We start from the raw sequence: 72,089 nt of genomic DNA on the forward strand, positions 1-72,089 counted from the left end.
AACTTCACTTTGGCTGAGATTTTCGAGGTAACCTGGGAGAGGTTCACCGCTATGTTCAGAGAGGAGTACGTTCCCCCGGTGGAGAAGGAACGGTTGATTTAGGAGTTCTTGACCCTCAAGCAGGGTACTGATTCCATGGCAGTGATCACCAGGAAGTTTCATGAGAGGGCGATGTTTTGCCCTGAGTAGGTGTCATCTGAGCAGGCACGTATGAGCCACTATCTAAGTGTGCTGAGGAGAGATATTCGGGAGTTCGTGGCGAACTCGACTTACCGTACATTTGCTGAGCTCCAGGAAAATGCCCGGAAGAGGGAGATCGAGTTGGAGACTCAGGCCAAGGAGGAGGCCGAGTCACAGAGGGTGGATCGGCAGACGGCTCAGTCTCAGCCGGCAGCCAAGCGGGCTAGACCCGCTGATTCAAGATCTGGGGGCGCGAAGGGCCGCACTTGTGGAAGGTGCGGTAGGAGCCAAGAGGGGACGTGCAGGGCTGGAGTATGCTACAAGTGTGGGAAGGAGGGGCATATCGCGATGGATTGCCCCAAGGGATTTTCGGTTTGCTTTCATTGCAACCAGACCGGCTATCGGAAGGCCGAGTGCCCGCAGCTTCTTTAGGGATCAGCGCAGGGATCTGCACCTGCTGTTAGGGCTACCGAGGTTCGGCCGGTGAAGGCCGAGGCCCCGAAGGCTCGTGGGAGAGCATTTCAGTTGACCGCGGAGGAGGTCCGCGCAGCACCCGATGTTGTGGCTGGTATGTATTCTCTTTTCATCTTTTATTTGAGTTGAGTTTTTATGCTTATATGATGATATGCGTAGGTACTTTTCTTGTGAGTTTTGTGCCTGCATTAGTGTTATTTGACTTAGGTGAGAGTCGGTCGTTTGTTTCCGTAGCATTTAGTCAGCATATTAGTGTCCGTCGAGAGGCGTTGGATCGGCCTCTGCGAGTTTCCATAGCTGATGAGCGAGAAGTGTATGCTTCGGATGTGATTCGAGGATGTGTCCTGGAGATCTTCGGTGTGGAGTTTCCGATAGATTTAGTTCCGATCGCGATGGGGGACGTGTGCGTTATAGTGGGTATGGATTGGTTGAGCCGATATGGAGTTGTGATAGACTGCGAGCGTCAATTGGTGACGATTCAAGACCCTAGTGCGGGAGTTCTTACGATGTACGGCGAGGGTACACATACGGGGTCAGCATTTTGTTCGGCCGCCAGAGCAAGACAGAGTCTACAGCAGGGCTGTAGGGGATTTATGGCATATGTGATGGATGTGAGGGTTGATTCAGAGAGACCGAAGTCGGTTGATGAGGTTCCGATAGTGCGTGAGTTCCCGGATGTGTTTCCAGAGGAGTTGTCGGGTGTGCCTCCGGAGAGGCAGGTAGAGTTCGGTATTGAATTGGTTCCGGGAGCTGCGCCTATCGCCAATGCGCCTTATCGCCTTGCGCCTCCGGAGATGCAGGAGTTATCCTCGCAGCTTCAGGAGCTGCTGGGGAAGGGGTTTATTCGGCCGAGCAGTTCGCCATGGGGAGCGCCTATTCTTTTTGTCAAGAAGAAGGATGGTTCACACCGGATGTGCATTGATTATCGAGAGTTGAACAAGCTAACGGTCAAGAACCGTTACCCATTGCCGAGGATCGATGATTTCGGCGGAAGTTGGGACACGAATTTGCCCTTGGCGGAGTTTTCTTATAACAACAACCATCATATGAGTATTGACATGCCGCCCTTTGAGCTGTTGTATGGGAGGAGGTGTCGAACCCCTATTTGCTGGGGAGAAGTAGGGCAGCACTAGGATTGTGCTTCAGATGACAGAGCAGATCCAGCAGGTCAGACAAAGGTTGTTGACCGCTCAGAGTCGCCAGAAGAGTTATGCGGACAGACGCCGGTCCGAGCTCGAGTTTCAGGTCGGCGACTTCGTGCTCCTGAAGGTCTCTCCTTGGAAAGGAGTGATCTGATTCAGGAAGAGGGGCAAGTTGGGGCCTTGATATATTGGTCCTTTCAGGTGATCGCGAGGGTAGGCAGGGTAGCCTATCGTTTGGAGTTGCCAGTAGAGGTGGGTCAGATTCATGACACTTTCCACATGTCGCAGTTGCAAAAGTGTATAGCCGACGAGTCGATAGTGGTGCCATTAGAAGATATTCAGGTGGATGCGAGCCTGAATTATGTTGAGAGACCGGTGGCGATCAGGGATCGGAAAGATCAAGATTTTGAGGAACAAAGAAGTGCCACTTGTGCAGGTCCAGTGGCAGCATCAGAAAGCGTAAGAGTTGACTTGGGAACCGGAGCGTGAGATGCGGGAGCAGCATCCGGAGTTGTTTGCAGAGTGAGACTTCGAGGGCGAAGTCTGATTCTAGTGGGGGAGAATTGTAACATCCGGATTCCCAGGTATTATATTTTGTGCTTTTATTTTTGGGTAATGTGAGGAGACTCGGCGAGTTGGCTTCTAAACTCACCGAGTATGGACGTGAAGTTGTATGCGAGTTCACAGTTGGACTCGGCGAGTTCACGAGTGGACTCGGTGCGTCCACGCTGTTTAATGAAACCCTAACTTTATGGGTTTGGGACCTATTTAAAACCCCTTAGGGCCGTCATTTGCGGCCACCAACCCCCAGAGAGAAACCCTAAGAGATCTAGAGCGTTTTTGAGGAAGGAGAGGCCATTATTGATCCTTTTATGGGTATTTTTGCAAGAAGGAAGTGACCAAGGCAAGAGGAGGCTGAAGAAGGAGTGATTGTGGTGATTTCTGAGTTCTTAGAGACCATATTGAGGTATTTTGCCCGAATCTTCTTCAGTTTTGATGTTGATTCTTAGTGTTCGGGTTTTCTAACCCTTTTAGAGGTTGAATAAGTAGAGCATTTGGTCCCTTCTCGAGTTTATGTCTTGGATCTAGACCCAAAGAGGTCCAGAGACCTTAACCCTTGGAGCTTTATGAGTCATTTTGGGAGCCATGAGCTTGGGATGTCATTTTTGGGGCTAAATCAACATTTTGGACCATTTAGATGTTATATGAGTGTCAAGGTCCGAACTTTACGTGATTATCATGCTTGGGAAGGCCAGATCTATGATTATATGGAACAGATCTGACCTTAGGAGTTGTATTGAGTTTGTGCATGGCATGAACTCGCCGAGTCCGAAGAACAGACTCGGCGAGTAGTATAAAGGTTGCCCGTTAATCACTCAGTGAGTGGACTTGTCGAGTTGGGGGAATGACTCGGTGAGTCAGGGAGAGTCAGGGGTCTGAGTTCAAGTTGGAACTCGCCGAGTTGTTCTTGAGACTCAGCGAGTTGAGTCGGGGTGGCCCCGCGATTCATGCCAGGTGGAACTCGTCGAGTCAAGGGAAGTACTCGACGTGCCAAGAGAGGGTCTAAGAGAGTAAGTGGACACGTGTAGACTCGCCGAGTTGCCCTAGTGCACTCGACGAGTCGGGTCAAAGTTTGACCGTTGACCTTGTTGACTTGTAGGGTTGAGTTGTTGTATTTATGAGAGTATTACTTTATGTGATTAGGCGGAGGCTAGATCACACTTCTTCCGAGTCAGATATTTACCGAGACACCGAGGTGAGTCTTCTTACTATACGTTACCTAGAGTGGTACTATGCGATGACCAGAGGGGCTTATGTGTTATGTATGAGATTATGTGCTATGTGATATTTGTATGTTGTATGATGATATAGACCGGACCGGAGGGTCCAACGAGCTATGACCGGACCAGAGGGTCCAACGAGCTACGGGACTGGAGGGTCCCGCTGAGACACATCGACCGGAGGGTCGTATTATAGCCTCGAGTGGCGTATGTGTTGTATGTGGTTTTTGGGGAACTCACTAAGCATTTATGCTTACAATTATTGTGTTATGTGTTTCAGGTACTAGTGATGAGCGCGGGAAGACGCTGACATGATTCGTACACACACGCATTGGAGTTTTTGTTGAGATTCTGAGGAGATGTTTGTGATGATAACATTTGATACAATGTGTTTGACATTATTTTATGAATGAATGAATGTTTTAAAAATGAAAAATTGTTTTGAAAATTTACGTTGTTACATGAGGGTGAGAGGTGGACAATGTGAGAAGCCTTTCCCAAATGATGGCCCCGTCATCTAGCAGAGTATAGATGACAACCACGGACTATTCTAGATAGTCCAGTGGAACAATAGCAGGCTCGCAACCTGTAGGTGTTGTGAACGATGTGTTCACCCGATGTACTCTAAACCTTGGCGATCATGCAGAATTGGTGTCTAAACCCTGGCGATCATGCAGACTTGATGCCTAAACCTTGGTGATCATGCATACTTGATGCCTAAACCTGGCGATTATGCAGACACTATGCCTAAACCCTGGTGATCATGCAGACTTGATGCCTAAACCTTGGCGACTATGCAGACTTAGTGTCTGTTGTGTAAACCGTGGTAACGATGGACTCCGTGCCAATTCCTTAGGATGATCCTTAGGAATAAATGAATGGGGAATAGTTGATTTTTAGGGTAGATCCTTAAGAGTAAAGAAGATAATGGGGATGGGTAATTGGGTTGATTGTTTGATGATTAAACATAATAATTATATTATTGTGGGTTGAAAACCCTATGTACTCACCAGGTTTCCCAACCCGCCCCACTTAAGCTTATGTGAATCACATGTCCGATACAAAGTTACATTACACTGAGAGATTAAGGAACTGTAGATCATTAGTGTAAATGAATGTAAGTTCTGTTTATGATTATGTTTCTGTATTGACAATGACATCCCAAATGTTTTAAAAATGAATAAAATACATTTCTTCGGAAATGCTTTGATAACGTATTTATCATGTTTTACTGGGAACCAATTCCGCAACATTTTTATCAAAAGAAGTACTCTGATTTTTATAAAGCATAAACAAAATCGGTCTTTTATGGCCGTGAAAATGGGGATGTCACAAGATGTGTACGATCAATCGGATCAAGAAAGTTTACCCCAAGATACCCACAATGTTATTTGCTTATGATGATTATGATAGCACTGCATGCTAGTTGTAGGCTATGGATCTTTAGGAGTTGCATGATAGAATTGTCTGATGTATGATGTCTGATAGCCTAGGAGAATTTCTTGTATGCTAGATGGATTTGACATCATTATAGTGGTTTTTTAGTGTGTGCATCATAATTTTACATAACTAAGATGTTATAGCCTGAGAATGTTTGATATAGCCTTATTTCCTGTTCCTCGTTTGGTTGTGGACTTTGGGTAGAATCAAGTGTTCGACTGTCTATGGAATCTAGTGTTATATATGATTAGCATGCATGACGGTTCATGGTTAGTGGAAGTTCCATTGGTAGGTGTGGTGGTAGTAGGACAGCTTGAAGGAATTGTTAGTTACTCTCATGACAGTGGATATATTGTGTATGTGTATCTCGGATGTAAGGGACTACTGGTTAGGGATTGTGTGTAAGGATCTGCCTAATTTTATGGTGTCTTAGGGCCAATCAATTTCGCTGCTTGAATGTTGCTTGCTTTGTGATTTGTAGGACCCATATTGATGTGAATTAACTATTCAATGAATATGTTAAGTTACATGCTATAAAGTTTAAATAATTTTAGAATGATTGATTTGGCCTTATTGCTCAGCTCTCGTCTGAGTCTAACCGTTGTAGGGTTGGGTCTATTAGTCGAAAGATTATTTAAGTTTTGTTGCATGGAATTGTATTCATGAAATAGTTAGCTGAAATTAATAAGTGGTTTTCAGCAGCTAATGGCAGGGTGAGATGAGGATCCTAGGAGAGCCTAGGAAGTGATTTAGTGTAGGAGCTACATTGTTTAGCGGACATTGGGAGTATTACTATAAGTAGGTGACTTAAAGGACTTGTAATGATTCTTCAGGGAAGTATGGATAAGTGTGAAAGGTATTATTAGGATCGTACTACTGGAAGAACATGATCCATAATCGAATCGAGGGAGGTCACATGGATTCTAAGGACTTGTTTGAGGGTAGATGACATGGTTTGATACCGTGATTCGTGACGGTGTTTCCATAATTGTCAATCTTTTGGTTATGGTTGTTCAGGATGAGGATGAGTCTGGTGATTTTTTGGGCCTTAGTGGCCATTTCATTTTGGGTTTAAACGGTGTATACTTTGGTGAGTTAGTTGATTTTGAGGTCTCGATGGCCTTACTCAAAGTAGTGCTAGTTGAGTTGCGGGACTCAAGAAGGAAGCGGGTGTCGTGATCGGCTTGAGGATTGCTGTCGGAGGCTGAGTGTTTGGCAGATGGATTGGAATGTCACTATCTATGGTAAGGGTTATGTCCTTCCATTTTTTCATGTTCATAGGAAAGAGTGAGCAGGCATGTAACTTTCAAAGTTGGGATGTAAACCAAGCATGGGGCTAGATGGTTGTGGTTTTTGGCGGAAGTATGACAGTGTGGGAATGAAGAGGATTCTTGTAGTATGGTTGCCTTGAGACGAGGTCAAGGGTCTTTGTTTGGATGTAGGCAAGTTAGGTGCTAGTTGATGGTTGGGGATTTGTGGACGGGGTAAGTGGTAATCCATTCATTTCTAGATGGGGAATCCGTGCTATGAATGGACTGTCGAAATTATTTCTTCTGCATCTGCATGGTATTCTTGTTGTTAGAGGCAGTTATGATTGGAATTTTCTAAGGTCTTCATCTAAGATTCAGAATCTCTTTCAGTTTTATTGGTCGTTTATGGAAGATCATCTTGCACTATGTCATATATTTCAAGAGTCAGGGATGATATGTACATGGTTGAGCTGATTTGAGATATGGTTTGTTTGCAACGCCAGCTGGTGGTAGTTCGAACCCTAAGTGGGGGAGAAATAGGTGTTTTGCTGGGAGGAACATCGATCTGTATAGGTTATGGTATCGAAAGAATGGTTCATAGGGATTTACGGTTTGGGTATGCAAGACTTTGGTTCAATATTTGGTCAAGTCGAGGGTGTATAGCAAATTGCTATCAGATGTATGTGCTCAGGAAATGTACGAGTCGTTTCGTGGCAAGAAGTTGTTGGACATGGAGCTCGTTGTAGCCACTGGTTCGTTCGTGATGTCGGTGAATAGATAAAGAGGCATTTGGGCCGCTCTGATTGAGTATCGATTGTGGAGGGATTCGTCATCTCGTTGTATAGATTGGTTTCTATAGTCTAGTGTAACATCCAAAAAAATATCAAGATAAAATTGTCATTTTTAAAATCCAACCAAAAGCCATTATTGTTTATAAAACATTGTTTTCAAAGATAATGGTCACATATCAGAGTATCCCAAAATCAAATTTCATAAAATCAGAACAATGTGAACGATCTCTCAGTCCACTGTGGTCTTGAAGGCTAAGGCTGAGAAGGCTGAGCTAGCTTTAAAGGAGCATGAGAAGGTGTGGGAAGCCACCAATGAAGATCTCCTAAGGAGGGTGGAGTTGTTGAGTAAATTTAAGGCTAAGAAAGAGGAGCAGCATGCTGTAGAGATCACAAAGGTGATTGTTGAGGTGAAAGATAGCGTTGTTGTGGTCGTTTGGGAAGCTGAAATCAAACTCACAGAGGACGTGGCCAACGCAATATACTAGAATGTTGCTGGCTGGCATGATGTCCTAGCTAAATTAATTGGTGAGCTTGTTAACACTAGTCTGGATCATACAGGGAAGCCGAAGGTAGGAGTAGAGGAGGAAGAAGCAGAGAAGGTTCTAGGTGGTGGTGATCAAACCGTGGTTTAGGTTTGATTAGTTAAAAAAGTAGTATTTTGGGTCTATAAAACAATAAATTTTTTTCTTTTTTGGTGGGGTTGATGGGCAACCCTTTTTATTTTATGCCATGGTTGTTTATATCTTCTTGCTTGGTTGATGTGGTTGTAGTAGTAGGTCTTCTGATGATCCCTGAATGATTAGGATCCTAAATAGTTCAGGTTTTACAACAACTCTTGGGATCTTAATAATCTGAAATAGTCAGTCATTTGCTTAGGACTTTAAAACAGTAAGGATCGATAGAAAGATAAAACTTTAGTTATAACATAGAAAGATAGTTTTTAAGAAATAAGGATAGATAGAACCTGATGATCCTTAGTTTTAGTTTTGATCTTGGAGCTTGTAAAGAGAAGGACCCCTCTCAAGATAATCCAACTTAGGAATTTGCTAGGGAAAATCCCTATTTAGCTTCTGCTGGAAAAATCCAACATTAGGAAATATAGGGGAAAATCCCAACTTAGAAAAGTAAATGGGGAGGATCCCAGCTTAGAAAATAATTGGGGAAGATCCCAATTAGAAACTCATTTAAGAAGATCCCAACTAAAGAAATTCATCGGGAATATGTTAACTTAAGAAATTCACTGGGGAAGATCCCAACTTAAGAAATTCATTGTGGAAGATCCCAACTTTAGAAATTCATTGGGGAAGTTCCCAACGAAAGAAATTCGCAATGGAAGATCCCAACATAAGATAACATGTCAATGTTATAAACCGTAGATTATTCGTTAGGATCTTAGCATATGTTCAAAAATAAGAGGGTTGCAAGTCACTAAGCATGAAATGATCCCCTTACTCACATCCCATAGTAAGAGATCGTGTGTTCAAGCGAGGTGTAGAAATCTAAACTCGTGAGAAAGAGGTTACTAACTCTTTAAACCTTAGAAGGGATTACATACCCTTAGTCGGAGGAGAGATGAACATTCTCTATTGGTAGAGGATAGTATTTTGGTCGAAAATTAATCAAGCAATATTCAACCAATGTGTATAAGAGGTTGTGGTGTTTGAGGCAATACAAATTCCGAATTATAATCAAAGTGAGACAAGTGAATAACAAGGAACCCTTTGATCCTTTATAAGATCTCCGACATAAAACCTTGGTAGGTGATAATGATCACATGCCTTGTTGTTTTTATTGATTTCAATATGAGATTATAGAGATGATGAAGATGCTACTCCAGTACCTGTAATCAAAGTGACCGATCAATCAACTGCCTCTGAAGATTCAGAGGACGAAGAAGTTGAAAATATTGATACCGAAGAGGAACCAAGGATAGTAACTTAATCATCGGTTCAGGGGGAACCATCATCGATACCGGGGGAACCGTCATCAGTTCAGGGGAACCTTCAGATTCAGCTGCAGATTCAATCCCAATAGTCCAAGACTCATCTGCGGGATGCTCACAAATAGAGGGGGAACAATCCTTGTCAGATAGACCTGAAGACTGCTCTGAACTGATTTCCCCATCTTTGTTATTCTCTTATTCATGGTATCGAGCTTGGAAATAACTAAAACAAGGTTATCTTGGCCTACATCTACACTTACCTTTCCTCTTGTGACATCCTCCCTTGGATTGTAGTATTCTCTTGAATGCTTGCTAAGTACTTCAATTAGGGCCTTGTTGGTAGCCAGATCCTTTTTTGTCATGGCCCTTGGGAATCAAGAAGTTGTTGTGTGCTCACATTTATTCCATCATAAAAGGTGGTGATTTCTTGTTGCACATTCAATTCACGCTGAGGAAAATTTCGGAACATTCCCTTGTAACGTTCCCATTCTTCTTATAATGAATCCCGATCATTTTATTGGAAATTTGCGATGTTCTTATTTAATTTAGATACCTTTGATGGTGGACTAAATTGTTGAATGAATTGCTTCTTCAAGTTCTTCCATGTCGTTATGGCTCCTGGTGGAAGTGACTTCAGCCAATCCTTTATCGCATATTTTAGTGTGACTATAATCATTCTTAACATGAACGCTTCTTCGATAACATTAGGAAAATTAAAATAGTTGGCTATTTCCAACACCTCATCAATATGTTTATATGCGTCCTCATGGTTCTTCCCGAAGAATGGTATATCCTTGAGTATGCAAGGATGTGTCCCTTAAGCTCAAAATTCAAGGCACCTGGAATTTCGGGTGGTACTAGACCCGACCTATTATCATCATGCATACGCCGATTGTATTCTTCCATTGTCATGGTCATTATGCCCCCCATTGTATTGTTGGGTTCGCTTTTCTCATCCTCGTCTAAGTCACTCTAGGTTTCTGGATCGTAACCTGTCCCTTTCTTGTCTAGAGTCTTTTCGAGCGTTGATACATTCTCGACTATGAAACTACTACTCGATTTGCCTTTGTTTTTGTCCCTTTTCTTGTGGAATTCGGATTCATGATCGTCGAAGGGTGGCACAATTTTAAATAATGATCCCCTTGTCATGTACTATTGAAACAAAATAAAGAAAGACATGTAAAATGAATAAAAAAGTATTAAACAAACATCTAAGACCTTGGTTTCGACGTTGTGGCAATATAATGGTCACGCCGTGTAAACTGGAATTTCAAAAATTGAAAACTATTAGAAAAATAAGTTTTTGCGGATTCAACTTCACAAAAAGGATCGACTAACTAATAGCAATTAAAATTTAACTAAAATAATTGTTCCTTAACGACGGCGCCAAAAACTTGATGTGTTTTATATATAATTACTTAAAAGCTTTAAATTTATATCCTAATTATTCAACTTAGCTAAAACACAATAGGCAGTGTACATAGTCGCATAATAGTAAAGTAGAGTAAGTAAGATTAGAACATAGGGAACGAAATTCTAATCAAGAAAATAATGAGACTAATTAAACTAAAAGATACAAAATTTAAAAGGGGTTTTTATCTGATTTTGCAAGTTCAGAAAAACTTGATTTAATTAATCAACTAAAATTACTTCAAACTAAACAGACAATTAAAAAACGAGATTTGATCAGGAATTAAAAGATATTTCCATTTAGCTTTGAAGCGCCCTTTCTCCTTTGGTTAATTTCAAACAATGGATTAATATATGTTGGATACCAAATTTAAATCCACTAATTATCATGATCAGACTAACTAGCATATATCGATTCATGAAACTTAACCATAATGATCATGCAAATTAAGAACACTAAATTGATTTTTAAGATCCATTCGGGCTATACATGAACAAATCTAAGAATTATCTATCCATGATCAAGATTAGACAATCAAGCAATTATTATGATCAAATAATGCTCTATAACACAATTAAGCAACTAACTTTAACACTTACACTAGGGTATGATCAACCTCTAGCTTTAGCAATTTAATGATCATAAACAACTAGGTAAACAAGTTCATGCAATCAACGACCATATAACTTCACAAAACTTGAGGAAAAGTAATAAAGATAGAAACTTTTAACATGCTAAGATGATGATCTATCAAACACAAGCTAAATCCAACTTCATTAATCCATAAAAAGAAAAAATTAACACATAATATTAAGGTTCATCTATTCTAAACGAAAGTAAAGGGTTATTAGCCCATGATTACAACGGAAAAACACTTAATCAAAGAGTAAGCTAGATTAGACAAGATAAAACTTATTCAAACCGGATGATTAGTTGTAAATCTTTACTCCAATCTCTCTAATACTCTCTCTCCAATCGGAATCTGGTCTCCAAGGGTTTCTTAAAGGGCTTTGATTGCTTTTTCTCAAGATCCCAGTAGCTCTATATGGATGCATGCCAAAAATATGACCTAAAAACTTATATTTATACTTGCCAAATTATCACTTCCATGTCGTGGCTAGATAGTTGCCATGCCATGGAATCCATTCAAAACACGTATGTCACAAGTCATCATTAATTATGTCGAGAACCTTCTATAATTCAACGACGTGGACCGAGAACTTACCACACCATGGAATCTTCATTATACACACCTCTTTCTTTTTTATCATGCTTAATCCTTCAAGTTTCCAGCTCCTTCCAGATTTGGTCCTTTTCTTTGAGATTGTCCTACTTTGGCTACAAAAAAAAATGTATGCTTATAAGTACCCAAAATCTTTATATTTAACCAAAATAAAGCTAAATTACATTGAACTGTGACAACCCGTAATTCTATCTTGTAAAAGTTAAACTTAGTCAACTAAAGTCATACATATCAATCAAAGGTCAAACTTATTTCTTTTATTATCTTAATATAGTTAGGGTAATGAATTTACAGGTGTATAAACCTAGCATTATTAGGTGTTGTGTGTTTTGGAGGGAAAGCATTTAGGACCGAGGACCTTCGCTTGAGCCGTAAACCCTCGCATGGGCCGTAAACTCTCGGACCACAAATGAGCCTTCACATCCGTAAACGTCCCTCGTTCTCGGCCGTGAACTCCTTCTGTAACGCCCGCAGATTCGGGCTAGTCAATTTAGAGACAATGAGCATCAAAAATGACATTTTTGATATAATATTATTTATAACAAATAATCTTGACCAGGTTATAGTATATGTTACAAGGGTTCCGTACATATAAAGAACGCTGAAATCCGAGTTATAACAAAGAAGTTATGACCCGTCGAAGTTTTACGGCTAAGCCGACACGACATCGGGAATCGTAAAAAGTGAATTTACGATAAAATAATTTTTAGCCTTAGAGATCTAAAGGAAAGTAGTAGTATATGCTAAACCGAGAGTGTGCATAAAAAGAACGTCCAAATTTGACTTCGTATGAGGGAATTATGATTTTTTTAAGATTTAGCATAACAATGCACAACCCGAAATTTGAATTTTAGATCGGTCGATTTTTAGCCAAAATAATTTAAACGAGAAATGAAGATATCTTTAATAGGAGTTAAGCGATAAAAATACAGTAAAAAACGAAGCTCATATGCGAAAGATATGGACGAAGCTTAGTCCCTACTCTTCGAGTACGGCGAATTCGATACAATTTTGTAAATCTGAGATAAAGTGAGAATTAGCCGACAGGATCTAAATAAAAGTTGTAGTACTCGTAAATACCAATGCGTGGATGTAAATAACGTCGATAATAGAGCTCGTATGCGAAAGATGTGGACGAAACTTAGTCCTTGCTCTTCGAACACGATAAATTCGATACAGTTTTGCAAATCGAAGATAGAATGAGAATTAGCTGATGAGGTCTAAATGAAAGTTGTAGTACTCGTAAATACCAACGCGTGGATATAAAGAACGTAGAAAACGGAGCTCGTACGCGGAAGATATGGACAAATCTTAGGGGCTACTCTACGATAAAATCCCTATAAATAAAGGATGAATCCTTCATAATTTCTTCACACCATAACCTTTCTTTCTCTCTCTAACTTCTCTCTAGCCTCCTTAAACCCCTCCCAAGTCTAGGGAACCTCCTTAGCACGAGAAGGAAGCCCCAGAGCGCCTGACGGCTCCAAGAAGAAAAGTTTTCGGCTCGGAAACGCTGCTCCAGCGAAGCCCGGTTTTTAATAAAAATCCGCTGTAAGTGAGCTACGCCTACACTATTTCTAATATAGATTTTATTTAAATATAGTAATGTTATTAGGACCTTATTATAATTATTTGGGCTATTATTATGAGTTATATAAGTGTCATTATAATATCTTTTTAACCACTCGCGATACGGGGAATTTGGTTTAAAGGGCCGCATAGGGTTGTTGGATTTCAGAAGTGTTATATGCCAAAATGGTCCTGCCCTCCGGTGTTTTATGTCTGACCCCTGTTTGTACATAGTGGGTGAAGAGTATTGTTTAACGCTTATATAACAGTAATAATAGCTAGACTATTAATTAGTCTCAGTGAATAATAAACTAAACCTTAGCGATAATAATGCTAGGTTTCGTCGAAGGAAAATAGAATCGTTAAAAGCAAAGCGCTGCCTGAGTTTGGAATCATCACTTTAACAAGTGAGTGCATAGTTACTTTCATCTTACACATAGATATGAAGTATTATATATATATATATATATATATATATATATATATATATATATATATTACGTGTTGGTGTGTATACTGTCTGAATACTTGATGTCTATGCTGGATGAAACGTTTTATACATGTTCTTAAATGATCTAAATTGTATATGTATTTTATATCTACAAAATGTGTTGGGTAAAACATGGGTAGATTAGAGGTGAGATAAATGATGAGCGATGAAAGATGAGATAAATGATGAGCGATGAAAGATGATATGAATGATGAGCAATGATATATGAGTGATAAAATATGGTGCAAAGCGATGAACTAAGCGATGAGCCAAAACGATGAGCCAAAGCGATGAGCCAAAGCGATGAGCCAAAACGATGAGCCAAGCGATAGCCCCATCATTTAGCAGAGTATGGATGACAACCACATACTATTCTAGACAGTCTAGTGGGACACTAGCAGGCTCACAACCTGTAGGTGTTGTGAACGATGTGTTCACCCGGTGTACTCTAAAAACCCATTAACAGGAATTGCGAGTAGACTCTCGAAAACGATATTGTCAATAAACGAGGTAAACCGTGGTGACTATGCAGACTTAGTGTCGATTCCTTAGGACACTCCTTAGGAATGAACGAATGAGGAATAGCTGGATCTTAGGGTAGATCATTAAGAGTAAAGAAGATAATGGGGATGGGTAATTGGGTTGATTGCTTGATGTTTAACATAATAATTATATTATTGTGGGTTGAAAACCCTATGTACTCACCAGGTTACCAACCTGACCCACTCAGTTTATTTATATCACAGGTATTGATATGAAGTCACATTACACTAAAAGATTAAGGAGATATAAATCACTAGTGACAATGAATGTGATTTATGTTTATGTTTATGTTACTGTATTGAAGACGACATCCCAAATGTTTTAAAATGAATAAAAATATTTTTATTTGGGAATGCTTTGATAACGTGTTTATCATGTTTTACTGGGAACAAATTCCACAACATTTTTATTAAAAGAGGTACTCTGATTTTTATAAAGCATAGACAAAATCGGTTTTTTTTGCCGTGAAAATGGGGATGTCACACCAAAATCATATTCGTGTATATATTTATGTATAAGTATGATTTAACGGACTTACGACTATTGTTAAATACCGTAACTCATGTTCCTTGTTTGGTTGTGGGCTTAGGGTAGGATCACTAGTCCAACTGTCGGCTAAACCATAATTATACTTATTGAATACATACATGAATATTAAACCCCATTTTTAAGGAACATACTTAACTCAATTGCTTATGTTGAACAATTGAGTATTTCTACAAATCAGTAGCAGTTCAAACAAACATACTAGTAAACTATAATAGGTATAGTTTAGAGGATCACTACATACTATTTCTAGAACAGAGAAACATACATGAGTCAATACATACTTATGAACTCACCAACTTAAATGTTGATACTCTCTTTCAAAATAACTTGTATTCTCATGTCACTAGTAGACAGGTACACTGGACCAGGTTTTGAGAAGACGAAGCATGTTTAAGACTCGTCTTTTATTTTGTTATATATACATTTTTTGTGTCATACAACTATTCACAGCACACACTTGTATTAACTATATTATTAATGCAATGGATGTTGTTGCTTGTTTTACTATTGTGCATTGTGATGATACTGTACATGATGTCCTCCGCCCTCGAACGTTTCTGTCGTTCTCGGTTTGGAGGTGTGACATGAACTAACACATAAATATAAGTATAAATATGACAATATCAATACTATATGAGTAATAATAGATCTCATGATGAGATAAAGAGATAGAATGTCCATGGGACAAATATTATGTGATGAGTCATGTAAAAAAGTTAGAGAAGTGTATAAATTTGATTCCTTCGGGAATAAGAATATGGTTCCTTTGTGAGCGAGATTATGCTCCCTATGGGTAAAGAGATGATGATTCCTCCAGAAATGTTGATAGATGATTCATGTGAGAATAGAGTTATATGTGGTTAGATAAGAATGAGAAAGGTTCCATAGTGGAACAAGATAAAAGAGTTCTTAAGAGAACTTAGATGTGATCCATGAGGGATTAAGAGTTAGGAATCTGTGAGTGATTCAAGAGAAGAATAATAGTTAAGGATCCACGAGGGATCTTAAGAGAGGGAAGTAAGACTGGAAGAGTGTCCCAGTAACATTAGTGGGATGTTATTTTCCTTATATGATAGTTGAGGCTAAGGCATAAGAAACTGAGTATAGATTAATAGTGTAAGTAGAGTAAAAGAAAGGCATGCCAAGAGTAATAGATAAGAAATGAATAGAGTATGAGTGTGAGAAGGATATGCATAGAAGGAAGAAAGAGTAGAGAAAGATGAGATGAGATAAGAGTAAGAAATGAGAAAAAAAAGTAGAGAAGAAGAGTATGAAAGGGATCAAGTAAAAGAAGATAGAGCATACATAGAGCATGAGATAGAACAAGAGCAGAAAGTAAAGCTGAGAAAAATATTATAAGAGATAAATGAATGAGAAAGAATATTAGTGTATACTATAAGAAGAAGATACTAGATTGTAGAGTATGAGAAAGAAGCAAAGAAGAAAGTTAGAGTATGGAAAGATAAAAAGAGTTAGAAGAAAAGTAGATAAACATGAAAATAAAAAGAATATAACTCACCAGACATTGTTGTCTGATGTTGTTAAGATGTTTAATGTTTTGCAAGTTCAGATAGCAGTCGGTGTACACAAAGAAGATAGGAGCACAATGACTTGGATTAGGAGTAGTTTAATTACTTGTATATTCCTTGTTGCCATAATTTTGTTGTATGATTTTATTGTAAACCCGAATTATTTCCTGGGATCTAAAATGTTTTTATTTTTATGAGTTAATAGAATTTCGCAAATATTTAGATATAACTCTGATAATCCCTACATAAATAGATGATAGAAATCTGAGTCGTTACATAAAACATCATCGGCTTTGTTCATATCAATGATTGATCTTAATCTATATTTCTTTTGCAGTTTGGAGAAAAAGTAAGCTCTCAACAATGTTTTTGTGTAGAGAATTCAAGAGCCAGCTTATGACCATTGAATTTGCTCTAAACCAGTTCGAATAAGATGAATTTGTATCATAAGGTTTCAAAATTGAACCATCAACAAAGCTAGTTTTGTTTTTCGTAGCTAAAGCGGCTATCATAGATCGCTTCAAAGAATTGAAACCAACACCATTGAAAATAGAGGTGACTAACAAAGAGTTGGGATCATATGAGGAATTGATGAAATACGGACTAGATTGATCAAGATTAGTAGAAATAATAGGAGTAGATTGAGACATTGTGATGAAAAAAAGAATGAATGATCAAATTTCAAAAAAATGTAAAAAAAATGATGAAAAGATGAAGAACATGTGATAATCAATTCGATACCATGTTGTAATTGAGAGAAAAAAATCACTAAATGATTTCATTCATTAACCTGATTTCTTAAGTTACAATCAAGCTTGGATTAACAATATATACAAAATAAACTGTCTCTAATTAATTCTAACCGAAAATGAAGAAAATAACTAAAAAGCCCTTGAGTATAAAATGATTAGAATTGCCATAACGATTAACAAATTTCGTGAGTGCACTTGTAACACACTAACAATTAGACAACTATAAAGAAGATTACACCCCCCTTTCCTCATGATTAAAATCTATATGTTTGATTATATCTACCAATAAAAAGTGATCATATCGGCATGAACACAGTTGTTATATCAATGTAATAGAAACAAAACAAATCTTCTAATCAAATGTGATAATGAAACCACATAAAAGAAGAAAAAAACAGTTGTCAATTTGATTTCGCTACATCAATAGTTAAGATCACAAGTTGTTATATTAATCATGAAAACAATTGAAAGTATGTAAAGTAGATTCAAACTTCAAATAAACCGCAATTTAATTTATACTATCTATCAACCATTAACACAAATAAGGGGTTGTTTGGCAGGATCTGAATTTTTAAGATCTGAATTTTTAAGAGGTCTGAATTTCTAAGAGGGTCTGAATTTTTAAGATCTGAATTTTTATTATGCTGTTTGGTTGGAACGTCTGAATTGTTGTATGAATTATAAAAATGACCATTTTACCCTTTTATATTATTTTTTTTCTAAAAAAATGTTTTTGTTTAGAATATAATTGGATCAACTTCTTGGATATATATATATATATATATATATATATATATATATATATATATATATAAACACCATACAAAATCCAAATTAAACAAAAATAAAAATCAAACATAAATATTTGACAAATCTAATCCAATTAGCAATCATAATTGCTTTGTTTTGGATGACATTGCTTTAACCAAATAGATTTTTCAAAATACAATACAATACAATGGTCTAATAGGAAGAGGTGAAAGTTTGACTCCATAATAAAGAAATCAATAAAAGTACATTGCTATTTCTTATATATCATGACAAGTACAAACACATTCTTGAAACAAAAACCCTTAATAGTTATTCTTGAAAGTAGTTTACAAGTTGTATCAAGGAGAGTGGTAACTTATGAACTGGAAACAGAGCACGCAAAAAGGCATAAAAACATGCCCAATTAATGAACTGGAGATACAATCTCCGATGAACTAGATTTGAAATTACAGCCCTTCTATGGTAAGATTGTCTTCTTATTGAACTTTTGTTGCAATTTCTTTAAAGCCTTCATCTGTCAATACACATAAAAATGAAGGCAAATGTTAGCTTTGAGGAAAAAGAAACTAAACTACAAACAGTCACATTCTAATATATTGAACACAAATCTTCAATGTTCAATTGCCCTCATTTCAAGAAAGTAAGAGACTATGTGGTTTTAGATCTCGATGGACAATTCCATCCATGAACTGATTTCACATAAACTATCTATTGAACACAAATGTTGATTTTGATTTTTGAAAACTGATTTCACATAAAATTGAGCATAAAATCAAATATTGATTTTGATTGAACAAATCAAAAACAGATAGCATAACATCAAGACCTGATTTGGATTTTTGATTTTCAAGTTTGGAGGGAAAGAAGGAAGAAACAGAAGAAGAGCAACGAATTCGATTTTAAAAGAAGAAGAGAAACAAACCTATTGCGTCGGCGGAAGAACGAGTTGGAGACGGAAGAACTTGCGCCGGCGCCGGCGGCGTTGCTGGGTACAGCGTCGTCGACGTTTTGGGTAGGCGGGCGTCGTTTCAGTAGCCTCGTCGGAAGGTGTAGAGAAACAGACGCGAAGCAAGCAAACACGAAGTGAAGAAAAGAAGAGGAGGCGGTCGATCTTTGTTTAGGGCAAATAAGGAACGCGTCTCTTTTTTTTATTTTTTAGACTTTGTTTAATGTCTGAAAAAATAAGAGGCATTTGTCATTTTAAGAGGTAAAAAATAATATGCTAACAAACAATCTGAATCTGAAAATTTAAGATATTACTTCTTAATTTTATAATTAAGAGGTAAACAAACAGGACCTAAGACTAATGAAATTTCGATAATCGAAAGTTTGAAAGGCATCTTGAATGGTTTAGCTCCAGGATTTCGGAGGGTCGGAGTTGAAGAGATAGCCGATGACAAAAACAATAGAAAATAGGCATATTTTAGAAGATTATAAAAGATATATAATATTTAAAATTAAACCGAAAAAACATTACATTTCACATACTTTCTAAAATATTTAAAAAATCTTTAAAAAATAACCGGTTTTAATTTGATAACCATCTAAAAAAATAATAATTTTTGTGATTAAAAAGAATAAAAAAGCTTAATGCACACGGCACCTCACAACTTAGACGGAAAGACGAAAAGTTTTCGCGCGCGTGGGTAGCGTCTGCTCATATTTGCCCGACACGTACCCCTACAAGTGGGTCCCACAACCATCCATATAACCCTTTTCTCTCTCCTGCCCCAAACTGACCAACGCTTTTCCTTTTTCCAATCATCTCCCTCTACGGGCAACCCTACTCCCCCTTAGGTCAAGGGTATAATTGGGAATTTGTGCTTCTGCCCGTATTCTACGGGCAACTCTGAAATTTTGCTTTTCGCTAGTCTTCGATTCTATAATTCATCGTATCTATTTTGGATACTTACAATTTACCCCCTTAATTATATTAACATACTAAATTTACCTCCAATAAAAAAAATTCATCCCCTCCTAAATATAAACGCTTCAATTTATTTTGCCGAGACATGGGTGTGTTTTCCATAAAAAAAAGGTTGAGTTTCACATAGTGACATATCTTCTTTTAATTCTTTATATAGTTTAAGCATTTAGTAATCGAAATCAAACGATTTACTAATACATACTACTCGATAATAGTTGTAATATAATATTTAAGAAATTTAATAATCAATATAGTAGTTGACTCATTTTGTTATCCATCTTGAATTCTTTATGAAAAAACTCTAAATGTATGACTTGTGTTGATTGTTAAAAAAATATATAATAAGAAAAAATCCCATTAAGAAAGAAAAGGTGTTGTAAAATTCGAATAATAATATCTTTATTTAATCAATAACAATAAAAAAAGCTAACTTATTTTATCAAACAATTAATCCTAAAAACATGTTAAAATCTACTGTAAATTACTGAAATTGTCAATATAGTTTGGTCAAAATTGCACGTTTAGTCCATAATTTTTATTTTGCACTCGGATGATCCCTGTGATTTATTTTGTTGCGTTTTTCGTCTCTATGGTTTGGTCAAAATTGTACGTTTGGTCCCTAATTTTATGTATGTAAGGGACGAAAAACGCAACAAAATCAAACCACAAAGACCATCCGAATGCAAAAGAAAAGTTAGGGACCAAACGTATAATTTTAACCGAACTATATGGACAATTTCAGTAATTTACTCTTCTTTCAAATATTAAAAATTGGTCTTGAGTAATGAAATAATTAGTTTAAATTGGAAATGTAACTGGTACATAAAAAATAATCGTTCTATATCTAAACATCCAATAAAAATACATAATAAAATATTTAATTTTAAATTATGAATTTTAAAAAAAAAAAAAAAATCTCCCCTAAAAAATCGATTACGATTTTTTGGTGGTATGTTGGACACTTTTCATAATGATAGGGGTCTACATGAAAATACACAATCTACCCCATTTTTTCATTTCCAATCTCTCTCACACACACAAACACACACTCCCTCTTTCTAGATTAGTATCATTCTTTTTTAGTTTTTTGTTGGGGGAGGATTTGAACTGGTCATTCTTTTGTGAGATTTCTTTCATCTTCTCCGAATAGTAGACATAACCAGGTGGTGGGTGCTCTTGAACTGATATCATTTTCATATCTGATACACCTTCCACTCTCTCTCTCTTCGTTCTTTGAATCCATTCTAAATCGTGTTTAGTGATCTGAATCTCCTTTTTACTGTTGTGAAAACATTAAATGTTGTAATTTTTGTCATTATCTGTTAAAATTCACAATTGGGTATATCAGTTTTCATTAAAATTTCCATCTTGGTGGGGTTTGTTTGAGGGATTTTTTTTTTCTTCTTCTGTTGTGTATACAAGTCAAAGTCTATTCGTTCTCTTCTTCAGCCATGTGAGATGAGTGTTTAACCAAAGGCGTGTCACCATCTCCCATCTTTTCTTCAGATAGGTTTTGATTAATACATCTGGTTATCGTTTTCCCATCACGAATTCGCTTCAAAACTGGGTAATTTCGTCGAAATTTGGGGATTTTCATGATACCACTTGGGTTTAAATTTAGGGTTTGTTTCAAAAGATGAAATCTGGTGAGGAAAAAAGTGTGGAGTCTTGGCATGTTGTTAAATCAAAGGGGAAGAACAATCAACCTAAGAAAACCGATGCAATTTGTCGCGAAACGGATGAGGGAACTACAGTCGGGTGTTGGAACAGGTGGAAATTCATCGGGAGCTGTATTTCTTCAAGATCTAAAGTCGATAATTCAATCAGTGGTATCAGTACTACTCCCGGTGGTAAATTACTAAATTTAATCAAAATCCCTTCACTCCCCTTTCAATTTCTATGTTCTTTGCATCTTCATTTACTCTTTCATTTCGTGAAACGCAGAAAGTAAATCGACAAATGACGTAAGCAAAGATCAACCGGTGGTTCCGGCGGTGTCATCAACCACCACAAGCACCGGAGAAAGCGTTTCATCCACCCAAAAACTAGAAGAAGAACTCAAAATCGCTTCTCGTCTTCGCAAATTCGCTTTCAATGATCTTAAAATGGCAACCCGAAACTTCAGACCCGAAAGTCTTCTTGGTGAAGGGGGTTTTGGTTGCGTTTTCAAAGGCTGGATTGAAGAAAACGGAACTGCTCCGGTGAAACCAGGCACCGGACTTACAGTTGCCGTTAAAACCCTCAATCATGACGGACTTCAAGGCCATAAAGAATGGCTGGTTCGACTCTTTTTTAATCCATTTTCTTTACTAATAAATTCCTATTTATTCTACTATTATTTGACTTAAACTTTGTATTATTAGGCAGAAGTAAATTATTTAGGTGATCTTATTCATCCAAATTTGGTTAAATTAATCGGTTACTGCATTGAAGATGATCAAAGGCTTCTAGCATATGAGTTCATGCCTCGAGGGAGCTTAGAGAATCATTTGTTTAGAAGTAAGTTTCTTAGCAACATTCGTCCATTTATTTCTTTTCTACAACATTTCATTTTTTCCTTATTTAGACATTATACTTCGAAAAATCTTCCTAAATATAGCATTGTACTTTCTATTTTTTCCTTATTAGGGCAATATAGATTGAAAAAAATCTACCTAATTATAGTGTTGTATGAAACTTTCATGTTTAATAAACAAATCAATGAAAGTACATTGCTATTTATTGCATTTAACCAAAACTACGTGTATATTTTATAGGGTCTTTGCCTCTTCCATGGTCCATCAGAATGAAAATTGCACTCGGTGCTGCAAAGGGTCTTGCGTTTCTTCACGAAGAAGCAAAAAGACCCGTAATTTATCGCGATTTCAAAACCTCGAACATTTTATTAGATGCGGTATACAACAAAAGATTCATCAAACCCTTTTTCTTTATAATTAAACTTTGAAGTTTATCATTTTTTTAAATGATTAAATTTTGTAGGAATACAATGCAAAACTTTCCGATTTCGGTCTTGCAAAAGATGCCCCAGAGGGCGATAAAACTCACGTGTCCACCCGAGTCATGGGTACATACGGATACGCCGCCCCCGAATACGTGATGACAGGTTTGACTTTCTTTGACTCTCCCAAAAAAACTTTTCACAATATTCATCAATTTTAGGTAAAGTGTTAGTAATTTACGATATTAACCCTACCCTTTTTCTTTGTGTAGGACATCTCACATCAAAAAGTGATGTATATAGTTTTGGTGTTGTTTTGCTTGAAATGTTGACCGGAAGAAGGTCAATGGACAAAAACCGTCCAAATGGCGAACACAATCTTGTCGAGTGGGCCCGCCCACATTTAGGAGAAAGAAGGCGGTTTTATCGGTTAATTGACCCGCGACTTGAGGGCCATTTTTCTATAAAAGGAGCCCAAAAAGCGGCCCAATTAGCGGCCCGTTGTTTGAGTCGTGACCCGAAAGTAAGACCTTTAATGAGTGAAGTTGTGGATTCTTTAAAACCATTGCCAGCGCTAAAAGACATGGCAAGTTCTTCATATTACTTTCAGACTATACAATCTGATCGGGTCGGGTCGAGTCCAAATGGGAGAAATGGGTCACGGGTTCCGGGTGGGTCGGTTTTGAGAAACGGGTCGCAGAATCCGAGGAGTTTGTCGGTTTCGAATAGTACGCGGGCTTCACCTTATCACCAGCAGTTTTCGCCAAAGCCGACTGAGAAGGAATAGAAGGGGGGTGTTTGGTTTGGTTTGGTTATTGTTGGGATGTTTTGCTAGTATTATTATTATTATTATTATTATATTTTTTTTTATAATTTAGTTCTAATTGTTTAAAGCTTATAAGAAACGACAGGAAACAGATGTGGGGTTTATGTTGTTGTGATGAAGTTAAGAGTGATCATGGCAGTGTAATTTATGAGGAGCTGTGAATTTCATTCTTTTTGGGTTGAGTTTGTGTTTTGAGTGGAATTTTGCTACTTTTCACAAATCTTTAGCTGAATAAGAGTTGTCGACTAAAATGCCAATAAAGGTAGGGCTTATGTTTCAAAATAACCACTTTAATCTCCTTTACAAGATGCAATTTATTCCACATGAATTGCTTTAATTTGTATATAAAGACGATGTTGAGGAAAAAGACGAACAACAAATGCAATACAAAACATATATCTCCGAAAAAGTTTTTTAACAATGTCGTGGATTATTTCCAAATACGTTGTTGAATGATATTTGGTTTTATAAAGTTTACATCTATTCCATTTTGATGAATCCTGATTCCTCTAGTTTGTTTTGTATAGTTTTTAATTACTTGTAGATGTGACCAAACAAACAAATTAAAAAATTCTTGACATGTGGGCATCTAGCAGTTTACATATATTCTATTTTGTTGAATAATGTCTAGTCTATTTTCAACATATAAGAGGATATGGATTAAAGGTTTGCAATCTAGTGTTTTTTAAAGATGTGGATTGCATAAATGATATTAAACCATATTGATCATAGAAAGTATCAAACAAACAACCTGATGGTGGTGTCGGTAACAGTGGTGGTGGTAGCGGTGGCATGGTGGAGGTGGAGATTGGCATGGTAGTGATGGCGAACGTGTAGGGAGCTGGTGGGGGCGATGGTGGCGGTTGTAATGGTTGTTGCAAGAGAAGATAAGCAACCATCTTAAGATAATTAATGTACATAAAGTCATAGTGTAGACTAGCATCTTTTGGACAATTTACATCGATAGTTGTATAGAATCTTTAATAACCATGCATTTACTTTTTTTTGATTAGATTAGTTTAAACTTATCAAAATATATGAAACAGTTCGTTCTCTACTTTATCGTGGAAAATCGGAGATATTCCTGTATTTACTGTCCTTCAATTGTTTCCACCTCCTATTAGTTTGCGTTTTTATTTTCTATTTGTCTAGTTTGTTGGATTGACGATGTATGTAACATTTGCATTGTAACAATCCATACATTGTTAATTAGATTTTTGGAATACATATGACAACATAGTGGGAAAAACGAATTCTCGAAAGTGATTATGGTAAAACTGACAAAATTCGTCAATTTTGGAAACCCTAAATCTCATTAAAATCCGGATTTTCTTAACTTATTTCTGAAGCAATCCATGACGGTCAACCCTAATAGAAATCCTAATCTCGTTTATTATATAAACGACTATTCTCTTTGAGAAGAGATACACGAAATTTTTAAGCTCTCGTTTTCATCAACCGAACATAGAATTCTTCTAGTAATTTGGCTTACGATTTCTGTGCTTAGAATCGTAAGTGTCACTTTGAATTATCCTAGGCTGAATTTCTTGCAACTCACATGGGGTAGAAATATCAGTTCGTAAAGTGTTCTCATGATCCAAGTTGTATCCAGATCTCTACTAAAAACCCTAATTTTTCCAACAATAACTTGATACATGCGTTGAAGAAATCATTTTAAAAAATAAGAAAGTGAAAAACCTAGTATAAAGCGAAAGGTCAACCTCGCAAACATCTAGTTGGGCACTACCGCACAAAAGTTAATTTTTCCAAGCATTAACATGGTAACGTGCTCATTCAAGAGGTCGTGTATTCCATTGTTAATGTAAATCATGAATTTCCAGGTATAGTTCACGAGGATTTGTTATTTTGGGTATATATCATAATTTAGAGATTTTAGGGTTAAAAAGGTTAAATTCGAATTATTTATTGATCGTGAAAAGATGGTACATAAGCTTTAATATGGCAAACCCAAATTCTGATTCCATTTCCATTTCCAATGACTCTTCTTCATTAGGCATATCTACTCTATAAATTCTAATTCCATAAAAGATTCATCAACTCTCCAATACTCCTATATATATCCTTATTCTATGAGATCTTTAAACACATGTCGAAAAAAATTTAGATGTCGCAAAAAGATATTATGATATACCTATACTATGTATAGTCCAACTTGCCAACAATGTTCTCTCAAAATATCCCTTGCACCTCACCATCAAATTTCATACCAAACAACAAAGCTTAGGGCTGTTAATCGGGTCAATCCGATGGGGTTTCGGGTTGAACGGGTCGAGTTAATCGGGTTCTTATAAAAAATAATTTAACCCGCAACCCGACCCTATTAAGATACGGGTCAATCGGGTTTCGGGTTAATAGGGTTGAATTAGTCGGGTTAATACATTAAACACTTAATTTGGATACATATAAGATTGTTTATTTTTTACTTAATATATTGAAGATTGTATTAGGTGAGTAGGATTGAATTTGACCTCTACATACCTTTAAAGCTTCATCATAGGCCAATTATTTCCTTTTTTACTTTTTGTCAAGAATCCAGACAAATAGAAATAAAATAAAAATATAAGGTCATAATTATTACAAGAAAGCATGCACACAGTAGCCAGAATAGTTCTTCCGTTATCAAATATTAAATGGTTGAATTTTCAAACGTCTAGTTAACAGACGATCAATTAGATGTAGTTCATTCATGTTTATAGTTAGTTTAAATTGGAAATAAGTAGAAATATTTACTTTCTAGCCGCTACGATACTTTTAAGATGTGAATGTTCTATATCTTTTTGGACTTCACAATAGGAGTTACTCGACCCTCAAAAGGCAAAACACATATACTAATTATTTTTAGTTACTAGATAATATCATAGGTAAATAAAGAAATAACCATGTTGTAGTACCTTGACAAAAATTCTATGACAACTATTCCATATATAAGCGAAAATAGATCAGAAAGATTATGACATAAAAAGTAAAAACGAAAGCGTTACCCCCCTCCCCCTTCCAATCTATATTTCCTCAAGAATAAACATGAACAAGGTGATCGGTTTCCAAAATATGAATAACGTATGCATCTAGAGTTACAAACGTTTACATTTCAAAGGATTCATAGCCTTTTTTTTATTGTCAAGTGGAGAATGGTGGAATATGTAGAAGCTATGAATTCCTGTCGGGTTGACCTGAAACCCGAAATTTTTATAAAAATGAACCTTAAATCCGACCCTAACTACAAATCGGGTTTGTCGGGTTAAATCGAATAACCCAATTTGGAATTTTGACCCTATTCAACCCAAACCTAATTATCTTATTCGGTTCGGATTTTTTTTGACACCCTGACAATGCTAAACTCCACACGTAACAAATGTTTTCACATATAATTTTAAATAGTAATAAAAATAATAAATAATATAAATTTAATAATTTTAGAGGTTAGAATGAAAATGGCGAGTCAAGTTTTGTAAATTAAGAATTGGCATAGCTAAATTACAAAAAACCATGTGCAACTCTTAGCGTTCAGCTATGTGTTGTCGTGCTAAAATTACCGTTGGTATACTTATGTGGAAGCTATTATCAGCGATAAACACCGCCCCTTGATTTATATTTTTGTCTGCGGCATATTTGAACGATAAAGGTTTATCGTTTTCTCTCTATAATTATTGGGTTTTTCCCTTTGGCAAATATGATTTTTCAATCCTCATTTAACACCCTATTTTCTTTCTTTTTAATTATATTTTAAACAATTGTGATTTTTTTTTATTACCTGACTAATAGTTTCATTTTTTTTCATAGTTTATTTTAATATATTTCATTCATAATTTAGCTAATCTTCATGCATATTTTCTTTTTATGTTATTTTATGACTAGTTCGGATATTTTCTAGTTTTGTGAACATAATAATTGCAGATTTCAAGAATGCTAGCTGAGTGGGAATATTCGGGACGTGTGAATAGCAAATGGACTAGGAGGGGAGTTGATATAAATCATCGGCTTGTTATTATGGAAACTTAAAGAATATGGTCTTTTACTTAAGTGAAGACGGAAGAATATTCGAGCATGTGGAAATTATTGATCGGATGAGTACATAAGCTATGAGTGGATTGGAGAAGACAAATCAGGCTTAAATTAAAGGAAACTTGAATTATGGTATATATGTTGATTGGACTCGTTATGGGCCAATGGGCTAAGTCATTTGAGATCCAAATCACAAAAGAGCCCATTTCAGGCAACACCCACGCACAGCTGCACAACCACGCAAAGGCCTGCATGGGCAATTTCGGAAATCTCTCTTTAATGTTATATGAGGAAGGTTGGTGTGCATCATTTGCATACTTCTACACATCCGAAAATTGAAGGATTCTCTGGAGTTTTTGGAGGTCTTGGAGCACTTGAAGAACATCATCTTTTATCTCAAAAATATTGTTATATGTTGGGTACATTTTACCTTTACTTTGTTTTCTTGAGTTTAGTCATGCTATGCTAAACTAATCTTGGTTGATTTCTGTGAAATCTTTTGAATATTTGGTTGCATGTTGAAGAACTCTATAAACTTGTTCTTGCATCTTTATGAGAATGTTTTATATTTTAACATCTTCTGCTACTTGTATGTTTTTATTCATGAGTTTAAATGTATTTGTAGTGACTAGTTGGCTAATTTCTTGATTAAGTAATTGATTATCAAATTAGCAAGCAATAAATGATTATTGTGTTAGTTTTCATTTTACGCAATCACAAAAACATTTTCTCCAACATAGTAGTAAAAACATATGACTCATCTTGGATTTGATGACTTTTTGGTTCTTAATGTTATTTAATTTTCACTAATGACATGCTTAATGGAAATTATGACTTTAACTAAGGAAATATGTTATGAGCTTCTCTAGCTATTTTAATAACTAAGAAAAGTCTATGTAATCTCAAACTTCTTGAATTACTACAACCAAATTAGAGATTTAAGACAAGTATTGCATTTTGGATTCTAATGATATATTTACCAAATGTTCAACTTATTTAAGTCAACCATATTTCTCTAATTGATTTTACATCAAACATTTGCTTTTATTAAAGTGTGTTTATTAAATCTTACTTTGACTCTAGTTTTCTAGCTATACGAGGTATTTTTTTAATTTCAACTAGAAAGGTTACCCCCGCTACGCGGGGGCCAGAAGCTTTCATATTGTTTCCGAATCGATAAATATGACAGACGTAAAAAGTGTAAGGATGAAAAGCCCGAAGTTTGCCCCGGACCGTTTTTTTCATGTTTTTATGAAAAAATGTAAAAGTTTTGATTGCAAGGATCAGAAATTTCAAAACGGTTAAAGAATTAAAGGGGTAGGAATTAACAAATTTTTAGAAAAGGGATCAAAGTTCTCAAACCGTTAAAGTTTTGTGATCAAACTTTAAATATTAAAAGGTTCCTAAAAAGTATAAAAATATTGATTACAAGGACCAAAAATGTCAAAATAGGTAAAGAATGAGGAGCAGAATGCAGGGACCATTTCTACCAAAAAAAATGTCAAATTTACTATTCATAAGCTATATATATATATATATATATATATATATATATATATATATATATATATATATATATATATATATATATATATATATATATTATTTGATAATATTAAATCATAAAAAAAAATGTTGATGATTAAATCCGATAAATTTCAAAATATCATATGGTCAATATAAAATTCAAAATTTTAGATGAAAGTTCCTTTAAAACATAATATCAACATTTTAATGATTTAACCTAAAATTTTAATAAATCTTAAGTTTTATAAACATTTTAACTTTTATGTATCATATTTATGTTTTTTGTTTTAATAGTATTTTTTTTATATTTTTTGAATTAAAAAAAAAGGAAAAAAAAAAAAGGTAAGTTCGCATGAACCTTTGGATTCATGGTTATTTTTTAAGATCTCAAAAAGAAGAAATACCATGAAATATGAACTCAGCCACCATGGTCATTTTAATGAACGCACTTAATAATCTTAAAAATAATTGAAGGGTGTTTGGGTTTGGTTATTTAAATAACTTATAATTAGTTTTTCCGATATTTAAACACTAGTTGTGAGACCCGTATGTTATACGGGTTTGGTAAAACAAAAAATATATATGAATATTTAAACAAAATTTTATTTAAATTTGAAATTTTAGATTTGAAATTTAAAATTTATATTTAAAAAGAAACATATTAAATACAATATATAAGTACTAATATTGTAATTTATTGATTATTTTTAATTAAGACAATTAGTAATTGGTGTGTAAATTTGATTGTTAATTAAGAAAAGATAAAAAAGGAGAAAATGACAAATAGAAAAAAAATTATTCAAAAATACCAAAAAATGACATGTGTCCAATTTAATGTAAGAATGACAAGTGGCAAAAAAACATTTATTTATTAAAGAAGATAGTTAAAAAATAATAACTGGATTACCTTATACGTACGATTAAATATGTTGATAAATTTCTATTTATATATGTTAAATAACCAAAAAAACACTATAAAATAAAAAGGTAAATTGTTATGAAAAAAATGATAATCAGCATAGGTTATATGGTAAAACCGTAAAAGAGTAACATAGTATGCGTGAGTTTCAGATGGCTATATAGGGTTAAAACAAATGGGAAAAGGTAACTTTATTCTCATCTGCAATAAGCATTTTAAAATAAGCTAAAAGTATATTCAAATATGTTAAAGAGAAAAAATTATAAAATAATTTATAAAAAATGCTTATTAAGGGTATGTTAGGGTGTGAAAATTTTCTTGTTTTCAATAAAAAAAAATTCAAATGAAAATAAAAATTTTTAAAAACGTTTGGTTGATAAAATTATCAAAATATTCAAAAAAAAAAAAAATCTGTTTTCCAAGTTTTATATAAATTGAAAAACGATTTTTACAGTTTTCTAAATTTACAAAATGAAAAATAAAAACTTCATCGTTTCAACCAAACACGCTTATAAAATTTTCATTGAAAACCGAAACTAAAAACTCTATTTTATGAAAAGTTTTCTACTAAAAAAAACAATTTTTCACAACCAAACACAACATGACTTATAAAAATAATATACTTTAGTTTTTATATATATTTAATCACTTACGTTTTTTTACACATATCACCGGTTATTGTAACTTTAACCAGTTTCTATGATGTCGTTATGGTAAGACTCCATCCTCTTCTTTAGGGAGGAGGGAGTCGTTAACCCACTGCCACATCAATTTTTGTCTCTTCTTTTTTCTTTATCTTTCCTAATCCACAACACACGAAAATCCTATCTTTTTGAACCCAGTCAATTAAAAAAAATACAAAACAACTAAAGTACAAGTTTTAAAACACATGGTAAAAAAGAATATAAGAAACAGAAAGTAGAGAGAGATGATGAAATGGGTTAGTGAAACCAATCAACTCACTAGTTGAAGTGTGAATGGTACCGCCGATAACTCTATTGCAAATTAAGATTTTCCATTTGATTGTTTTGTATTTTTTTTAATGGGGTGGGTTGAGTGGGTTCAAAAAGATAGGGTTTCCTTGTGTTGTGGGTTCAGAAAAATGAAGAAAAATAAAAGGCAAAAGTGATGTGCCAGTGGGTTCAGTGGGTTGGGAGGGAATGACTCCCTCCTCCCTTAGAGGGTCTCACACGAAGATGCACATCAAAACACAAAACACATACATACATACAGACACCCGCACACACTCCACTGGGTTTTTTCTTAAACACACACATGCATAAGTTAACTTTTATTTTTGTTTTACCTTTATAAAAACAACTAATATTTAACTTGTTATATGATTGAATCGCTATACAGCACTACAGCAGCCACAACGGCAAAATCATATTGTTAAGACAACAATATATTTGAACAACTTCATTAAATGGTAATCAAAGTTGCAGTTTTGCTTACGTTATGTTCAAATAACAAAGCATTCAGGGTATGTTTTGGCAAAACTGGTTGAAAGACGTAGCTTTTATTTGTGTAAAGGTGAGTTTTCAAAAGCACATTGTTAAAGATACCCTAAATGAAGAATATCACTAATTAGCAACCAAGTTTCAAATTGATCCTAACAATAATAGAATTTTAACAATTACACCAAAACATTTTGGTGGAAAATCTTTAAAAAGTAAAACTCAATTTGATAAATAAATGTATCTGCCCAAAGAGCAAAAAGATTCACTGTCAACAATGAGAGTATGAGACCCAACAAATCATGAAACATGATTAATTAAAAAAAAAATGAATACCTTATTTCTCTCTTCATCATATTTGTAATAAGTTATAGCGTTTGGTAATTGGTATTTTTCAAGGCTTTAAAGCAATAGCCAAACCAACTTTGGCACTTTTCTCAATTGCCCTAGTATCCACTTCACCAGAGATAGTAAACAATGATTTAGGACGCCATTCATGCTGCAATACAGCGCTCGCTATTCCAGCATTGTTAACACGCGCCTTAACCAAGGTTAATGGATCAAGCAAATGTTGTGTCCCGATAGTCAACGAGTTCTCATTACTTGAGAACCCGTGGCTCAACTCTGCACCAACCACAGTGTTGGTCAACGGGCTAACCGTGTGGTAATATGAAGCCGTAAGCGTATCCGCTTTATCATTCCTACATCAATCACACAAATCTTGTTACCATGATGTCAAGAAACATCCATATATATTATATATAGCTTTGTGATTAAGGCGTTGTTTGTTTTTTCAAAGAGAAAATGTGTGAAGTCTGCGGACCACCTCTGCAATCCTCTATAGCAGAAGAGGTGGAACAAACTGCTGCAGCATGTAATAAAAAGTATGTTTGTTTTTTAACGTCTGCAGACTGTTGCAGTAAGTTAAACTAAGGCGTGAAGAGGTTTGAAGCAGTTGGTTTAGTGCTGCGCCACGCAGCACACGCACAGCAGTTTTTAAGTCAGAAGTCTTCTGGAAAAACAAACAGCTGCGAAGGGCCAAGTGCTGCACGGCGCAGCAATAAGTGGTCTAAAGTGTTTTTTTTTTTTAAAATAAACAGCACCTAACCCATTAAGCCCATTAAGTAAAAAAGAAAAAGGCCCTTAGTTACTCACAGTATCAAGGATGCAATGAGGTCAGTAGATGTGAAACTTAAGGCAGCATTATATTTGGTGAAGTTTCCGGAAGCAGTGTCAAAGGAAACATCAGTCCCAAGTGATACTGTGTTGTTTCCCGCCACACCAGAGAAGTTGACTATGGGGCTAGCGGTCAAACCAATGCTTGTACTGATTCCTGCATACTCATGTAAGTACTGGAGTTCAACCTGTAATAGAAAGAAATGAAAATAGAATGCTATAAATATAATACACAAATAGATAAAAATATGTTGCTATTTCTTGAGTTTAGTGGTAATAGTGAATAGTGAATTAGTAATAGATAGATACCTTGCCAGATTTCTGATCAGGGGCAATGAAGCTGAAGATGGTTTTCAATCCTGGTGCAGCTTCATCGACAGTGATAGTTGTGAATAGCTGCATGGTGTTGGTAGTAGGAGAAAGGGTGAATATGTTTGAATTGAAAGATAAAAGGGATTGAATGAAAGTATGGAGGTAATTGGTTACCTTTGAGTTTGTGTCCACTTTGACATCAGTTGTGATGTTTTTGTTGATTAGTTTAGTGCTGACATCTGCCAAGAAGAAGTCACCTTTCTTGGATCCTGATGAGGTAATTGCCTGAAAAATAGATGAGATTATAAATGAAATTTTACCAGATGAAGTATGAAGAAAACTGGAGATTTTGTTGAACTGTTCCAAAGAATTTGAATTAGATTTTGTAACTTTTTATTGCCTACAAGTTACCTATCATTTTTTTATTATAATCGATCTATCACTTGGATACAAAACCGGAAACAGCGAGTTATTATATAACAAAACCAGAAACGATAATCGAACCCTATGTTCGTATACAAATCAGATTCAGATACACTCGCACATATACGAGAGAGAGAGAGAGAGAGAGAGAGAGAGAGAGGCTTACAACGCCATTTGCTGCATAGGTAGTGACAGAGAACTTATGGTCGCCTTGGTAATCCCTGTACAGAAGATCTGAAGCACAAATTTCTAAAATCAATATATGCAAACACACATAAACACTTGCAGCACATACGAACAGATATGTAAAATCGGAAACAGAATAACGCGAAGCAAAATCAACAAACGTATCTTCAACATGATTTTTTTTAATCAAAATTACCAATACCGATTATTCGGACAAGACATACAGAGATGGAATCGAATCACGGATAAACAGATTGATAATCCATGTGAAACCCGAAAGGAATAAAAAAAATTGCAAAAACTGATGAATTACCTCTGGCTTTTTTGCCGATATCGGGATATAGACCTGGACCTTTCCCCATCTCTGTTCTTGTTCGATAAGCTGATGAGAGAGAGAGAGAGAGAGAGAGAGAGAGAGAGAGAGAGAGAGAGAGAGAGATGATGGTTTCTGTGGATTTCAACAACGACGCAGCCGATTAAATTGAATCGGAGGGGAGTTGTGGAATGTGGACTGTTGATCCGGTTCGGTTTAAGAAAGCCGCATGTTTTTTATTTCACAAAGGTCAAGAAAAAACAATTTGCATAAAAGTCTCAACAAATAAATAATTATCTATCCAAATAAAACATAAAACATTCATAATATATATTACTATTAAAAAAATTGTTTACAATATTTTATACTATAACTATAATATACTTAATATACTTATTTGGTTAATCATGTTATTTCTGGTTTATTTATTTTAAATAACTGAATGGAAATGTTTTTGTTGGCTTACAAAAACGTACATGAATGATGGAATAATTGAATATGCTATTTTCCCACCGGGTTGAAAAGAATATTAGAAGAATATGCTGAAGAAAACTGTGATGTGCAATAATAACCCCCTGACGTTTTCGGAAATGTAAATACAGCCACAATTAATTTCCATATATAATATAATTAGCCGTTAACAATATTTTGTCTTCTTTCAAGTTGCCTAGAACTCTAGAACCACAAGTAGGGCTGTTAATCGGGTTAATCCGATCGGGTTTCGGGTTAAACGGGTCGGGTTAGTCGGTTTTTGTAGAAAAAATATTCACCCGAAACCCGACCCTAATAAGGTACGGGTTAATCGGGTTTCGGGTTAGTAGGGTCGGATTAATCGGGTTAGTCGGGTTGAGGTTGAAATGTAAGATGAATTTATGTTGTGTCATTTTAATACATAATCCACATGTATAGAGACTTAAAATGTAAAGTTGGTATACGATATGAATTTTTGGAGTTTCTTTTCCCATATTAGTAATGTAAATAGTGAATAAAATTCGTAAAACTATTACAACACAACTGTACTGCATTAAGAAGAGAGGAAATTTATGTTATTTTATACATCTCTATACATACTAATTTTACTATCTGGTTTGTTTAAATAAGGAATATGTATTAGTTGTAAAATCTCATGGGATCTTGAATTCATGTCATTCAACGCAGTAAAAAAGTTTTGGTAATAAATTCTTAATCGGGCTATTCGGGTTGACCCGAAACCCGAATTGTTTTGAAAAAATCAACCCTAAACCCGACCCTAATAATAATTCGGGTTAGTCGGGTTAACCCGAATAACCCGATTAAGAGTTTTGACCCTATTAAACCCGACCCTAATTACCTAATTGGGGTTCGGGTTCAGGTCGGGTCGGGTTAATCGGGTTCGGGTTTTTTTGACACCCCTAAGCACAAGTATATCATGTGAGAGCAAAGGATATCATATGAGAGCAAAGTTTCATGCATATACAAGATTTTGTATTATTCTCTAAATAAAGAATTTTCTGTCACATGTCTTCTTCTTTTTCATTTGGACACATGACATTTTCTAGAATTTTTGAATTTGTATTTTCCACTTGTCATTTTATTGTATTTTTCATTTTATTAAATTAAAATTCCACATTTAATATGTATGATAATATATATGTAAGGTATTTATTAGAAACTGATTATATATATAATGTATTCAATACATTAAAACCTCATTAATTTTAATAATTCAAACTTTTTCTCATTTTTCTTATAAATTCAAAGTTTTCAAATTGTTAAATTTTCATATATTTTTTTTAAATAAACTCATGTAATACATGGGTCTCACACCTAGTGTGTGTGTATATATATATATATATATATATATATATATATATATATATATATATATATTTAAAGAGTTGGTTCAATTATTTTTTAAAACAAGAACATTTAATTAACCAGTATATATATATATATATATATATATATATATATATATATATATATATATATATATATATATAGGGAAAAGTGAATATACCCTTAAGGGTATATAAGTTTAGGTACCAAAATCCACCATAATACGTCATTTTGTTTGATATATTCATTATAATGCTCTTAAACATTAATCTCTAACTTTATTTACTTTGAAGATTTTCAAATTTTCACTATCATATATCTTCCTCTTACATCACATCTTTTTGCCAAACACCTACTAGGCTATATATATTATAGTTGAAAATGAAAATTATGTAAGAAGAAGATAAATGTAAAATTTATAAAAGTCTTGGAAGTAAATTAAGTTAGAAGTTGAATTATAAGAATATTGGATAATTACAATGTATATATATGATACAAAATGACGTAGTATGGTGAGTTTGGGTACCTAAGCTTATATACCCTTAAGGGTATATTCACTTTTCCCATATATATATATATATATATATATATATATATATATATATATATATATATATATATATATATATATATATATATAAACAATCCAAATCCAAATCAAACAAAAATATTTTAAAATCAATGAAGTAATAAAAAAATTCAAATAAAATACAAACACAACAAGCAAACTATTCAAATTGGATGAATGCCCAATCTCACGTCGTGAGGATCGTTACAGCCCAAACCCACGAACTTTTAGGGTTTCCCACATATTTAAGCCTCCTTAACTCGGTTTTGGGGTTCATTTCTCAGCCTCTACCTCCCTCTAACTCATAAAACCCTAACCCTCATCACTCTTGGTGGTCTTGGATCCATCTTGGTGTTTTAGTGGCTAGAAGAAGAAGAAGAAGAAGAAGAAGAAGATGTTCTAGAGTGTTGGTCCAGCAAGGAAGCTTCATCATCATCGTCTTGTGCACATCTTGGACCATTGTAAGTATCCAAGATTCAACCTTTATGAGTTTAAGCTACTAGATCTAGGTTCTTGTCCCTTTTCCTCCATGATTGTGAAAGTTTGCATGGAGGAGATCCATAAAGTTTGCAGCTTTATGGCCTTTAAGGGTCCGTTGAACATCATATCTTATGGATATGAAGTTTAGTTGTCATTTATGAATCTTGCATGAGTTTGGAGCCATTTTTTTGTCATTTTGACCTAATGTAGGTGTAGGACATGCATGGGGCATACATGTCTATCAAGTAATCATTTTTATTGACCTTTTGAGTCCTCTTTAGCTTCTGAAAGAATTGGGGTTGAAGACTTAATGGATTAAGGACTCAAAACATTAGGTTATGGCATCAGACAGTGCTCTCGACGTGACGCAAGGAGTGTCACGACGTGAGAATGGTATTTCCCCCCACAGAAACTTGATCATTTGGAGCTCACGACATGACCAAGGAAGGCTCATATCGTGAGGATTATTTTTGATTCGTTTCGCCCGAGTTGCTGAGTGGTGTAAGTTCAAGCTGGAATCTGTCTGAGTACATTCTCATGACGTGACCAAGTGGTCACGACGTGAGGGTCAATTGTTGGTATGTTGACCGTTGACTTTTGACTTGGTTTGACTATTGGTTCAATAATCTATTTTTAGAAGGTAGACTTAGGGTTACCTTGTGTGGTTTGGTAGGAGGTGCCGAGCACTCGTCATTCGGCAGGAGAGCAGTTAGCTGAATTTGGCTTTGTGATTCAGGCGAGTCTCCTCGCTATACTATGGGTCGAAGGCACCAATTCCTGTCTATTGGCTTATGTTATATAGGAAGACCATGGGGTGGCCCTTGGCATTTTTATGAAAGACCCGAAGGTGGATCATGGAAAATTGTATGCAAGACCAGGGATCGAACCCTCGCAGATATGTAGATAGTTATATATAGTTAGTATGTTAGTTGTCTTTGTGATACTTGCATGGAAGACCAGGAGGTGGCTCTTGGCAGTTGTGTGTAAGACCTAGGGTTGGCCCCCAACCTGGCATGCAAAGACCATGATATGACTCATGGCATAATGGCAAGACTATGGTTGGCACATAACATTCTCTATTGTATGTATGGTATATGGTATTTTGGGGAACTCAGTAAGCTTTGTGCTTTTGGTTTATTGTTTATGGTTTCAGGTACTCCCGGTACAAAAGGGAAGGGCCCGACGTGACTACACTTCATCCACCAATGTTTCTGCAAATTTATTATTTTAGGATTGTACTATGATAACTATTTTTACTTTGTTACACTTTTGAATGATTGGATATGTTAAACGGTGTTTATGAATGAATTAAAAATGAAAATTTTACCTTACAATTTTTGGGACATTACAAGTTGGTATCAGAGCCTTGGTATGAGGGATTCGAGCATACTCTCGGGTGCGTTTGAACTCAACTGAGGATTTGGTAAAATTTTCATATAATAAATGTTTTAATAAATGATTTTTCTAATAAAAAAAAGGGTGGTGCGTGCAATCAGCCGAACTCAAGTAAGTGATTCCCAGAATACCCATACATGTTGATATATTATATGATATGAATGTTTACATGTTGGGATAAGGCTAGGGATACTTTCAGGAATTGCATGATAGAATGGATTGATATGTGATGCCTTGTAGCCGAGGAAGCATTGGATGCTAGATTTGGGAATATGTATTGGTATAAGTAATTGCTAAGTGTATGCTTTAAAAATTATACACGGTTGGGATCATATAGCCATAAAATGAATGTTTTGGCCTTATTTCCTGTTCCTTGTCTGGTTGTGGTCCTAGGGTAAATTATTTTATTCGACGATTTATTTGATCATGTATTGTGTATAATTTGCATGCATAAGGCAATTGACATGAGAGTAGAAGTTCCTAGCATGAGTTTTAGTAGTGAGTGGTGGATGTTCTTTGGTTGTTTTATGGCTAAGAGTGTTACTGCATAAATGTTGCTTGATTTTTGCTTTATGGAACTCTTAGTGATGAGAGTTAACTAGTAAGTGAATATGTTAAGTCACATGTGGCAAAGGTTAAATAATCTGAGACAAATGGTTTCGACCCTATCGTGCAACTCTTGTCTAAGTCTAACCATTGTAGGGTTGAGTTTGTTACTTGAAGGATTATCTATTATCTAAGCTTTACAAAATGTGATTATATTCATAAAGTTGTTAGTTGATATTAGTGGGAGTTCTTCAGCAGCTGATGGTAGGGTGAAGTCGGGAACCTAGGAGAGCCTAGGAAGTGTTTTTCGTAGGTTCGGATGCGATGTTTAGCTAGTATTTGGAGTATCGGTTTAAGATAGTGACTTGGAGGATTTGGGGATGATTCTTGAGGAAAGTATGGATAAGTGTGGAAGGTATTGGGTCTGTACTACTGAAAGCACAAAATCCATACTCAAATCGAGGAGAGCTACGGAAAATATAGAAAGCCTATCGGTTGAGGATTGTTGGGAATGTTTTGATTATTTGCATGTTTGCTTTTCAGAATGGTGATGAGCATGCATGGAGGAGGTTCAGGTTTTGGTTCAGACTCAGGTGCAGGTACTCACCTGATTGATGAGCGGAAGTGGGAATTTATCTTGTCGGAGATCACCAGCGGTATTTGGAGCAGACTCTTGTGATCTTCGGTACGGTCAAGGAGGGGATTATGGAGATTTTGGACGAGTGTCTGGGCGTGTTCCGTACTAATATTATGGCTATTGTGGGAGCACACACTCTTTCCTTCCATGAGTATCGTGCTTGTGGAGCTCCCAAGTTCTTTGGGGAGAAGGACCCCATTGCTAGTAGGAGATGGTTAGCGGATATGGAGAACGCTTTTCGGATAAGTTTCTGTCACGAGGGGTTGAAGGTTAGATTTTCTTCCTGTCTTCTGAAAGATAGGGCTCAAATTTTGTAGAAGGAGGTCGACTTCGCTTTGGGAGGCAAAGCCCTGGAGATGATGACTTGGTATAAGTTTGTGATCCAGTTTAGGGCAGAGTTTGCACCAACTATTGAGGTGCATCAGTTGGCGAGGGAGTTTCAGGACCTTCGTCGGACTACTGAGACTATGGTAAAGATCATTGAGGAGAGGATGAATAAGGTAAGGTATCATGATATGCTGAGGGATGACATCAGGGAGTTTGTGAGTATGTCAGGGTGCAAAACCCTGAATGATATGATTGCTAGAGCTCGAGAACGGGAGATTGATTTGTATCACATGAGGAAAGGGAAGCTAGATCATGTGCCGGAAGATGGGGGTCTTGCAAAGAGACCCAAGACTTCACCAGTGGTTGAGGGTACAACAGGCCCGGGGTCAGTGCAACAGGTGCGGGAAGGGGTACGATGGGGTTTTTCGATCTAGGGGTATGGTTTGCTACATGTGTAGTAGGTTTGGTCATGTCAGCAGAGATTGTCCCTAGGGACAAGCTCGTTATATTTTCACTACGACCAAGTGGGCCACAAGAAGGTCGACTGTCCGGAGTTGATGAGAGGATCGGTAAGGGCACATGCTCCAACCACTTTGAGGATTACTGATAGTTGCGAGGGCAAAGTGGAGGTTCCTGTGGTGAGGAGCCAAGCATTGTTGTCACAGGTCGAGGGGACCCGAGTTCCATCAGTTGATGTCGCATGTGCGTATTGTATTCTTTTCCTTCATTCCCTTATTAAATATATTAATGATTGTATGTTTATGTATGAGATGTTATGTGGGGTGTATCTAAGTCTCCACATGGGATTATAGTTTTTCTTCATGATGCGATTTTGCATCCCGAGAGCCGTGTTTAGGGGATGTTTGGGTGAGCCAGAGTTGGATTGAGATGTGGGATGCATTGGCTATCGTCGGAACAAGTATGAAGTGAGAAAAGATCAGCAGACAATTCAATGATTGGTGGTTTCAGCAAGGATTCAAGAAAATCGTGAGGTGTGCATGTCGGGTTCGAATGGAAGGTTTGTAGGGGTTCTTTGTAGTTTCAAGGCAATAAGGAATGGATCTGATCGTAGGTGTGAGAGCGGTAATTGTCAAGTTCATGCGTTCGTATTATGGTCAGCTGCAGGTTCGTAGGGGATTTGCCCTAAGTGCAAGTAGGTCGCAGAATCAATTGGGTACCCACTTCGATAATTGTGATCTTGTTCTTCGTCATTCGATAAGTCGTCGAGGACTTGTAGGGGACTAAGTGGAAAGTGCTTGGTATTATTGATCTCGTTGAGATTTTGGGAAGTATTCATCTAGTTTTGGAATGTGTGTGATTGCTAGGACTGGCTAGTAATAAAATGCTAGTTCTTGTAAGTTTAATTTGTTGACAATGTGAACTGTAAGGATGAGAAATGGATTGGATACCCATCAAACCTTTTGAATTGGAAGAGAATGTGACAACCCGAAATTTCAAGCCAATGTAACGAATTCCAGTCGAACCTTGTAACCCGTTTTAAGTTAATAAAATATCTTTGAAAATAAAATGTTCAAAAAGTCTCAATTGGGTTGTCTAAATGATAGATATCGTGTCAAGGTTTTCAGAGATATCCAGAACACTCGAATCCCGAGTTATAACGAAGAAGTTATGACCAACCGAAGATTCGTGTAAAAACCGGTAAAACCCTGCTAAACGTAAAAACACGAAGTTTCAATAAAATACTTTTTAGTCTTAGGTATCTAAGTGAAAGTCATAGATAATGTTAGACCATGAACATACATAAAAAGAACGTCCAAATCTGACTTCGTATGAGGAAGTTATGATTTTTCTAAGTTCTAAAGTGGCAGTAGGCAACTAAAAACTCGAAACAGTGGTCGAGTGATTTGTGGCCAACACAACCTAAATGAAAATCGAAGATCTCGTCAATGGTAGCACAACGGTAAAAAGTCTGACGGAAACGGACATCGGATGAAGAAGTTATGGATTTTAAACTGACTTTTCATGTCCCGGCCTATTAAAAATATATAATTCAAAATAAATTCAAAATTTGCCGACGAAGTCTAAACGAGAGTTGTAGATTATATTCTCACATATGCGTGCATATAAAGAACGTCAAAATGGAGCTCGTATGCGAAAGTTACGGAATTTACAAGTTCGAGGCACACATCCCAAGACGATTTACACCCCACGTACTCGGGTGCTAGGCCTCGGTTCGTTCACGTCGCCCTTACGCCTCTATGCCCTCCCATCAAATGCTTCATCCGAGGATGCGGTAAGCCATGACACATGCGAACGCGCCTCATAACCTCGCTAGGTACGCCCCGCGTACCGAGGGTTTCCAAACACTATATAAAGGGTGCGAGGGTTCCTGGCAAAATTGCTCATTTTCTCTCTTTCTCTTGCGTTTTTACCCCGTTTTGCGTGCAAGGAATATCCTGAAGTCCCAATTTTCATACCCAAGTCCCGAAGGAATTTCTATGCTCTCGAGAATTCCCGAGAATCCCGAGAAATCCGCTTTCTCCTGTCGAAGTTCTGCTCGGTTTTCGTCTCACCTTCTTCAATCTATCAAGTGAGTTCATACCCCTATAACTACGTTTTCAAATGTTTTGTAAATGCTTTTATACACTTTTAAGGGGGGGGGGATACAAGTACACACACGGTTATCCTCGTGTGAAAAACATCAATCTTTTGCTATACTTTTGTTATATAATAAATTATATGTGATTTATAACTATCATACAAAAACATTCTCATACAACATATCATGATAACACTTTGTCTTTTTGGAATGAAACATGTTGTTATATAAACATCAAACACTTTATTTATATTTTGAGTATACATGTACAATAATGTTATTACAAATGTTATACTTTACATACAAAGTCGACACTACACTAGGGTTTATCATACAAACGAATCACACATTTGGAAAAACTATAATAGGTATAGTTTACTAGATATTCATGAGATTTTACATACTATAAGTACTATATCAAGGAAATACTTTCATATACAAGAATAATTGGACTTTTCATACGTAAATCTATTTGATACTAAGTTTTGTGAGACATTCAACTTCACGTACTTTCAAGTATGCAGTTAAAGTCCTGTATTATATAATATAATCTCTTGTAGAGAGAGCGTGATACTTGTGTATAGATCTATACAGGATTGACAATCCCGCACCTAAAGTGTTAGCTACAGCTAGACCGGCAGGTCTGGGGTGACAAACGTCATAACATTCCAAAGCCTGAAGAACGTTGTTACAGGCAGTCTGGGTCAATATCATGGTTATAAAACTCACATGGAGTATTAAAAACACGTTGATTTACGAGGTTATCAAATGCCTTAGTGATTTTATACATACATAAATCTACTATTCCAGGCATGAAAAACACTATTGCATTACAGTTTTGGAACTTTTAAACTACCACACACTTATGGAAAAATATTTGATTTCTAGAAGCAAACATTCAAAAACAGTCGGGTCTTGGTAGAAGACTACTTTTATACTAGTAGGAAATATGAGATTTTCTAGGAGTTTTCAAACATCTACAAACAATTTCATTCGATTTTATAGAAACATTGACATTAAATACTTATGAACTCACCAGCTTAAATGTTGATCTACTCTTTCAAATCTACTTGTATTTCTCAGAGATTCAGTAATACAGGTAAACTTAAGCTTTTGGAGAAGTGACGCTAAGGCGTCAGTTTAAAACTCATTTTATCATCATATTGTAATTTGTTTTGAAACAAGTATCATTCAAAAATGTAACTTTTAAATTATATATATGATGGTTGTTTTACTTTCTTTACTATGTATTCAATTGTTAAGATACTACATGAAGTCATCCGCCCTCGAACGATTTCGCCGTTCTGGTTTGGGGGTATGACAGAGAACAATCGAATCCAAGTGGGGGAGAATCGTTTGGTCTAAGGGATTAAACAATAACGGATGTCCAGGTTTCATTGCACATCAATAGTGACGAATGGTGGGTATGTGGATGGATCATCCGTGTAATTTACTCTTGATTCTATCTGGGTTATTGTCGACAGGTTGACCAAGAGCGCCCATTTCACCCCAATTATGGATAGTTCATTTGTTGAGAAGTTAGCCGAGATCCATATGAAGGAGGTGGTTGCACGACATGGGGTTCTTATTTCTGTTGTATCAGATCGTGATGTATGTTTTACTTCCAGGTTAGGGATTTTGTGCTTCTGAAGGTGTCACCATGGAAGGGCGTCATTCAGTTAGGGAAGTAGGGCAAGTTGGGCCCCAGATACATCGGTCGTTTTAGGATTATTGTTGGGTGGGCAAGGTTGTTTATCGATTGGAGCTACCTACAAGGCTTAGCCAGATCCACAATACATTTCACGTCTCACAGTTGCAGAAATGTTTAGCCGATGATCCCGGAGTGGTCCCATTGGATGACATTCAGGTTGATGAACACCTGAACTATGCCGGGATACCGGTTGTGATTCTTGACAGGAAGGCGAATGCACTACACAAAAGGTGGTGGGTTTGGTGATGGTGCAGTGGCAACACCATAATGGATCATAATGGACGTGATAACCCAAGGAGGAGATGCAAGAGCATTACCCTGAGTTATTTACAACAATGGATTTCGAGGACGAAACCTGATCCAAGTGGGGGAGAGTTGTAACACCCGGTTTCTCAGGAAGAAGAAGTCTCTAGTGCAAGGATCCATCTAGAAACTTTGCTCTACCTTTGAGATCATTTTCTGGAAATTTTTACGTCTTCAAAACGTAATCTTTATTGTTTATTTCCTGTAAATCTAGGATTGTTGGCATATTTTGTTCCATAATTGAAGTTTGGATGAGTGGGTGAGATAAATTTAGCAACTTTATGATTCATTAAGGTCCTTTGAGTGTTATATCCTATGGATTTAGGAGTTGTAGGTGTTATATGAGATTTAGGTCATTTTCTCCCTTTTTGACCTAGTTCGAATGGAGGACATGCATGGGTCATGCATATCTATAAAGATTGGATTTGTATGAACCTTTAGGGTTCCAAATATGGGTAGGTGCTCCGTATCTAAAATGTTATGATGTTTTGAGTTCATTCATGGGATTATGACCCTATTTCTCCTATTTTGACCTTGATGAATGGATGACATGCATTAGACTTGCATGTCCACAAAGCAAGGACTTTTATGGTGCTTAGGAGTGTAAGGTAGCTTTATGGAAATCGTGATTTGGGAACTTAATGGATTAAGGGCTTAATCCATCAATTTTTTTTTTGTGTGTGTGTGTGTAGTTGCCACAACGTGGTGACATGCTTGCCATAACGTGGTGGCTAGAAAAGTCACAATTTTTTTTGTCATGGAGCAGCCACGACACGGCCAGAAGTTAGCCACGACGTGGTGACCTTTCGAGTTGATTTTGACCATTGACTTTGATCTGGTTGACTTTTGGTTAAATTGGTAGTTTGGTTAGTAGACTAATGGGTTGGCTTTATATGGTTCTTTAGGTGGTGTGTAGCACCAACCTTTCGACTACATGAGTTGTAGTCTGTTCGACTTCGAGTGTGAGGTGAGTCTTCTCACTATACTATATAGGATGTTAAACTGTCTTTGTGACTCTTGCATATATGTTGGGCAAAACCCGTTATATATGTGGGTGGGGCTCGTTATATGAATTGGGCGGGATCCGTTTTGTCGTTTCGATGGGGCACATTAAGTATGATGGGCGAGGCCCGTTATGCATATTGGGTGGGGCCTGTGATGGTTATGTGGTATTTTGGGAAACTCATTAGGTTTTGTGCTACATTTTTATGTTTAAATGTTTTAGGTACTTCTGGTTCCAAAAGGAATGGTCCGACTTGATCGCGCTGCATCTTCTGGAGTCCTATTTCCTCATTATTTATTTATGATTTTACTTTGATGTTGGAGAACACATTACACTATGATTGTATTTTGAACAAATATTTGAATAGCTTTGGTGATTGAAAAACGAAGTTTTTACTCAGTATTTTAGGACGCTACATGTGGTTTAGAAGCTGAATTTGTACAAGTAAATAAAGACCCTACAAGGTCGATCCTGGATATACTTAGTGAGTTTGAATCACTAAATCGACCTTATAGTGACCTTTATTTGCGTGTGGTACAAATCAAGCTTCTAAATCACAATAACATCTCCTTAAATGGTGACTATGTCCTTTTTACTGACTTGTAAGTAAGTTTGCACCATTGGATTGTCATTTAGTTATTTGTTGTACAAATCGAACTTCTAAACCACAATATTATCTACTGAATCGGTCAGTTGCATGACATTGCAACAAAATTATAAAGGAAATAACATAATTGAAAAAATAATTTCGGTGTCAAAATCGAAACTTTGTGGAAATATAATGACTTTATTATAATTTAAAACTTGGTGTTAAAATCGAAATGTTGGTAAATTTATTGATTTTATTGTAATTCGAAAAAAATAATTACAGGAATAACATATCATTTAGTTGATATTACAACAAAATTGTTAATATAACGTCATGACAAAAAATATTAATAAATTAATATAAAATCAAATTTTAGGGTAATATAGTATCTAATTTCCCTAAAATAAAAATGTATTGATAGCGTTCTCCTAAACCAAATTGGTATTAGATATAGAATTGAATCGGAAATAGGGGGTGTTTAGGGTATCTTTTCAGAGGGCAAAAGAACTTTTGGAAAAAGTTTCAAAAAACTAGGTTTCCCTGACTTTTTCAAAAAGTCAGTTTTCCTTCTTTAAAAAATCCAAAAGAAACTTTTAAAAAGCCTTCCCAAACATCTTTTGTTTGTTATCTTTTCCCAAAATTCTTTTCCCTCTCAAAAAATTATCCAAACACCCCCATAATCTACACATAGTTTGATGTAAAAGAAAAAAAGGATTCGGTGCTAGAGTGGAAAATTATTAACTTCATTAAAGTGAAGCCAGGTTTTGTCAATTCAATGGGACTCTTTCGAGATCCACCAACTCAATAAAGGGGTTTGCCATTCGCAGGTCGGTTTTCTTCAACACCACCTCCCACCGGCGTTACTCACCACCGTGTCTACCTCATCTAACGTCGTTTCTTCAAGACTTACCGCCGGCGACTACCACCTTAAAAAATCCATCAACGGCGGTTCTTACAGAACCAACAAACCCATCACCGGCGACTACCCAACCCTAATCCCTCCCTACCGGTGACTTTTATCCGGCGACTACAGCTGCAAACTTTGATAAGAAGTGGGTCTGTTTTTTTTTTTTTGTTTGTGGATTTTAGGTTGTTCGCCGTTCATCTCCACCATTTTGGTGTAGGAAATGTCGGTCGATTCGAATATTTAACCCTCTACAACACAAATCAGCGCGGTTATCTCATCTATCTCTCTCTCTTTCATTACTGTTCTTCAACTAACCCCAAACCCTTCTCGATAAAAGAATCAAAATCGAAGTTTCTTCAATTGACTGAAAATGGATACTGATAGAAGTAGTGAGCCAAAACAGGGTTCTCCTTCCTTCTTCAAGGTCGTTCGTTACCCTTCTTCCCCACATCTGGTACTCCTCTATCCTCCGCGTGTATAAGTATATGAATCTGTATGTGATATCTGTATTCATGGAAAAAACCGAAATTTGTTTGCAGTCATTACCAATTGCTTTTGTGAGGAGGTATTTACATAAGATCCCTAAAAACACAATACTCAAGACTGCAACAGGGGAGCACTCATGGAGGTTGAAGATTAAACAGATCGGTGAAGATTACTGTTTTGCCCATGGATGGGAGAAACTGGCCCAGGATGTCCAGTTGGCTACCAGGGACATTCTTGTCTTCTGGCTAGTTGATTCCTTCACCTTCCAGGTTTCGTTCTTTGATGAACATGGGTGTGAAAAAGATCTGCCATTAACGCACACCAGTTTGGTTTCTCTCTCTTCCTTTATATAAATACAAGAACATTAAATTGGATTTTGACTGATGGATCAAGATTTTCAGGTGAAGATGATGAAGATGATGGCCAACATCATGATGATGATGATGTTGCGCCATATGAGGATCTTTACTTTCAAAAGGTCATTTGTGAGAGAAACCACAAATATTATATGGTAAAATCTTATATCTTCAAATGACAAAACAATGTTAAATGGACTTTTTTTTTCACTTGCATAGAAATATCCTTAAAAGAACACCATAATCGGCAAAAGGGTAGCTTTGTATTTTCTCAAAAGTTAGTATTATTTTCGGTTGATTTGATAGTAAGAAAACTTGCATTTGTTTTGAAAGAGAAAGCTTTACCCTTATGGTAAAATTGTAAATTAATATTTTTTTTTGAAACGGCCTTAATATTAATTAAAATTTATACTATGGGCCTATGGGTTTTGTAGAAAAATATTAGTTGAAATTTATATATATATATATATATATATATATATATATATATATATATATATATATATATATATATATATATATATATATATAGATGGATGATACTAATTAATTAATCATAATAAAATTATAATCTTGATTTAATTACAAGGATTGATGGATTCGTTTTTTGAAGTTTGTTAATGTTGATAGGAAGTGACTATTTACTTGTTAAAATTTATAAATTGTAGAAGAAATAATGAACGGTTTTATTAAAATTTAAAAGCCTGTAAATAATTGGTAATTTACTTTCTTGATTTTTTTAGTTAAAAAAAGTTAATTGGTTATTCTTCAAAATTGTATGAGTCTTTGTGAAAGTTATAATTGGTAATTTACTTTCTTGATTTTTTAGTTAAAAAAAAAGGTAATTGGTTATTCTTCTCGTATGAGTCGTTGTGAAAGTTATGATTTATTACAGAAAAAGGATAGATTATTTTCTATAAATAATACATATTATTCCTTTAATTTTTTAAAAGTATATATATCTACAAAAATATAAATATATGATCGTATAATAATTTAATATATTAAAATACTTAAAAAAGACAACAGTATGAGTTGAACCTCATGTCTCGAAAGTTGTACCTTACATCTCGGGAAAAGGCCTAGGTTTCTTGAATCACGTTTTGTTGTTGGGTAATTAATTGATTTTTAATTTAAATTTTGTAGGGGTTGCCGAAGAAATTTGTGGATTCTGCGGGTTTGGAAAATAAATCGAGCATAAAGATGAAGGATAAAGAAGGAAAAGAATGGAAAATTGGGTTAAAAGTTGAAATATACTCGAATATAAGAGTCTATTTAGCATCGGGGTGGCCGCATTTCCGACAATATCACGACCTATGCAACGGCGATATGTGTTTATTCAAGTACATCAAGAAAGAAAACGTCTTGATTCTAGTGGAGATGATCAAGAGTAAAAGACCAATAAAACGACAATCTCCCGATGTCAAGGGGTTGAACAGGAAGATCGGAAGACCGCCGGTTGAGAAACTAGATGGTGGTGGTGGTGTAAAGGTTAAAGTTGAATATGAATCAGGTCCGGAGGCGGAGGTGGTGAAGAGAAAGAGGGGAAGGTCGCCGGGTGAGAGACAGTTAGGTGGTGGTGTGGAGGTTAAGATTGAAGATGGGTTGTGGCCAGAGGTGGGAGTTTTGAAGAAAAAGAGGGGGGCGCCACCACTTGGAGAACCTTGTGGTGGTGGTGGTGGCGGCGGTGGAGTTAAGGTTAAGATTGAAGATGAATCATGTCCGGCAGAGGTGGAAGTGGTGATGAGAAACAAGGGAGGGCCGCCGCCGCTGCATGTGAAAGCTCGCGCTGGTGGTGAGGTGAAAGCTCACGCTGGTGATGGTGAGGTGAAACCTGAGCCAGAGATGGAGAGTTTGTTTAGATGCAAGCAAGTTATTTACTTTTAACCTCGAGTTGGGTTGGTGGCCATGGACAAAATTGATTGACTGTTGTGGTGGTGGTGGTGATACCAGTGGTAGTGATGATGGTCCGGGTGTTTGGGATCACTTGTTTGAATTATTATGGTTTGACATGATTGTTATATAACGAGGTTAAGTATTTGGATATGAAGTAGAAACACCTATAAATATTAATTGGTTTAAATTTTTTATTAAAATTTAAAGATAAATACATATTTATTTTTTTAACCGAAACTCACATAAACAATGTTTTAAAAACCGGTTTGAACTGGCCGGTCGAACCGGTTGGATCGGAAACTGAGGGAGGGAGCGGTTCAACTATCACCGGTTTTACATTGATTTTTGAACCGGATTGAACCGGCCGGTTTTTATAAAAAAATTGGTCAAAATAAACCGGTTGAACCGGTTAAATCAAATAAAAACACTTGAAAAAACCATTTACATAATGAACTTTGGTGATTTTTTTCATATCTATTTAGTTTTTCTGTAAATATAACATATAATAAATTTTATAAAGTTTTTTGATGTGTTTATATTCATCTAAAATTATATTTCATAACGGTATTATACTTTATTTTTCTTTTGATGTATATTAATTGATGTAAACACTAAAACTTATGGTTATATGTTATTTTAATGTATTTGGATTAATCAAAAACTTATTTTTATTTGTATTTTTAATGTTTGAATTTGTAAACATCAAATTCATGATTTATATATGTACGTATGTGTAGGATAATAGGAAAAAACCATGAAAAACATAGAAACCGGTTAACACGACGGTCGAACCGGTTAAACCGGTTGAACCGGAAACCGGTCACCCTACTGGTTCAACTAAAAAGCCGGTTTTTAAAACATTGCACATAAACATAATTTTATTATATATTGGTTGCCAATTTTTTCGCTTGTTATTGATGCAAGGTCCTTTTATTTAATTATACAAAGAGGTAAAGTGACATTGTTATACGATAAATGACTTGTAATAATGTTATGGATCATTGCTCGAAGGGGAGGAGGGGGGGGGGGGTGCACATTCATACACGCTCGTGGGTTTGTTTTTCTTTCAACTCAACGAACATTTTTTGATGAAAATCCTTGCTAATCCATCTTATTAGCATGAAAAATGAGACATAATCTTCCGCATGAAAAATAGGCAAAGAATGTTCCGTACGGAGGCCAACAATATGTCGCTAAGGCTTTGAGATATCGTCACGACTCGTTTGTGAGTGAAAAGGAGGCCATGTAGAATTTTTTATCATTCCACAACCAATCCATTAGGTTGTGGAAATGATGTTCACTGGTGGGTTGGTGGTGAAGAGACAAAGAAAAGAGAGAAAGAGAGTGATTAATGTTGCTGCTTGCTTGTTATTAGTTGTCTTCTTCTGTCTTCATAGAGACTTCACAGCCAAACCCACTGGACATTGGGTGGTGTTCACGCATCCCTTGGGCTGCCTCATAGGTTTTCACGTGTGGTTTGAGGCTCCAATTTGGATTTGATCCGTCACTAATATGATGGAATTAGGTGAGTCCAGTTATGGTTCCGTCACTAATATGTTACAATTTTTTTTTATCCTAGTCACTAATTAAAGGGAAATGACTCGTCCCCTAAACACGACTCTCGGTACGCAAAATGACATATGAAGATTTTCAAAATAAAATGTCCAGACCATCATGAGAAGAATTCTAATTTCTAGGTGGAGACTTACATAAACCACGTATAGCGTCTCACACACAAACACATAATCATAAACACGATTAATAAGAGCATGAAGGAAGGAATACAACTCATACTCGCGGTGTCAACTGGTGGAACTCGAATCTCCTCGATCTGTGACTGCAATGCTCAATTCCTCTCCACAGGAACCTCCACTCTGCCCTTGCGACCATTCGAAAACCCTCAGAGTTGTAACATCTCGACTCCCATGTATGAAATTTAAGGGTATTTATGCATTTCATAAGACCTACTCGACGAGTTGGAGGCCCCAAATCGTCGTGTAGAGACCAAGATGACCGCGTAATTTACAAAGCCTACTCGACGAGTTGGAAGACCCAACTCGACGAGTTGGCACCAGATCATGAAAACCCTAATTTTTAGGGTTTGCACCCTATTTAAAAAACCTTAAGTCCCCTCACCATCCTCCTTTACCACTTTATTGCCCCGAGAAACCCACTTTATGCCAGATGTCGCAACTAGCAAATTAGGGTTAAGATTTTGGTCCTTGTAAAAGACAATTTCCTCCATGTAACCTTGTAACATCCCATTTAGTGAAATTCAAACCACAATGCTATTTACGTTCCTACATTCATACATTGTGATTCAAGCCGAAACAACCTCATGCAAGTCCAAAACTTGATCCAATAAGCCAAGTCCAATCAATTTTGGGCCTTAGCCCAAGAATTCTCGGCCCAAAACCCTTATTGGACCAAGACTTCTTCATTGGGCCCTATTGTGCTGATAACTTCTTCACTTGGTCTTATTGGGCTGAAAACCTCTATTTGGGCCCTAATGGGCCGAAAACTTCTATGGGCTTTACATTGGGCCGAAAGCTTTTTCTTTAGGCCTTATTGGGCCGAGAGCTTTCCTTTGGGCCATAAACTTTTATTGGGCCAAGCCAAAATCGAAGCCCACTCTTTTGGGCCACCCTTTAGGCCGAGAACCCTCTTGGGTCAGTTGGCTTAAGCAAAAAGAGAGAGAGAGAGAGAGAGAGAGAGAGAGAGAGAGAGAGAGAGAGAGAAGAGAAAAGGAAAAAGGATGGATAATAAGCATTGACACCTCATAATTATATTCCATGTATCAAGGCCATGATCCTCCATGTATCAATGTAAACTTCACGTCATCAAAGCCCAAGGTCAACTCTTCTCCTCCCCCCTCTCTTTATGCATCGTCGACCCCCTCCATACACCTCACAACCTCATTTTTCCTTCAATTAGCTTCAAGAAAACTCTCCTCCTTCTTCTCTCAAAAATCTCGAGTTCATCATCATCAAAAATCGATTCTAGGCTTCTTGGTAAGTCCATGTTAAACTTAAAGTATTTTATTACATGTTTATGCTAAAAACATTCCATTTACACACTCATTTTGTTGTGTGTTAAACTCTTAGAAACACCACCATTTCGAGAATCTCACTAAGAACACAAGGCTAGGCTCGAAAATTCCTTCTTCTTCTTCTTCTTCTACATCTTGAAAATCCTCAAGGCAAGCTTCATACCCCACTTTTTCGAGTTTTTCATACTTTTAGGGGGGAATACAAGTTAAGTTGTCGTTTAACCGTTGGATAATTGCATGGACCAATGTGTTATGTGTTTAACCTTTGGATATTTGCATGAACATGGAGTTTACCTTTTACATCTTCATAAAAATCATGAGAAATGTGTTTGTTGACATATATATTGAATGAAAACTTTTGGATATGGGTTATACACTCAAAAATAGCAAAAATGAGTGTTGTGTTCAAACATATATAATCTAAACTTAAAAATCAACTTTCAACAGAAAAGTTATTGTCTATTTAAAGACTGTTTTGACCATCTCAAACTTAATACTTTAAAAAACTTTTTAACATGTAAATAGTTTGGGTTTATACCTTTCTAAGGACTACTCGCACGCGTTCATACGATTTTTCTATAGTTTTTGACGATTTTTACAAAACTGTCAATCATTTCAGAAATAATTGCGGACCAATCTTTGAAGATGAGCATTTTCACACTGGTTTGAGGCCATTAAAAATTACAATTAAAATTATGAACAAAGTAGACTCATTTTCCAAACTCTCAGAGTTTACGGATCCAGATTTCAACTTATGATGATTTTTCTATAATTTTTCTAAAAACAGGGACAGAAAAGTCAAAAACTAGTAATTGTTTTTATCATACTGACTCTGTGGACCCTCTGGCCCTAACTCTGTGGACCTTCCGGTCCGGTTTGCTTGAGCCTTCCGGCCTCATAAATCGTTGGACCCTCCATTCCGGTCTATAAACTCCGCACAACATAAATCACAAAGACATAATGCATAGCATGTCACATACAACATGATAACATAATACTCAGTGTAAGCACATAAAACCTTCCAGTCACACATAACTACCACTCAAGGTAAGGTATAGTGAGAAGACACACCTTATAAGCCGACCAGTGTAATCTTGTACTTGGACATCTCGAACTAGTCTCCGCCTAACACATAGATTATACATCTCTAATTATTACTTTGATCCTACTCAAATACCCCAAGGACCACCCTCTTTTCCTTCTTAACTCCCGGAGCGAATAAAATACCATTTTATCCCCTCCGAAATCTCCATTACTAATGTTGACCAAACCCTAAGGTCAACAGAAGTCAAACTTGGTCAACAGTCCTTTTTGACCTCACTCGTCGAGTGCATATAGTGACTCGCCGAGTCTCATCGACTCTCAGGGGCCCTCTGGCTGACCCAACTCGACGGGTCAACCCTCCGACTCATCGAGTCATTACGTGAATCAGCTATTCAGGAAAAACCCTAGGCTACTCGCCGAGTCAGCAGCTGGACTCGGCGAGTCTATTAAGACTCTCATGCATACAGACGATTTCAGGGCCTGATCTCTTCCCAAACTCCAGATCTACACTCATGGGGCTCAGAAATCATGTAAAGTCATTAAATTTGCGCCCATGCATGGCATCTAGAGCGATACATGGAATAAACATGAGCTAGAAGGGTTGTACACACCAAAAGCTTCAACAAAGTTGAGAAAAGCATGGGTCATAAGGCATTTGGGACCTCCTAGGGTGCATATATGAGGTTAAACTTCCTCACAACTCTCAAATCCACAAATCCCCAAAAAGATATGAAGAAGAAAAGCTCTAATTATGCACAAATGAGAAATCTACACTAAGGAGAGGTTAGGAATCGAGATTTATACCTCCCCTGATGCTTTGAGGATGAAACTGTAGCAGATCCAACACCTCTTCTTGATCCTCTAGCTTGGCCGTTTACTTCTTCCTTCAAAAATAACCACAAAGCTTCACAATATCTTTCTTCTTCACTCAAAGCTCTCACACACGATTTAGGGTTTCCTTCCAGAAGAATAGCCGCAATAGGAGGCCTTAAGGGCCTTTAAATAGGTCTCAGTCCCAAGGATTTAGTGTTTCTGTCCACAGCGCTGACTCGGCGAGTCAGATACCCGACTCGTCGAGTCTATCCGTTTGACACGTCTCCAAACAACGACCCAACTCGACGAGTTGAGGAGCCAACTCGTTGAGTCCCCCAGTCAAACTCATGCCTATATATCAAAATGCCATAGCTCGGATATAAGGATGTTACAATTCTCCCCCACTTGAATTAGATTTCGTCCTCGAAATCACTCCTTAATCACACATAAATTGAATCCAACAACCCGAAGGCACCACTGAAAGGATTTCATACTACACCGATATCTTTCCTATGGGCTCCTGAATCCTCACAGAAATCCCAAGTCCAGAACAAGACCAACCTTTCTGCTGCTATGATACTCCTTTCTAACACTGAGTACCAGGTCTAATCTCGACCCATCAGTTGGACCTCCAAGGCCATCCATTGAACTTTCCCAACCATCTCAATGGTATCCTCCTACTTATAACTACATCGGCCCATTGTGACACACCAGTCGCGAAGTTCGCTTTGCCCCGAGCGAATGCTATGCCCCAACTGAAAATCAACTCAACCCCAACCTTTGTCGTCTACTGCTCAAAGTTCCATGCATCTCGCGGTACCTCCCGTACCCGAGTACTGACCTACACAGGTCTAAGACATCAGATGATAAACAATTCCCCTCAACATGGAATCCACCTCAGAATCCAGAATCTCATTCCGCCTACCCAACGCACCACCAGAGCCAAACTCAGACTCGAGAGTTTGGTCTGCCCCGAGTTGGAACCGCTCGATCCAATGAAGCACTCAATTCACGACTCATGGCCTGCAACCCACGCGTATACCTCTTCTCTAATTCCATTGGGTTGCGACAACCACAACTCAAATCAGAGTATAACGATTCCCGGAAAATATAGAGACCTCCGTCTCTTTCCTGATCTGGTCCCCGGGCTCCCGAATACTCAATCCAATAAGGCTACACAAGCCTAAGAACTCTCCTACGTCATGTTCTGATCAACAAATAATGTGGCTCCCTGTCGTACCATGACACCCTCTTACTGACTAGTGAGTACTACGGCTCCCCGCAGTATCACAACACCCTCCCGTTGGCTAGTGAGTAATACGGCTCCCCGCAGTATCACAACACCCTCTCGTTGACTAGTGAGTACTACGACTCCCCGCAGTATCACAACACCTTCTCGCTGACTAGTGAGTACTACGGCTCCCCGCAGTATCACAACACCCCTTTGCTAGCTCGTGCATGCTGTAGTTCCCTGCAGCCTTACTGCACTTTCTCTTACCACCCACGGTCTCAACCTCAAGTCAGCTCCACATGCTGCATCCATTAACCCACGTTCCACGGCCCAACATAGATAGGTGCACACATACCCATCCAAAAGTAAGTATCACTACTCCTGACAACAATCAACACGACAACTCCTTTTCTCGCTGCAATCCTCATTCTTTAATAATCTCGTTTAACATCAACTAGTCGATGTGCCTCCCCCGGATACTTTGGTACACTAACACAAAATCTCACGATGTTTTGCCCAATCCACTGATCTTATACTCACAACCCCGTGCTTGGATACCACATTGCTCTTTCGGAACCTCTCAACCGATCTTCCTCTCACACCACTTGAACCTTCAGAGTATTCCATTTCCCAACTTGAAACATCGAGGCATCGACAATGGCTGAGAACATGTTGTTAGGAACCTGAAACTCCCCCTCTACTGGTCACTACTCATACAGAACTTCTCATCTCGACCCTGAAATTGGTTTACGAATCAACTGCTACCCTTTCAGGGATATAGATTACAATCTATACCTTCACATGCAAATCTTAGCTATTGCGTTCGCAATCCAGCGACCCGGTCGCACTCGAACTCGACATATGCTAACCCCGAGAAGCACAAGCCACGAAGAATCTTCCAATTCACTCATCCTTTTTCAACACATACCACATGCATTACCTTGCTCTGCACCTAGCCTTGATTACCATTAACCCTATACTCATGAATCCACACCGCAGGTCTCTATATCCAGATATTTAACCTCTCTCGAACAAATCTCTGATCCCCTCAGTAAAATACCCGATTCTCTCCCACTTAGGGTATGAACCATCACCAATTGGCGCACCAACAATCTATCCCACAGACTGTTTCCACTAGTAACATCACACCCACTCTTGGAAGGTGCTACACAACGCTCTATGATCTCCCCGACAGAGGTCCAACAACTTCCAATACCCAGAATCTCAGATGAAATCCTTAGAACTTCCCATCATGACTGCCTCTAGTCAGTCAGAATCTCACACATTCCATGGCCAGACTTCTTAACTGTCTAGTGTCAACCCTGATTTGGAAATAATGAACTATCATCCTCCTCATTCTCGACTCCTCAACCCACGCCCCATCACGTCTCTCATGATAGGAGTAGAACCCACATTACCACTCTCAATACACTTCCAAGACAATAAGAGCCACCACCCTGATATACCCCTCTTGATCGTCCGACATTGCAGCTAACACATGCCCTACTATACTCAATAGGGTGTATCCTGGTCCTTGACCATCTCGGTCCCCACTGACGACCTAATAAGGCTATATCTTTACCTCACAACAAGTCCACTGCCATATACTCTGATTGAAGATCACCCTCAGTGCAATCCCACAGGGCTCACCCCCAAACTCAGGAACCGAAATCTCAAAACCTATTACGTTTCCCACAGGAAACATAATTAGCACTACTTAGGTCACAGAAAGTGACATCTCCACTATCGGTTGGTCACCCAGCCCAAACCGTATTCTTCCATAACGCACCATCCCTACTCATCCCTGAGTCTTGCGACTCCAACTGGCATATCACCAACAATCCTTCGGGGCTAACTCGATTTCCCTCTCCAGGGATGCTCCACTAAAACTTGTTCATCATGGCTTTCTAGCCCCAAAATCTTTCACCTCTGATCTCAGTCTAGACCATCACCATGAAATAACTGGTAAAACCAGAAGCACTAATTGCCGCATGTCATGGTACTCAAACCATGTGGCCACCTCTCGATCCGCTATGAATCATGGTACCCGTACCATATTATCTCTTCTTAATCTACTACGAATCATGGTACTCGAACCATGTCCTCTCTTCTCAATCTGCCTCAAATCATGGTACTCGAACCATGACGTCAGCCCTTGATCTGCTACTTATCATGGTACTCGAACCATGACATCACCTCTCGGTCTGCTACTTATCATGGTACTTGAACCACGACATCACCTCTCGATCTGTTCATACTACCTGCCACATCTACCCATACTCTCTACATGGACCATCCCAAATTCCCTAAGTAGCTGCTCGACCTTCTCAATCGCCAATCCCATCATGCGTGCTCGCCCCCCAGCGAAATGCTCTACTCTGTCAGCGTACTCATCTAACTAAGGTCACATCCTAGGCTCTTTCTAGGTTCTCACACTTCTCCGCCATCAGCTGCTGAGAAACTCCTTATGATGTCAGTCATCTACCTCCTGAATATCGTCACATTCACTTGGTAGATGGCTCCTATCATCGGGAATTCGACAAAGCACGAAGCAAACAACATTCGGGCATCGAATAAACACGTAAAACCCACTCTAGGTGATAACTCCACTTGCTCTACTCATACTAAAAAGATATCACCGAACTCTGCAACTTTACCCCTTGCGGGTATCTAACTACCCTCTCGATAGGCTCCGCAACTGCTCATCTAGGTATCTCTCCTAGATTACCCCTTTACTCGGATCCCTCTCTAAAAGGATTCCTACTGGACACTCTCACTCAGCACATACTCGAAAGTGCATCATAGTTATCAGCAACTCCTAGGCTAATGTATCACAAATCATGCCACCCTAGTCCTAAAATATGAAATACATAGCCTATCTCTAGCATGCATAATATCTCATAACATATCTCATAAATATCTCATACTACAAAGTAAAGGTATTTTAGGAAATCACCGTTCGGGCTCTGGCTGATTGTACACACTGCTCCTTCTCGTTTTTCTCTTAGAATCTCTTACTCATTTTTAGAAAAATTGTTTCTTTTGAAATTTCTCTCAAATCCTCAGTTTGAGTCCAGACATACCCGAAGACGTATCCGAATCCCTCAAACCAAAGCTCTGATACCAACTTGTAACATCGTGATTTTTTCAAACAAAATTTTCATTTTTAAAAATCACAATAATGCTCATAATACATTTCACAAAAATCCCAATTATCAAAATTAACAAAACATAAATCCATAATTGTTTAATTAATGATCCAGGGTCCTCCAAAACATAACTCTTTATCTCGTGTGTACAATCAAGACGTCGTCGTCCCGAGATACTGAGAAAACCTGAAACACATAATGTCACACCCCAAAACCGGAACGGCGGAAACGTTATGGGGTGGAGGACGTCATGTACAGTATCACAACAAAGCATAGTAGTAAACAAGCAACAACATCATCCATTGCATTAATAATATAATTTTTATACAAGTGTTTTCTGTAAAGTTTATAAGACACCAAAATATGAAACAAAATGAAAGACGTGTCTTGAACACGCTCCGTCTTCTCAAAACTTGGTCGACTGCACCTGTCTATTGATGATCTAAGAATACAAGTTATTTTGAAAGAGTTTACCAGCATTAAAGCTGGTGAGTTCATAAGTATATTAGTGTCATTGTTTGTATGAAAATGTTTGTAAACGTTTGAATATATAAGTTTGTAAATGTTTTTAATACATGTTAATATAAGTTTGAAGAAAATGTTGTTAAATGTACAATGTAAATGTTTGTATAAGTAATTGTATCTCCTAGAAAATCATATATTTTCTACTAAAAGTATCCTTCTACCAAGGCATCAAAGTTCTGTATGTTTGTTGTTATAAAAGTGAGTATTCCTCCCAAAGATGACTATCATTTAGTAAAATATAGTTTTTACATTACTGATTATGTGAAATGCTCACAAAGTAGATGTAATGGGGGAAATAATGAAGTACTGTAGTATTATGATATAGTAACTATTGCTGTACTAATTACCTTAAACCAATTGTTAATTAAAGTATAATGTGATATAATTGTAACCGTACTAATTGACTAGGAACATCATGATGCTGTAATACGTCGAACAGTAATGACATTTGTCACCCGAAGATCTACTAATCCCACTGTAGCTAGCAGTAAGGTGTAGGATTGTCAATCCAGTATAGATCTATACACAAATTCACGCTCTCCCTCCAGGAGATTCTGGATACAAATCAAGCCATGGCAGGTGATGCCATGCCCCGAAACAGTGGTTCACATTTATGTTATAGTATGTATGTATTGTATGTACTAGTGTGGTGTGTGTCCTCCTTGATTCTCATCATAGTATGTTCTTTTGTATAGTATTTAGTGTGTGTGATTAGTATGCAATAGTGTATGTTCTCTCTTTCTAGTGTGTGGTATGTTCTCTCTGACTCTCATTATAGTATAGTTATATAGATTCTCATAATAGTAAGTGTTGACTCATGAATGAACTAACTCATTGTATGCTTCATTGATCTAGAAGTAATGAATAGTATTATCCGAAACTATGCCTATTATAGTTTACTAGTAGAATTGTTCGAATGATTGAATGTATTGAACTGAAATAAAAGCTTTTATGTCTTATACATATATACATAATATATAACTAAGGATCAAATGACACTCGGACAAACAACCGGGTACTCTAAGTCCACAACCAAACGAGGAACAGGAAATAAAGTAGGTCATCAGTCCTAAGTCCTTCAAACCTTACTTATATAACTATATATGTATTAGACATGATTTTGACATTATATGTACAAGTTTAAAAACAAAGTTTTTGTAAAACCTTTTGATGATTTTAAAAACAAATATTGATGACTTGATGTCACTTTATAAAACGATTTAAAAGCAGTTTGGCATATAGAAACAAGTTTGATAAAGAGTTTAACGTGTAAAACAAGCTTGGTAAACAATTAAAGTAGGTTGTTTGATAAAATAGCTAAAAGTATAGTAAATCTATTTGCTTGATAGTTATTAATCACATGTGATTGATATAATAACTATAATGTTTCAACTTGTATCCCCCCATAAAAGCATTTAAAATCATTTAAAAGGTTGATTAAGGGGTATGAACTCACCTGCAGTGAGTGGTTTGGATGAACCTTCTAAAAAGGATGCTAAGTGCCAAGTGAAGACTTGAACACACGTACGGATCCTAGTTAACATATAATGACACATATATGTATCTAATTGGTGGTTAAACAACTAATTAAATAAGTATAGACACCCTAGATCATAGAAAACACTTTGATTCAAGTTTTAGAAGTACTAAAGGGTTGCATCTAAGGGTTGTATGGTCCTATATTGGAGTGTAAGGCCACAAAACCAAGGGTTTTGTGTGTGTGCGGCCAGAGTGTGTGTCCAGGGTGTGTGTGCGGCCACACACTCCCTATGAAGTATGCAAAAGCGTATTTCCAAGTCTTAGGAATGTCCTAGGGAAGGTGTTTTGACCATTGCTTAGCCGGAATGGGAGTTTGTTGCCATTTTGGACCCTTAAAAGTGTGTGTGCGGTTACACTTGGTGTGTGCAACCGTACACAGGGTGTGTGCGGCTGTACACACTTGCAGATCACATGATATGGCATTTTTCATGCTTAAATCCAAGGTTCCTTAGCTTATATCAAGCCATTACAAGTGTATACCTGATTTAGGGGCTTAAAAGTGTAGTTAAAGTCCAAAAAGTTTAGTAGGTGTTCTTGGTGTTTTTTGAAGATCTACACCAAAAAGGTGTTTTCATGGATCAAATCAAAGGGGAAGGCTAGTTATGGTCATGTAATAGCAAATCAAGGGATGAATCACCTACTTGTTTGAAGGCTGAAGAGAAAAGTTAGATGATACTTGAGAGGATTTCGAGTTCTAGCCTTGAAGAAGGGAAAAGAGTGTTCAAAATGACTAAGTGTGGTATATATAGGCAGGAGTGTGTGGCTGGGATGGGTGTGTGGCCGCAGACACCCGTGTGTGGCCGCACACTCCATGTCTTGGAGTGTTTGGCCCGATTTTGCTTGATATGCATCGTGTTATCCCATTTTGTAGCCTCCTACCTTAATTGTACTAGGTTTAGAACACTCAAATAGACCCCAAACAGTGTTAAAAGCTAGCAAAACGAGTCTAACTTTGATTAAATTGATCTATTGTACAAGATGGAAAATTTTGGGTTGTCACACATAACACATAACACGGTAAGCATGAAGATGAGTGAATTCCCCAAGATACCACATACAACACATATTAGCCACTTGAGGCTATAACTCTGTGGACCCTCTGGTCCTAACTCTATGGACCTTCCGGTCCTAACTCTGTGGACCCTCTAGCCCTAACTCTGTGGACCCTCTGGCCCTAACTCTGTGAACCTTCCGGTCCGGTCTGCTTGAGCCTTACGTCCTCATAAATCGTTGGACCCTCCGGTCCGATCTATAAACTCCACATAGCATAAATCACAAAGACATAATGCATAGCATGTCACATACAACATGATAACATAATACTCAGTGTAAGTACATAAGACCTTCCGATCACACATAACTACCACCCAAGGTAAGGTATAATGAGAAGACTCATCTCATAAGCCGACCAATGTAATCCTGTACTTGGAAATCTCGAACTAGTCTCCGCCTAATACATAGATTACACATCTCTAATTATTACTTTGATCCTACTCAAATACCCCAAGGACCACCCTCTTTTCCTTCTTAACTCCCGGAGCGAATAAAATACCATTTTATCCCTCCGAAATCTCCGTTACTAATGTTGACCAAACCCTAAGGTCAACAGAAGTCAAACTTGGTCAACAGTCCTTTTTTACCTCACTTGTCGAGTGCATATAGTGAATCGCCGAGTCTCATCGACTCTCAGGGGCCCTCTGGCTGACCCAACTCGACGGGTCAACCCTCCGACTCATCGAGTCATTATGTGAATCAGCTATTCAGGAAAAACCCTAGGCTAATCGCCGAGTCAGCAGCTGGACTCGGCGAGTCTATTAAGACTCTCATGCATACAGACGATTTCAGGGCCTGATCTCTTCCCAAACTCCAGATCTACACTCATGGGGCTCAGAAATCATGTAAAGTCATTAAATTTGCGCCCATGCATGGCATCTAGAGCGATACATGGAATAAACATGAGCTAGAAGGGTTGTACACACCAAAAGCTTCAACAAAGTTGAGAAAAGCATGGGTCATAAGGCATTTGGGACCTCCTAGGGTGCAGATATGAGGTTAAACTTCCTCACAACTCTCAAATCCACAAATCCCCAAAAAGATATGAAGAAGAAAAGCTCTAATTATGCACAAATGAGAAATCTACACTAAGGAGAGGTTAGGAATCGAGATTTATACCTCCCCTGATGCTTTGAGGATGAAACTGTAGCAGATCCAACACCTCTTCTTGATCGTCTAGCTTGGCCCTTTACTTCTTCCTTCAAAAATGACTACGAAGCTTCACAATAGCTTTCTTCTTCGCTCCAAGCTCTTACACACGGTTTAGGGTTTCCTTCCAGAAGAGTAGCCTCAATAGGAGGCCTTAAGGGCCTTTAAATAGGTCTCAGGCCCAAGGATTTAGGGTTTCTGTCCACAGCCCTGACTCGGCGAGTCAGATACCCGACTCGTCGAGTCCATCCATTTGACACGTCTCCAAGCCACGACCCAACTCGACGAGTTGAGGAGACAACGCGTCGAGTCCCCCACTCAAACTCATGCCTATATATCCAAATTCTATACCTCGGATATCTGGATGTTACAAGTCAAGTGTGACATACCTGGTGGCATAGTCTACTGAGTAGGTTGTGGTCATGCCAAATGGTGATGGTTCGAACCCTGAGTGGGGGAGAACATGCTTTTCAGTAAGGGGATCGGTGATCCGTTCAAGGGCGGTCAGAGAAATGGTTATGGAAAAACTGCGGTATGGGCATATGAGACCCGAGTTAGAAAAGGATGAGGCATGGTGCCGGACAGGAAAAGATACAAGTACGTGTTTACGAAAGGATGAGTGGATCGCCGACAGGTTATCATTGATTGGAGATTTCATTGTGGCCTGGGATTTTCGGAATTTGCATATGTCGAATTCGAGTGCGGTGGGATCGCTGGATTCAGGGTGCAATGGCAGAGATTTGCAAGTGTAGGTATAAATTGTGATCCATACCCCAGGAAGGGAAGCAAATGGTTTGTCAACCAGTTTCAGGAGTGGCCTGAGTAGTTTTGTATGGGTAGTGATCAGTAGAGAGTGGAGCTTCAGGTTTTTGTCCACATGTTCTGAGCCTTCGAAGATGCCTCTATGCTTCAAGATTGGGAAATGGAATACTTTGAGGTTGCAAGTTGTACAAGAGGAAGATCGGTTGCGAGATTCTGATGAAGCAATGCGGTATCTGAGCATGATGCGGTGAGTATGAGATCAGTGATAGAGGCAAGGCATCATGAAGTTTTGTAATGGTGTTCTGAGATATCCGAGTGTGATGTCCTAAGGTTCAAATTATTTCAAGTTTGAGTTAAGAGATGGTATGTGGTGTAGCGGGTATCTATGGTTCCAGTGGGAGCCCTTCGGCCAAATGATATCAAGCGAGATTAAGTAAGAATGTGATTTGTAGTGAAAAGAGGGGCTTTGACATGGCGGCCGCAGACGGGAGTAGTGGTGCTTATTTTTGGAGGGGTGTGAGTGCACCTATCTATGTTGGGCCATGGAACAAGAGTTAGTGAACGTATTATAGCATCAATTGGGTAAGAGATCGTGGGGTGATAAGAGAAAGTGTTGTAAGATTGCGGGGAGCTGCATCATCTATTAGTTAGTGTAAGAGGGTGTGGTGATACTACGGGGAGCCGTAGTATTCACCAGTTAGTGAGAAGGTGTGGTGGTACTGCGGGGAGCTGCAATGTCTACCAGTCAGCAAGAGGGTGTTGTAGTACTGCGGGGAGCCGTAGTGTCCACCAGTCAGCGAGATGGTGTGGCGATACTGCAGGAAGCCATAGTATTCGCCAGGAAGCAAGAGAGATCCTTGTGGAACCATGAGAAGTCGTAGTCTTCACTAGTCGGAGCATGACGCATGGGAGTTCCTAAGCTTAGGTAGCCTTATCTTTGAGTCTATAGGAACCTGGTGGTTAGGCCATGGGTGAGACTGGGGTCTCCCTAATGGTCGGGAGTTATCATATTCCGAGTTAAAGTATGGTTATCATAAGCAGAAGGAAATGGAAAAGGGATGTACGCACAAGTTGCGGGTCATGGGTTATGAGTTGAGTACTTCATTGCGATGAGTGGTTCCAATTTTGCTTTTGAGTCAGACTCTTGAGTTCGAGTTGGCCCTAGTGGTATATCGAGAAGGCGAAATGAGATTCCAGATTTAGTGGTGATTTGCTTCTTGAGAGGCATTGTGCATTATCGGATGTTTTAGACCTGAGTGGGTCAGTTCGTTAGAATGGGAAGTATCTCGAGACGCGTGGATCTAGTGAGTAGTAGGTGTCAGATGTCGAGTGTATCAATTTGGGGGAAGTGGTATTTTTCGCTTTTGGTAAGGCAAACTTCGTGACTTGTGTGTCACAATGGGTCGAGATGGTTGTGGAGAGAAGGTAGTAAATGAGACATTGTTGGGTATGCTATGGGTAACCTTTAGAGGTTCAATTGTGGGATCAATAGTTGATCACGTGCTCAGTGTTGAAAGGGATATCGGGGAGAGAGTTGTGGTACATAGTTGTAGAAGTCAGAAGATTTTTTGGAGCAACATGATTTTCTTCTTGTGCCCAAGGTCGGGGTATTGAGAATTCGTTGCTCAGTTGGATTTTGTTGCAGTTCAGCGGATGGGTCCCTGGTGTGATGTGACCCTTTCATTTTGGAAAATGATCTCGATTGTTTAATATATTTGGTTTAAGTGAGCGGAAGTCTATTTTGGGGCTTCGACTTGTTCTATTAGTCGCAACGAGAGAATCAGAGGGACAATAGTTTTTTTTTATCTGTTATTCAAGGAGCGAATATCATGGTAAAATCTTGTAGGGGGCGGTCTGGTAGCATGACAGACCACTAGAGTTTTCGGATCATAGGGAGCCAGTAGTGGTATTTGTAACGTCGGTAGATCTGGGCTCGTCAAATTAGAGACGATAAGCATCAAAAATGGCTTTTTTGGGAAAGATTATTTAGAAAGAGTAATCTTAACTAAGATGTAGTTTATGTTACGAGGTTTCCGAATATATAAAGAACGTCGAAATCTGAGTTATAACGAAGAAGTTATGACCTGTCGAAGTTTCGCAATAGAACTGACACGACACATCGTGGCGTAAATAGTGAATTTACATTAGAGCGATATTTATCCAAAACAATCTAAATGTGAATTGAAGATCTCATCGATAGTAGTGCAACGACGGAAAGACGGACGAAAACGGACGTTAAACGAAGGAGTTATGAGTTTATAACGGAGTTTTCCTATCTCGGCCTACTAAAAATAATATATAAGTAATATAATTATAATATATTAAAAATAAAGTCAAAATTAGCTAATGGAGTCTAAATGAGAGTTGTAGAGCATAATCTCACCTTCGCGTCGATATAAAGAACGTTGAAAACGGAGTTCGCATGCGAAAGTTATGAATTTCTGAAGTTCGGGGCGCAAAACCCCAAAACTGTCAGATACCACGATGTGGCAAGTCTTCTGACACCTCTGAGAGTCCCCTAGATGCAACTTGCGATGACACATGCAGTGAAGACCAAGCCCACGATGTGGAAAAAGGTGCCACGATGTGGCAAGGGCAGATTTTGCCCTATAAATAGATTTGAAGGGCCAGCCGTTTAGGGTTGCTATTTTCTCTTCTCTCTCTCTCTCTCTCTCTCTCTCCCGTTTTACCTCGATTTATGTGCAAGAAATATCCCGAAGACCCGGTATCAACCCCGAGACCCGAAGCAAGTCCCGAAGCTCCGAAGATCCCGAGAAGAAAAGAGTTTCCGAGCCGAAGCTCTGCCCACGAGAAACCCGGTGTGTGAATATATCCCGGTTTCACCGAAGAATACTACTCTTAGAGCTATAGTGCTGTCCGATCATCTTCTGATCAAGTGAGTGTATAATACCTTTCATAAACACGATTTTAATACAAGTATTGTTTGAATGTATTAAGTATATGTTTTGTGTGAGTGTGTAGTTACTTTCTTCTAACACACATATATGAAGTGTTTGCCATGAAATACGTGCTATGTGTTATATATTGTTTGTCTATTTGAGATGGGCGTGGAATTGATGTTTTATACATGTGTTAAATGATTTAAACTGTGTAAGTATTTATATCTATGAAAATGTTGGGTAGAACATGGGTAGATAGGATAGTTGGTGACTATGGAGTTAGCGCCTATTGTATAAACCTTGGTGACTATGGAGTTAGCGCTTATCGTATGAATCTTGGTGACTATGGAGTTAGCGCCCATCGTATAAATCTTGGTGACTATGGAGTTAGCGCTTATCGTATAAATCTTGGTGACTATGGAGTTAGCACCTATCGTATGAATCTTGGTGACTATGGAGTTAGCGCCTACTGTTAAGTAAACCTTGGTGACTATGGAGTTAGCGCCTATTGTATAAACCTTGGTGACTATGGAGTTAGCGCCTACTGTTAAGTAAACCTTGGTGACTATGGAGTTAGCGCCTATTGTATAAACCTTGGTGACTATGGAGTTAGCGCCTACTGTTAAGTAAACCTTGGTGACTATGGAGTTAGCGCCTATTGTATAAACCTTGGTGACTATGGAGTTAGCGCCTACTGTTAAGTAAACCTTGGTGACTATGGAGTTAGCGCCTATTGTATAAGCCTTGGTGACTATGGAGTTAGCGCCTATTGTATAAGCCTTGGTGACTATGGAGTTAGCGCCAATTGTATAAACCTTGGTGACTATGAAGTTAGCGCCTATTGAGTAAACCCTGGCAACGATGTGACTTCGTGCCTATACCTTAGGTCAATACTTAGGAATAAAGGATAGATGATTCTTAGGGTATATCCTTAAGATAAATGGAGGTAATGGGGTTGGGTAATTGGGTTGATTGTTTGATGATTGAATATATATATATATATATATATATATATATATATATATGATATAATATTGTGGGTTGAAAACCTTATATGCTCACCAGGATCCCAAGCCTGACCCACTAAGTTTAATTGTATCACATGTATGGATATGAAGCTGCTTTGCACTGAGAGATTAAAGGATATGTAAATCACTAGAGTAAATGAATGTATGTTCTGTTTATGCTTATGTGTCTGTATCGGAACATGACATCCCGAAGTTTTATTATTTAATGAAAATACATTCTCTTTGAGAAATGGTTTGATAAGTTTTTATCATATCTTGTTTTGGGAACAAATTCCGCAACCGTTTTCTTTAAACGATTACTCTGATTTTAAAATGAAGCATAAACAAACCGGTCTTTTTTGACCGTGAAATTTGGGGATGTCACAGTATCGTAGTGGCAGTTGGGTCTGTCCTTTTCTGAGTTTGGGAGTTGGGATAAGGTATCATTGGAAGATAGCGTGTGGTATGAAATCCTCTTGGGTGGTGCTTTGTGGGCTGTTAGGTTTTGATCTGTGTGATGCTAACGAGAGATTTCGAGGGCGAAATCAAATTAAGTGGGGGAGAATTGTAACATCCGTAATTTCGGGTATGATAGTTTGCATTTCAATTTTTTTGAGGATTTAAGAAGGACTCGACGAGTCGAAGGTCTGACTCGCCGAGTCGCATCGAGGTGATCATGTGGATTTAATGAGCAGACTTGACGAGTCCAAGGACAGACTCGCTGAGTAGGTTCTGGGCAGAGAAAACCCTGAGTTTCCGGGGTTGGGGCCTATTTAAGGGAACTTATGACCTTAGGTGCACCTCATATGTAACGCCCGCGGATTCGGGCTAGCCAATTTAGAGACAATGAGCGTAAAAAATGAGTTTTTAATGGAAGATTATTTAGAAGGATTAATATTAACCAAGTTGTAGAATTTATCTCAAGGGTTCCGTACATATAAAGAACGCCGAAATCCGAGTTATAACGAAGAAGTTATGGCCCGTCGAAGTTTTTTCGGCAAAATCGGCACGACATCGTGAGATGTAAATAGTAAATTTATGATAGAGTACTTTTTAGCCTTAGTGATCTAAATCAAAGTTGTAGTATACGTTAAACCGAGAACATCCATAAAAAGAACGCCAAAATCTGACTTCGTATGAGGAAGTTATGATTTTTCTAACATTTAGCATAATAGTGCACAACCCGAAAATTCGAATTTTAGATTGGTCGATTTTCAGCCAAAATAATCTAAATGAGAAATGAAGATATAGTTAATAGGAGTTAAACGATAAAAAGATAGTCGAAAACGGAGCTTGTATGCGAAAGATATGGACGAAGCTTAGTCTCTACTCTTCGAGCGCGGCGAATTCGATACAGTTTTGTAAATCCAAGATAGAATGAGAATTAGCCAACAGTTTCTAAATGAAAGTTATAGTACTCATAAATACCAACACGTGGATATAAATAATGTCGAAAACGAAGCTCATATGCGAAAAATATGGACGAAGCTTAGTCTCTACTTTTCGAGCGCGACGAATTCGAATATAGTTTTGTAAATCTGAGATACAATAAGAATTAGCCGACGGGGTCTAAACGAAAGTTGTAGTACTCGTAAATACCAACGTGTGGATATAAATAATGTAGAAAACGGAGGTCGTACACGGAAGATACGGACGAAGCTTAGAGACTACTTTACTATAAAACTCCTATAAATAAAGGGTGAACTCCTCATATTTTCGTCACACCATAAGCCTTTCTTTCTCTCTCTAACTTCTCTCTAGCCTCCCTAAACCCCTCCCAAGTCTAGGGAACCTCCCTAGCACGAGAAGGAAGCCCCGGATAGCCCGACGGCTCCGAGAAGAAAAACTTTCGGCTCAGAAACGCTGCTCCAGCGAAGCCCAGTTTTCCATAAAACCCGCTGTAAGTGAGCTATGCCTATGCTATTTTTTAAATAGCTTTTATTTAATTATAGTAATGTTGTTAGGAACTTATAATAAGTACTTTGGCTATTATTATGGGTTATATAAGTATTGATTAACACTTATATAATAGTAATAATAGTAGACTATTAATTAGTCTCGGCGAATAATAAACTAAACTCTAGTGGTAATAATACTAGGTTTCGTCGAAGGCAATTATTTTTTTAAGAAGCGAAGCGCTGTCTGGGTTCGGAATCACCACCGTATCAGGTGACTGCATAGTCCCTTTCATGAACATGATTTTAATACAAGTATTTATTGAAATATTAATTATATGTTTATGTGTGAGTTAATTGAGGTTGCCTGAAATACGTGTTAAAGAACATACCTGATTATATATGATGATTTAGGATAAAGAGTAGACCTAAATTAATTATGAGGAATATTGGGTAGTATTTTCTTACAAGTACAAGTGAGTTATACTCAGAGAATAGAACTTTAGTATATGTCATTTATCCGGGAGCATGGATTAGACACATTCATTGTCCCTAGTCCAAGAGTATGGATTGGACATAGTCAACTGTCATTAATTCGGGGGTATGGATTAAGACATAGCCAGTTGTCCTTAGTCTGGGAGTATGGATTAAGACATAGTCATTCGTCCCTAGTTCGAGAGTATGGATTAGGCATAATCATTCGTCATTAATCCGAGAGTATGGATTAGTCATTCGTCCCTAGTCCGAGAGTACGGATTGGGCATAACCATTCATCATTAATCTGAGAGTATGGATTAGGTAAAGCCGTTCATTTCTGATCCGGGAGTATGGATTAGGTAAAACGGTTAATCTTGGGTTTGAGAGTATGGATAGTCTCGTTGTGAGGATCGACGGGGTGGGATAAGAGTTGCTTATACATATATGGTGAAATTGTATATTTTGTGAGTTCTAAATTATATATGATATAACATTGTGGGATTGAAATCCCTATGTACTCACCAGGTTTCCCAACCTGACCCACTCAGTTTATTTATATCACAGGTGTTGATATGAAGTCACATTACACTGAGAGATTAAGGAGATATAAATCACTAGTGATAATGAATGTAAGTTTTGTTTATGCTTATGTTTATGTATTGACGATGACATCCCAAATGTTTTAAAATGAATAAAAATATTTTTATTCGGAAAAGCTTTGATAACGTATTTATCATGTTTTACTGGGAAAAAATTCTGCAAACATTTTTATTACAAGAGGTACTCTGATTTTTATAAAGCATAAACAAAATCGGTCTTTTCTGGCCGAGAAAATGGGGATGTCACATCATACCTCTTGTGAGAAGCCCTAAGTCGCCATTGGAGCCATGAGAGAGTTCTTATGATGAAATCAAGTAATTTGGTGGGTCTTATGGAAGGAAAAGAGCATGATTCAAGTAAGAAACGAGATGGGGGTTGTAGATCTAACATTTCTTCACGTGGAACTGCTGTAGAAGGTATAAACTTGCATCCTTTTCATCTATTTTGGTTAGATTTCATGTTCTTGGGAGTTTTAGGGTTTTACTCCCCTTCTTTTGTGCTTATGAGCTAACTGAGACATGATCTGAGGAGGGAAACCTCAGATCTGAACCATGTGAGGTCCTTGAAGACTAGGTTCCCCAACTTTAGTGGTCCAAATGAGGGTTGATGAGCTAAATCTTTCATGGAGGGCATGTAATCGCATTTTGAAGCAATAACATCATGAATGAACGTAAAGATTGAAGCTTTACGTGATTATTGAGCCTTGAGATGATAGATCTATAATTTAGAGTGATAGATCTGAGTGAAATCGTCTGAATGAGAAAAGGGCTGGATTGACTCGCCGAGTCCACGAGCCGACTTGATGAGTCGGTTAGGGTTTACCTGGTCAAGCTGAATCGCGTACTAACTAGGTGAGTTGTGGGGTCAACTCGACGAGTTGATCTGAATCCTCGCGAAACTTCGGAGAAAGTGAGTGGACTCGATGAGTCACACGGGTGAACTCGCCGAGTCGGGTTAGATCTGGACTGTAGACTCGAGTTTGACTACGGTTGACTTTAGGGTTGGGTTAACAATGTGTGATGGAAGCCATGGAGAGGTAAAATGGTCTTTTACCCACTTCAAGAGTTAGACAGAGAAAGAGAATAGCCTTGGGTGTGTTTGATTATGAGTAAGTATTGCTAAGAGATGTTTATCCTATGTGTTAGGTGGAAGCTCGGTCGATATTTCCGAGTGCGAGGCTGTCACTTGGTTGCTTTCAAGGTGAGTCTTCTCACTATACCTTACCTAGAGTGGTAATTATGTGTGACCAGAAGGTCTTATGTGCTATGAGGAATATATGATATATGTTTCAATATGATATATATATGTGTTATGATATGTTATGAGTAGTGTGATATGGACCGGAAGGTCAAAAGGGTATGGACTGGAAGGTCAATATACTACGGACTGGAAGGTCGGCAGAGTAGGACCAGAAGGTCATCATGAGAAGG

The 72,089-nt window shown here is 37.5% G+C and overlaps 3 protein-coding genes, 1 long non-coding RNA gene and 1 other non-coding gene across 6 annotated transcripts; 3 read left to right on the forward strand and 2 right to left on the reverse strand.

Moving 5' to 3' along the window:
• The first annotated feature begins 9,440 nt into the window (after nucleotides 1-9,440).
• Nucleotides 9,441-9,547, forward strand: LOC111891368 (small nucleolar RNA R71). The gene has a single exon (XR_002850174.1). It is a non-coding gene; the product is annotated as a small nucleolar RNA R71 (small nucleolar RNA).
• Nucleotides 9,548-18,050: 8,503 nt separating this feature from the next.
• LOC111891366 (uncharacterized) lies at nucleotides 18,051-18,999 on the reverse strand. Its single transcript, XR_002850172.2, has 2 exons — nucleotides 18,780-18,999; nucleotides 18,051-18,371 (listed from the first exon to the last, which is right to left on the reverse strand). It is a non-coding gene; the product is annotated as an uncharacterized LOC111891366 (long non-coding RNA).
• Nucleotides 19,000-20,833: 1,834 nt separating this feature from the next.
• On the forward strand, nucleotides 20,834-23,730 carry LOC111891354 (serine/threonine-protein kinase PBL34). The gene is made up of 6 exons (XM_023887405.3): nucleotides 20,834-21,634; nucleotides 21,729-22,063; nucleotides 22,148-22,283; nucleotides 22,541-22,677; nucleotides 22,764-22,887; nucleotides 22,995-23,730. The coding sequence occupies exons 1-6, from the start codon at nucleotides 21,421-21,423 to the stop codon at nucleotides 23,507-23,509; spliced, it is 1,461 nt and encodes a 486-aa protein (XP_023743173.1). The 5' UTR covers nucleotides 20,834-21,420; the 3' UTR covers nucleotides 23,510-23,730.
• A 7,951-nt stretch (nucleotides 23,731-31,681) lies between these two features.
• Nucleotides 31,682-34,075, reverse strand: LOC111891361 (mitochondrial outer membrane protein porin of 36 kDa). Its single transcript, XM_023887411.3, has 6 exons — nucleotides 33,885-34,075; nucleotides 33,552-33,619; nucleotides 33,137-33,247; nucleotides 32,960-33,046; nucleotides 32,630-32,838; nucleotides 31,682-32,175 (listed from the first exon to the last, which is right to left on the reverse strand). Exons 1-6 carry the CDS (start codon nucleotides 33,931-33,933, stop codon nucleotides 31,869-31,871), a joined length of 831 nt encoding a protein of 276 aa, XP_023743179.1. The 5' UTR covers nucleotides 33,934-34,075; the 3' UTR covers nucleotides 31,682-31,868.
• A 12,455-nt stretch (nucleotides 34,076-46,530) lies between these two features.
• LOC111891363 (B3 domain-containing protein REM5) lies at nucleotides 46,531-49,653 on the forward strand. 2 transcript variants are annotated; one of them, XM_023887414.3, is made up of 5 exons: nucleotides 46,531-46,873; nucleotides 46,946-47,182; nucleotides 47,268-47,538; nucleotides 47,616-47,725; nucleotides 48,717-49,653. In XM_023887414.3, exons 2-5 carry the CDS (start codon nucleotides 47,099-47,101, stop codon nucleotides 49,455-49,457), a joined length of 1,206 nt encoding a protein of 401 aa, XP_023743182.1. In that variant the 5' UTR covers nucleotides 46,531-46,873; nucleotides 46,946-47,098; the 3' UTR covers nucleotides 49,458-49,653. The 2 variants fall into 2 exon arrangements, with proteins under 2 accessions (XP_023743182.1, XP_023743181.1); XM_023887413.3 differs by having other exon boundaries at nucleotides 46,531-47,182.
• The last annotated feature ends 22,436 nt before the right edge of the window (nucleotides 49,654-72,089 follow it).

The sequence above is a fragment of the Lactuca sativa genome, chromosome 3 (assembly GCF_002870075.4).
Source record: "Lactuca sativa cultivar Salinas chromosome 3, Lsat_Salinas_v11, whole genome shotgun sequence".
Classification (NCBI taxonomy): domain Eukaryota; kingdom Viridiplantae; phylum Streptophyta; class Magnoliopsida; order Asterales; family Asteraceae; genus Lactuca; species Lactuca sativa.

What these genes read in the sequence shown, in the direction of transcription:
- LOC111891361 (XM_023887411.3), bottom strand. Translation starts at nt 33,933, where the DNA reads ATGGGGAAAGGTCCAGGTCTATATCCCGATATCGGCAAAAAAGCCAGA. An exon ending in TATCGGCAAAAAAGCCAGAG is followed by an intron (nt 33,620 to 33,884) that starts GTAATTCATCAG and finishes TTTGTGCTTCAG; the next exon opens with ATCTTCTGTACAGGGATTAC. An exon ending in AAGTGGACACAAACTCAAAG is followed by an intron (nt 33,047 to 33,136) that starts GTAACCAATTAC and finishes AACACCATGCAG; the next exon opens with CTATTCACAACTATCACTGT.
- LOC111891363 (XM_023887413.3), top strand. Translation starts at nt 47,099, where the DNA reads ATGGATACTGATAGAAGTAGTGAGCCAAAACAGGGTTCTCCTTCCTTC. An exon ending in ACCCTTCTTCCCCACATCTG is followed by an intron (nt 47,183 to 47,267) that starts GTACTCCTCTAT and finishes ATTTGTTTGCAG; the next exon opens with TCATTACCAATTGCTTTTGT. An exon ending in TCTGCCATTAACGCACACCA is followed by an intron (nt 47,539 to 47,615) that starts GTTTGGTTTCTC and finishes CAAGATTTTCAG; the next exon opens with GTGAAGATGATGAAGATGAT.
- LOC111891354 (XM_023887405.3), top strand. Translation starts at nt 21,421, where the DNA reads ATGAAATCTGGTGAGGAAAAAAGTGTGGAGTCTTGGCATGTTGTTAAA. An exon ending in AAGGCCATAAAGAATGGCTG is followed by an intron (nt 22,064 to 22,147) that starts GTTCGACTCTTT and finishes TTGTATTATTAG; the next exon opens with GCAGAAGTAAATTATTTAGG. An exon ending in AGAGAATCATTTGTTTAGAA is followed by an intron (nt 22,284 to 22,540) that starts GTAAGTTTCTTA and finishes TATATTTTATAG; the next exon opens with GGTCTTTGCCTCTTCCATGG.